Source organism: Magnolia sinica, chromosome 5 (genome assembly GCF_029962835.1).
Source record: "Magnolia sinica isolate HGM2019 chromosome 5, MsV1, whole genome shotgun sequence".
Classification (NCBI taxonomy): domain Eukaryota; kingdom Viridiplantae; phylum Streptophyta; class Magnoliopsida; order Magnoliales; family Magnoliaceae; genus Magnolia; species Magnolia sinica.
Genome location: NC_080577.1, coordinates 27,868,306 through 27,940,394, shown reverse-complemented (window position 1 = coordinate 27,940,394; position 72,089 = coordinate 27,868,306). Strand labels below are relative to the sequence as shown.

The 72,089-nt window shown below is 40.6% G+C and overlaps 3 protein-coding genes and 1 long non-coding RNA gene across 5 annotated transcripts; 3 read left to right on the top strand and 1 right to left on the bottom strand.

The window, feature by feature from the left end:
* Window positions 1-2,423: 2,423 nt before the first annotated feature.
* LOC131245851 (glycolipid transfer protein 1-like) lies at window positions 2,424-24,229 on the top strand. The gene is made up of 7 exons (XM_058245579.1): window positions 2,424-2,681; window positions 16,033-16,167; window positions 21,024-21,079; window positions 21,500-21,630; window positions 21,820-21,955; window positions 23,024-23,155; window positions 23,891-24,229. Exons 2-7 carry the CDS (start codon window positions 16,050-16,052, stop codon window positions 23,924-23,926), a joined length of 609 nt encoding a protein of 202 aa, XP_058101562.1. The 5' UTR covers window positions 2,424-2,681; window positions 16,033-16,049; the 3' UTR covers window positions 23,927-24,229.
* Window positions 24,230-24,261: 32 nt separating this feature from the next.
* LOC131245853 (uncharacterized) lies at window positions 24,262-26,253 on the top strand. The gene is made up of 2 exons (XR_009171008.1): window positions 24,262-25,595; window positions 25,679-26,253. It is a non-coding gene; the product is annotated as an uncharacterized LOC131245853 (long non-coding RNA).
* A 3,020-nt stretch (window positions 26,254-29,273) lies between these two features.
* On the top strand, window positions 29,274-34,333 carry LOC131245849 (CRIB domain-containing protein RIC7-like). 2 transcript variants are annotated; one of them, XM_058245577.1, is made up of 5 exons: window positions 29,274-30,654; window positions 32,044-32,151; window positions 32,464-32,567; window positions 32,903-32,996; window positions 33,852-34,333. In XM_058245577.1, exons 1-5 carry the CDS (start codon window positions 30,549-30,551, stop codon window positions 34,214-34,216), a joined length of 777 nt encoding a protein of 258 aa, XP_058101560.1. In that variant the 5' UTR covers window positions 29,274-30,548; the 3' UTR covers window positions 34,217-34,333. The 2 variants fall into 2 exon arrangements, with proteins under 2 accessions (XP_058101560.1, XP_058101561.1); XM_058245578.1 differs by having other exon boundaries at window positions 29,278-30,654; window positions 33,861-34,324.
* An 11,091-nt stretch (window positions 34,334-45,424) lies between these two features.
* LOC131245848 (piriformospora indica-insensitive protein 2-like) lies at window positions 45,425-47,013 on the bottom strand. The gene has a single exon (XM_058245576.1). The coding sequence runs from the start codon at window positions 46,951-46,953 to the stop codon at window positions 45,616-45,618; it is 1,338 nt and encodes a 445-aa protein (XP_058101559.1). The 5' UTR covers window positions 46,954-47,013; the 3' UTR covers window positions 45,425-45,615.
* Between the last annotated feature and the right edge of the window lie 25,076 nt (window positions 47,014-72,089).

The window sequence follows — 72,089 nt, the reverse complement described above, 5'->3', positions numbered from 1 at the left end:
CGGTGGGCCCGCCCACAGAACTGCCCGTTCGGAGCTAGGGACGGGCGGGGGCAGTACGCAATCTGCGTCCTGGACAGAAGACGGGAACGGATTGGCTACTCCCACTGCCACCGGCCAATGGCTGCTGGTCGGTGCTATGTGGGCCCCACCATGATGTATGAGTTTCATCCATGCCGTCCATATATTTTTATATATCATGTTATGGTATTAAAGAAAAGATGAACTATATATCAATCTCAAGTAGACCACATTACAAGAAACAGTGTTGAATGAACATTAACCATTAAAAACGTTTTAGGGACCATAAAAGTTTTGGATAAGATTGATATTTATTGTTTCCCTTCATCTGCGTCTTTATGAACTAATCAACAGATTGGATGTCAAATAAACAGTACAGTGGGCCTTAGAAGGATTTTAATGGTGGATATCCATTCATTTTTTTTCCTGTGGTGTAGCCCACCTAAGATCATTTTTTGTAACAAGCCCTAAAATTATCTATAAAAATGGATGAGCGGTATGGATGAAACACGTATATCATTGTGGGGCCCACAGAGCACCAACCACCGGCCGGCTGGTGTCAGGTGGAGTAGCCAATCCGTCTCCGAGTCAGGGACGGGATTGGAAGTGGATTGGCTGGTGTATTGACGTCAGCAAGTTATGTGGGTCGCATCATGATGTATTTGTTATATCCAAACCGTCCAGTCATTTTGCGAGCTTGTTGTAAGACTTGAGCCAAAAAATAAAATAGATCTAAAGATAAACTGGACCACACTGCAAAAAGCAGTAGGGGATTGAACGTCTACCATTGAAACCCTTTTGGGGTCACAAAAGTTTCGGATCAGTATGAAATTTATTTTCCTCTTTATTCAGATATTTTTGACCTTATAAATAGATTAGGTGCAAAATAAATGTTATAGTGGGCCTGCAAATTTTTTAACGGTGAAAATCATTATCCCGCTGCTATTTTTGGTACGGTCCATTTGAGTTTTGGATATATATGAATCATTTTTTTTGGAAAATGCTCTAAAATAATCTCAAAAAATTTATGAACCGTGTAGATATTATAAATACATTATTGTGGGGCCCATGTAACTTTGATCTCCTTTGATTCCTATAACTGGGACCTCGAGCAGCGTCTTGCGCACGACACGTATCTACAGTAGCGATATAGTAGGTGTGTGAAACAGAAACGGATTGGCTACTCCCCAGCCTGATGGACAATGCCATGTGGCCTCATGATGGATGTATTTCATACATTTTTACGTATCATTTTTTTTTTCTCTATCCCAAAAATAAGATGGGTATAAATCTCAGGTGGACCCCACCACAGGAAAACAATAGTGATTGGATATCCACCATTAAAATCCTCCTAGGGCCCACTGTACTGTTTATTTGACATCCAATATGTAGATTAGGTCATAAATGCCCAGATGAAGTAAAAAAACAAAAATCAGCTTGATTCAAAACTTTTATGGCTCTCAAAAAGTTTCCAATGGACAAAGCTCATTCAATATTGTTTCCTGCATGTATCCCAATAGATAAGCAAATACCTTATAGAGGAAGAGAAAGGAGTGAATGTGCTCAGAATGTTATAGCCATATGTGACTTTAATATGATTTTTACATATGTCATAGTTAGATAGGAAGGAGTGATACATGATTCAAGAGTCCTTATGGATGCTGAGCTTAATCCAACAAAGAAATTTCTGTTGCCTCCTCCTAGTAATATATATATATATATATATATATATATATATATATAATATTTTATATATATATAGTTTAGTAAAATTATAACTTGAAATTTTGCTAAAATTTTATTTGTTTTTATGTAGATAAATATTATTTGCTTGATGATGTTTACACTCACACAAGAGGATTTATGGCACTATACCGTAGTTTATTTGAATTAAATAGAATAATTTTATTTTCATTTAATAAAAAATAATTTCTTTATAATGTAAAATATTTTCAAATAGAAAATAGAAGCAAATGTCCCCAATTAACATATTTCAGACATTTTAGATATTTATTAACAAACAGGTTATTTTAAATTCAGTACTTAATTTTCATACTTGGGCCATAATTACCAAGCAAGTTTTTTTTTTATTTTTTGACTTCAGCGGTTTCAGATTCGACTCAGCTTCATATTTCGGATTCAGGCTTTAGACTTCAGATTTAACAATGGGGGCCTTATTATTCATACGCCTGATATAAAACTTGTGGCCATGACGTGGGCCTCTCGAGTTGAGGAAAGGTACCCTGTATCGAACACATGTGTGGCACGTGCGGGAGTGTGGTCCTCTCAAGCTGGGGATTAATCCCCGATATCGAACACACGCGTGGCACGTGCGGGAGTGGCATGGCCGGATTGCGTAGTGACCCCGCTGCAAGGAATCGAATTCTCCAGATGTCCACTTTCTTCGATTACCATTCCCCATTGCCTCTGTCTTTCTACATCAAAAACTACTGTTTTCTCTTTTCTCTCTGTGAAATTCATAACTACCATTTTCTACATTGAATGCCTCCTTTGGTTCTTATACCACTACATTTCCTTCCAGATCGGAGCTCCAGCTTCCGTTCTTTTCTGCAATCGAAGCACCTCCAGTTCTGCAGTTCCTGAATTCAGCTCTATCGGTGTTGAATTTCAGTTTCTGCGGAAGACTTTGAGGGATTTCCCAGGTTCATCCACAGATCTTTCAGAATTTTGGGTTTTAGCTTCACATTCTCGATTTTGAGGTTTTCTGCGTTGGTTTCGGTGGGAATTAACGATCTTTCGGAATTTGGTTTTTGACGATCTTTGAACGTTTCAGCCCATCTTCTTAAGTACTTGCATGATATTTTCTGAAAGTGGTGGTATGCGAATGCTGGAAAAAGGGTGGATCTGATTTCATGCTCTTGCAGACTTTCTAGACACTTCTTTTTGTCATTTTTGCATTTTATTCCGTATTTCATCTGCTTATAGCTGCGTTTGGATGTAAGATCGATGTCGATTGCTATAATCAAGTTGCAGCGGATTGAAAAAATACATAGAATTGGGTCAGTCTCACTGAATTTAGTACGAATTAGTGGGACTTGAAACAGAAGCAATGCAAAAATATCGGGCTAATGTTCTTTCTGGAAAAAAAAAATACAATTCTGTCACAACTTAATTATCAGAATCAAAGTCAATTGTACATCCAAACACACTGTCAAGCTTTCTAGTTGAATTTAAGGTTGTTCTAACGAGTACTGTTTACGTACTCATGAAGTATTATAATCGCGGAAAGTACTTCGAATTAAAAAACCCATGTGAAGTCATCTAGCAAGAAGTAGGTTATATTCATATGGTCAACAGCAAATGATGGGTTCCCTTGATGTGCCTAACATTCTTGGTTACCCAAACACTCCAAATTGGATGTAGCATCTGTGTTAGAGATGGATTTTTCATGTTAAATGTTGCACTTACGGTGTATCCTTGTCGTATGAATATCATACTTGGGTAAGATGTACCATCTTCGATTAGCAGCAACTGACATGAAAACTCTCACAGGATTCGATTTTATCAATGGAGCAAATGTTTCTTGAATCAAATCCATACTTCTGAGTGAACATTCTTGCCACAAGATGTGCTTTGTATGGTTCAGTAAACCTGTTTCGTTTATGTTTTAGAGTGAACACCCAATTGCAACCCACAATTCATTTTCCCTTTCACTTGTTAAACTAGATCCCAAGTTTTTTCAAGTGTAGTCATATCTTTCATCATGGCCATCCTCTAGCAAGGATTAGTGAGATCATTTGCAATTTTTGTTGGAATAGGAACAATCAAAATGCATGAAAGGACTGCATGAAGAGAAGAAGAGATAGATCAATATGATAAAAAGTTGTTAATGGGATGAGAAGTACATGACCTTTTTCCTTTCACAATGCAATGGGGAGATCCAAAGTGGAGTGATCTAGAGCGACTGGACTAGTAATGGAAGTCTGGCCTAAATAACCAGATTTGGAAGGAGAGTGGGGTTATCTAGAGATCCAGAGGGTGGAGGGAGATAAGAATTCCAAGGGATAAATGGAAGCTTATGAAGCTCCTTGAAAGCACAAAATGCATGTGACTCTTTTAGCAGAAATAGTTTAGCCAATGAATATGAATAGGTAAAGAAGTTCTCAGGAGGAGCTGAATGGAGCGTAGTTCCTTTAAAAGGATATAAAAGGAAAGAAGACAAGAAGGTGACAATGAGTACAAGTGAGTTCACGTAATGGATTAACTGACACATTTTGCTTGGTCTTCTTCTTAGGGGTGTGCCCTTTTCTTGGAGAAATAACCATCCAGTACTATATTATCAAAAATGGGCAGGTTTGCTAATACTAGGAGACTGTGAGACTCTTTGCCCATTGGTTTTGCAAACAATAATTGCTTGACCCACCTCTAGTCACCATCCGATTCTTCTTTCCTCTGACTTGGCTCCTTGGAGCCCAATTTCATTGTGATTTTAACTAATTTGGTTGGAAATAGACAGCTTCATGCAGTGTGTTAAAGATTGGTGGGGTTTTTCCAAGTGGAAGGGGAGTTGGTTGGAGAGGATTGTGTTGAAACTCAAAATACTCAAAGAGAATCAAATAATGGAAGAAACCTTTTTTGGGAAAGTAGAGGAAGTGATGTCTAAGATATTTAATGATATCCAAGAGATTGATAGAGAGGAAGGAGGCGAGCTACTAGAGGAAGACATTGCATGAAGGAGTTGCAAGATGAATCCAAAATGAGGTTGGTTCGGGTCCCATGCATGTTGATAGAGGATAGAGTGTGTGGCTAGGGAACCTAACTCAAGCTTAGTTCACCAAGTTAGAGACCAAGGACGACAACTTAGATTCTATTGGGCGAAGATACGTGTGGGAGGTAGGTGGCAAAGAATATTTATCCCTTTGGTCTTTGCAATTGTAGGTTTATGCTTGTTAGTGATGTGATATGTACTAACGCAAGCCCACTTAGATGAGTTTATTTTGTTTATAGTGGTCCAAGACATGGAGCCCCCAAAATTCTTCTGTCTTTCTACTCTTTTACATGGTATTAGAGTTGCGTTGTCTTTAATCCAACCTTTTGTTGAGACTCAAATATTGCATATTTACCCTCTTATTTGTACTAGTTTCCCATGCATTTATGTGTTAAATTGATATACTAAGCAATATTTTCTACGTACGAGGTAATTTTGGAACCAAAGAAGAATCTATGCCTAAATTGGTGGAATTAAAGCTTAAAGGAGTGTAAGGCAGAGAATTAAAGATTTGGAGGATGTGCATGATGATATCAAGTGCCAAAGACTAAAAGAAATCAAGTATTGAGAGTGTGAAAAGTGAAGAATTAAAGTGGAGTTGAAAATTGAAGAATTCAGCACCCATCAATACCATCGATAGGGCTCGATGAGATCGAGCCATATATGGAGAAAGTCCATATTTTTCAGATTGGTTGTTGGACAATTCCTTTGATCCCATCGAAGACTCTTCGATCCAATTGAGAAACTCTGGGATTTTGAAAATTCGTTGCTGGACAAATTCCTATTTTCTACTTGATCAATTGAGGGCATATTCGATGTCATTGATAGGTCCTTAATAGGTGTCGATCCTATCGAAGCTCCTATTGACGGAGGCGGTGACTGCGTAAGTTGCATAAATTCTCAAGTTGGTGCATAAATTGGCTCTCCCAAACTATAAATTGGAGTGCTTTGGTCATTCCTAATAATCAAGCTAGGGTTTGGAGGGGAAAGAATGTGAAGACGAAGATTCTCCGGCACTGTTCTTCCGTCTCAAGCTTCGGTTCTAGTTAGATTTTCTACTTTCGTTTTTTGTTTTGTTTAAGATGTTAGTCATGATAGGCTAATCTCTTAGCTAAGGCTAAGGGATGGATGAACCTTTTGATAGATTATTGATATTTAATTGGTTTTTTTTTTAATGAAAGTTATTGTTTTTGAAAAGTTGAATTGTGATTGTGTGTGATTGAATTCCTAAATTGGAGAAGGAATCAAACTGTAAAATCAATGGATCTATTGTTAACTCCGAGTCCCATAAATGCTTTTGATTCCCTATGATTGTTTACCTAGATCTTCATGAGAGATCGGCCTATCTCAATTCTAATATTGTTGGATGTTTGTTAGTTGAATTTACCGTGTTATCTTTCAATTATAACGGATTAGAATTCAATTCTAGTTGAGTTATTAACCAGAGAAGACGAATTAATGTCAAATTCTATTAATTGGGGATTCCTGGATCCTTAGTGTTTTTATTTATTATTTTAAACCCTTTTAATTCCCGCTGGATTAAAAACCTAGACCAACCCGTTTAGCTCTTGTTGTGTTATCACTAATTCACTGTGGTACAATCTCAGTCTCACCGAGTTAAGACTACATTGCAGCCCTGCACTTGGGGTTGTCAACCCTTGGGTTCGATCACCTTTCCTTCTCCAAATCTTCTCTTATTTCTGATTTTTTCTTTTCTTTTATCCATTTGTCTCTTATCCTATTTGTGTTGAAATCTTCTAAAGAAACTTAGGTTTCTTCTTTGTATTTTGTGTGTGTTGGGCCTTTGTAATGGTCAATGCGTGCGTGGGTGAATGAACACAATAGCTTCTTGAATGATTTTAGCCTGCTTGTGATTATTGCAAACGTGTGGGTTGTTTGCCTATGTTGGATGTTGTGTTCATGATCATACTTGTTCGTGGCTGGTTGGAAGTTTTGGATGTGTGGGCTACTAGTGTGACATGTGGATTGTGTGAAGTATATAAGTGTAGTGCTCATCAATTGCGCTAGGTTAGCCTGTGTTTGTGCTACTAAGGTACTCTCTCTTTATTTGCTATGGAGATAAAAAGTGATATGAAATATGGATTTGTAAACCCATTTGACTTTTTAGGGGTCCGGATAACCTTTATTGAGTTAAATGGGACAAATGATTTATAGTGGTCTAAGTCAATCCAAGTATTTGCCACAACAAGAGGAAATTAAAATATTTTGCTACAAAGAAACCTAATGAAGACTACAATACTAATGTCCAATGAATCCAGGAAAATGCGCAAATAATAACCTAGTTATGGAATGGTATGGAACCTAGTTATGGAGTAGTATTGGAGTTACATCGTCTTTAATCCAACCTTTCCTTCTCCAAATCTTCTCTTATTTCTTATTTCTTCTTTTCTTGTATCCTTGTCTCTTAGCTTATTTGTGTTGAAATCTTCCAAAGAAACTAAGGGTTTCTTCTTTGTATTTTTGTGTGTCGAGCCCTTTGTAATGGTCCATGCGTGCGTGGGTGAATGAAGACAATGACTTCTTGAATGATATCACCCCGCTTGTGATTTTTGCAAACCATGACGGATCCTGACCTGGCTCAGGGTGCCAAATGCTGCTTAGATTGGCGTTTTTTTTTTTTTAGACTGGTGCCCTTGGATGGCTCACCGGCTGACTCGACAGTTAGGGGAGTAGTTATCCAGTTGAGACCCCGCATTCCCTCCCCTGAAGAGGCGGGGGTCGATGTTTTGAATGGAGAACCATGGTCTGGCCCAATGACCATGATTTCCCCTCGGCCAGGTTCATGATCTGAGCTGTACTCAGTCCCTCACGAGTCACTTACGATACATTGGATCTCCTCTTACTCTGTTGTCTGGTATTGTTGTGGAATTTGAACATCAGACCAATTCAGGGCTAGCTAGTTCTCCTTCTTGGTCAAATGGATTGGACCGTCATGGCCGTAACTGGATGATGAACGTGGCGCGGGCATGACACGCCCCTGGTTGATTGTTGAAACTGAGACAAGCAGGGTGTCCCCATGTTTGATCGAAGCTGAGACTGGCAGGGTATGCCCTTGGTTGATTGAAGCTGAGACAGGCAAGGTTTGCCCCTGGTTTATTAAAGCTGAGAATGACAGGGTGTGCCCCTGGTTGGTTGAAGCCGCGGCTGTGATGACATGTATCAAGGCATCCTGGCATCCTTCGAAGTGTTGCTCTCCATCCCACTCTTTGTCTGAGGCTTCTTCTTCCTCTGGTGCAGGCGGTCTTTTTCCTAATGGCCCAAGGATTGTTTCCCACCGGATAGGAGGCCATAGAGCCTCACTGTTGCGTTACCTGAAGCCTTGTTGTTCAGCCAAGAAGAAGACATATTCCGCACTCATCGGCATTGGATTGATCATTGTATTCACAGTTTCAATTTCAAAACTGTGGTACGGGATGTCTTTCTCTGAATGTTGGATGTCGATGACTGGGACATCTGGCTCTTGTGTACCGTACTCATTTGGAATGACAAGCTCGGGTTTAGCTAGGATAGAGATTACCTTGCTGTCAAGGATATATTTCACCCATTGATGGAGAGTGGAAGGGACAACTCCGACTTTGTGAAGCCATGGCCTTCCTAGCAACATGTTGAAGGATGCAAGTATATCTATGACTTGAAAGGTGATGACCGAGATATCTAGATCAATTTGCACTTCAATGTCTACTTCTCCTTCTATAGTTCGACGAGAGTTGTCGTAGGCTTTGATGCTCATGTCGCTTGGCCGCAAGGATGATGGCTCTATCTCGAGGCGGATTGTTGTTTGGAGCGGGCACACGTTCAGACTTGAACTGTTGTCAACGATGACCAACGGAACTCGTAAGTTCTTGTATCGCAGAGCGATATTGAGTGCCTTTCCTTGATCTCGTCCGTCAGGAGGGAGCTCATGGTCCATGAAGGTGATGGCTCTAGGTACGAGGAGTTGCCCGATCATTAGCGCAATCATCTTCGGTGGAGTATCCAAGGTGATGTGAGCATCGTTCAACGTCTATGTGAACAGTTCTCAGTGCGTCCGTGATGTGCACAGCAGTTCCCATACAGATACTTGTGATGGGATCGTCTGGAGCTACGTTGCTGCATTAGGTGTTGTCTCCTGTCCCGACGGAGCGCCTTTGTTGTCACTGTGTCCATTAAGGCTTAGGTTTTTCACTTGGTCGCACTTCGGATAGTGCCAAGGAATTGCTTTGTAGCATGGAGGTTACTTCTCCTCGAATGTGACTGGTTGAGTTGGGAGTTGTGCTGGTGCTGCAAGGATGATCACAGTCTCTTCCTCGTATGGAGCTCTTGCCTGTAAGACCACTCTGTTGCTTGTGCTGGATGGGATGTAGTGAGGCTCATCCTAATAGATGATATGAGGGTTAGGTTGTGGCCTGATTACATTTGTGGTCGGAGGCTGCCATAGTGGGATAAAGAAAGGTCTTCTCTCCATTAGCGGTGCCTGACGGGGGATCCTCCTGTCATGTGTTAGCCGTTGTGTCATGCGAAAAGGTGCCCTTAGTGTCCTGTCGGTGATTGCTCGTGTTGCTCCTTGTAAGATGACTGGCTCAAAGTTGGAGGGTGCGCCTTCTAAGATGATTGGTTTGAAGTTGGAGGGTGCGCCTTCGAATACCACTGGCTTATGCGGTTGATAAGGAGTGCTCCTTCCTTGGAGGATTACCGGCTCTATTGCATGGAGAGGGGTCTGGGGTGGCCCTTGCAAGACCAGTGGTGCACTTGAGTGGTCACCTGATATGGCTTTGATAGACCGTAGAGGAATGAAGAAGCGATGGATGCCTTCCTTCTCGAGGATGTTGACTATTGGACCTCATGATAAGCTAGGGTCTGATGGATGCTATGGCAGAGGATTCTGAAGGATATTTGTGGGAGCCGCTGGTGCAGTCCCCGGGGTTGAGATGGAGATATTTCGACTGTCAATAAGTTCTTGGATTGCATACCTTAGAGAGAAGCATCTTTCTGTCCAATGTCCTCGGCCTTGATGGAACTCACAGTACTTGTTCTCGTTGTAGTTTATCAGCAAATGATTTGGTGGTGGTCTTGGCTATAGGGGAGTGAGGAGTTGTTTTTGCACTAACGTTGCCATGATTTGGATGTACGTTTGTGTGAGTGGAGTGAATTTCATGAACTCCTTGTTCACCTACTGATTTTGATTGGGGTAGTGGACATTTTCCCTGAATTGTTGTTGTTGGTGCTGTTGTTGCGGAGGTTGTGGTTGTGGATTTTGCCAGGGTGGCGATGGTTGATACCTTTGTTGTTGATGCTGAGGACGGTACTGCTGATGCTGTTGTCGCCCCCCATTGAGGTGCATGCTGGGTGCGCTGAGCTGTAAGGATGATGTTGGCTTGGGCTGCACTGTTGCCATTTCCGTTCCCGTTTCCTATGGGTCTTCCCTTAGCTTTGTTTCGTTTGGCTGGAGCAACCTAATGAGGCCACGGGGAGATTGTTCCTGCGCATATTCCTGCTTCCACTTGCTCTCCAGCACGGATGAGTTGAGCGAAGTTCGCATAGGGATGGGAGATCAGATATCCAGAGACGCTCGGACTTGTCGAACGGTCGATCATGGAGATTTGCTCCTCGTCGTCGATTGGAGTGCGCATCGCAACAGCCATTGCTTGCCATTGCCCTACATATGTTGATAATGTTTTGCTGCCCTTCTGTCTCAAGGCTACCAAGTCTGCTCTTTTGGGAGCCATGTTGATTTTGTAGGCAAACCTGTCGACAAATGCCTGCTATAGCTGTTCCTAGGTCTTGATTCAGTGACAATCCAGGGAGGTGTACCAGTCCAAGGCATCGCCTTTCAAAGATTTTTGAAATAGGTGGATAAGTGCTCCTTCATTTCCTGCCATTGCATTCAGTTCTGTGCAGAATGCCTTGAGATGTGTTGTAGGACATCTGCTGCCATCGCACCTTTTGAATTTGGGTACCTCGAAGTTTGAGGTACCTGAGCATTTGGAAAGGGACATAAGTCCCTAAATTTTATTGAGGGGAGATCGACCCTTTGTTAACTTTGAAGCCGATTTTGCATGGTTTGAAGCTGCTTCTGCAACTCCTATATTTCTGCGCGGCTCGTTTGAGGGTCTGGCATCTCTCGCGGCAAGGCCCGTTCCGCTTCTTCGGCATATTGATTGATTTCTTTGATCTTATGGCTCCCATTACGGGGAGTTTGTTAAAATGTAACCGTATTCCCATGTGCGGGAATTGAAATTAAAAAGCACTCCCGGTCGGGGGAGGTTGAGATGCTGGGAAGTGACCCCCTTATTGGGTATTCGCCACGTTCTGCTGATTAAATTGGGCTTGACACCGACCCCCATTGTGGGCATTTGCCAGTGCTTCTCCAGGGCTTCCGATCGCGGTAGCTGCTACTCGAAATTGATTTAAAATCCATGTTGCGGGATGTGCCGGAAATTGACTAGAGACCCTGTTTGCAGGATCGATTTGAAACTGAATTGGAAATTGATTGGAGGCCTCGGCTGTGAGGCTATCATGAAATTGACTGGAGACCCTGTTTGATGGGTCGGTTTGAAGCTGTGTTAGATATTGACTAGAGACCCTGTTTGCAGGGTCGGTTTGAAACTGTGCTGGAAATTGACTGGAAGTCCCGGTTGTAGGATTGGTTTGAAACTGAGCTGGAAATTGATGGGATGCCTCAACTGCCAAGCTATCCTGAAACTGACTGGGGATCATGTTTGTAGGATAGGTTTGAAATTGATTGGAAATCCCGATTGCGGGATGCGCTGGAAATTGATTGGAGGCCTCGATTGCAAGGTTGTTCTGGAATTTACTGGGAATCCCGGTTGTGGGATTGTTCTGAGATTAACTCTCAGCTGCGGTAGGGTACTGAAGAAAGCACCCCTAGTTGAGGGGTGCGCTGGTTGGTGTCGGTGGTCCTTTGCGGAGTCCGACGATTGTGCTTGATTCGAACTGGAGGTTGTGGGGAGTCCGTGAGTTGATTGTTGTTGTTGAACTAGACCAACTTGGTTGTTGCCTGTGTCCACTTGCGCTTGCATGAATTGCCGGAACATGTCTTGCATTGCTTTCATACCTTGTGTCAATTCCCGGATGTAAGCCATTGGCACGTCTTCTATCTGTTGTGGCTGTGCAGGCTGAGCTTTTGCAAGATCGAGAGCGTGGAAGGGTAGAACATCTTCCTCATGGTAATCCATTATTGCTTGAGATCTTGTGTGGATTATGCTAAGATAAGGGAGACTTTTTTGAAGACACCTACTTCGTTGAGGCACAATTTTTTGTTCCTTCTAATATGAATGCAGATGCAGGTGTAGATATGCAAGAACTGGTATTCTTCAGGAATCCGTAAGATCTTGTTTTTCAAGTCGGGTTGCGACTAGTGTGGCTAGTTTCTCCCCAGCGGAGTTGTCATTCTGTGGACGCTGAGGATGGATTTCCCGAGAGTACTGGAGATCTACTCTCTTCTTTCCAATTGGTTGCCTCGCTCGAGGGCATTTGTGATGGGGGTAAAATATATTATTATATTTGACCAGAGTCGCCACTAACCAATTATTACGATTCTACAGTTGGTTAGAGCCCGTAGAAATGCTTAAGATTGAGAATCTGAAGATCCTTAACCTTAAGGTGACTCGTGAGTTTACGTTATAGAGATTCCAAGTAAGGGACCACAGTTACAGAGAAGGAAGGTGTTAGGCACCCACTCTGCTTGTACGATGTACGGTCTTTACTTTACAAGATCTGACTAATTTCTGAAGAATAAGGGTAGTTCTTGCGTGCAGAAAATGTAATGCGATGCAATGGTACTATTGATTGATCTATCCGAATTTTTGATGGGCAGGATCCGACCATATCGGCACTCGGCAGGCTATAGTGCATACATTTGAAACGATCAAGTGTAGGGGTGTAAAGGGGGTGTGTGTGTGTGTGTGTAGGATGTTCAATTCTGTACTTATGATAAAACGACGACCAACCAGTTAAGGTTTCTGGCGGACCTGCTACAATTATATCGGTAGGTCTAAGAGCATATGCCCGCCAGCTAGATATGATGGAAAACTATGGAATGCAGTGTATATGCTAAAATGACAGCTAACTGGCTAAGGTTTCTGATGGGCAAGATCCGATTATATCAGCAAGCCACAGAGCATACGCCCGCAAGTCAGATATGAGAAAATAGTGAAAAATGCACTATGATGTCGTTGTGTATGAGGAGCAAGGGGGTTGAGAAAGGAATGAATGTTGCACGATGATAATGTGCTGATTTAATGAAACTGATAGGAGCTTGAACGGCTGGATGAACGGTAGTGTCACAAGGCTAGAGTGAGTGGCTTAGATTTTGAACTCAAGTGGCTCAGGAGGCTTGGACTCTAGCTAGGCTAGGCTAGGCTAGAGCTCCCTCTCTCACTCTCCATGGTGGAAGGATGGTTAAGTGGCTAAGGCTAAGGCTAAGAGATCTCTTGGGTTTTCTGGGATGCTTGGGTGTGTTTGAAATGACAAGGGGAGGGGGCTATTTATAGTCTCCCAACCCAGTTTTTTGGTAATTACTGGTGATCCTAGGGGCAAAAGGTGGTTGAAGGGCTGAGATTGGAGATTGTCACATGGCATCATCTCATGGCTTGGATGAGGTGATAAAAGTGTAATTTTGGTTAAGGAGATGGGCAACATTGGAGTAAACGCACCTCAACCGCACACTTAGGTTTGAAAAAGGAGAAACTCGCATGCTTGAGGGATGCTGCCCGAAAGAGGGGGAGTGCCACGTGGCTAGGGTTGTACATCGAGCCGAGTCGAGTCGAGGTGGGCCAAGCTTGGCTCGACTCGTCCATGCTATACTCGAGCTCAACATTGATGCTTGGCTTGTTTGCCAAAGCTGTCGAGTCGAGTTCAAGTCGAGCTAGTGGTTCGAGTTGAGTCGAGTTTACCTCGAGTCGAGTCGAGCTTGTTCATATGTCATGGATTGGGCGCGGGTTGCTCAGAGAAATCAGGAGAATGAGAGAAAGAGAGAGATAAAGAGGGGCAGTCAGTCAGGCAGAGAGTCTCGGGCAGTCGGGCTGCCGTGCTGGGTGTGGCTGTGCGGGCTGCAGCGTCTACTCGTGCTCGGTAGGGTAAGGGAAGAAAGAATGACAGGGAATGGAGATGGGTAGGGTCGGGTAGGGTTTTTTAGTAAAAAGTAAAAAACTTTTAAGTTTTAACTTTTTTAAGTTTTTTAACTTAATATATATAATATAATATAATATTAAAATATATTCTTCGAGTCGAGTTGAAATGCACCATGGTCGAACTCGGCTCAAACTCAACTCGAGCTTTAGAAAACAAGCTTGACTCACCCCGAGTTGGCCTTTCAAGCCGAGTCAATCCGAGCTGACTCGAGCGAGCTTTTCGAGCTAGCTCGACTCGTGAACAACCCTACACGTGGCCGGCGACAACCTAGATGCCACCGGTCCCCACTTGGACTCCCTACTTTGGCAAGCAGCATCCTCCAAGCGTGTGGAGGCTCTACTGTGAAGGTTGTTGCTTTGAGGTTTTTACCATTTCTCCGATTGGGCTTAGTTTTGGGCTTGGGTTCGGGCTTGACTAGGTGAGTTGACTAGGTTGTGGCTTGGGTAGGTTGACCGGGTGAGTTGACTCGCCATGTTAACTCAGGGTTTTGGGTTATGTTGACCGGGTTGATCGGCTGTGTTTAGGGTTTAGGACTGGGGTTCCTAGGGTTTAGGCTTCTAGGGTTGGGTTTTAGGATTGGGGTTCGGTTGTCCATCCATCCATTCAAACTCTATCAGCTTGTCAACCTGAGGTGGGGTGTCTACACATACCTGTGAGTTGTGACTTGTAGTTTCAATTAGACATTATTAATTAAAGTGGTTTGCTTAGAAAGTTGTTGATGTGATAATTATTTGATTTGGTTTATGACTTTATATATCTAGACTGGCTTTTGATAAGTGATAATTAAAAAAAAATTTGAACATGCTTGAAAAATGAATCATCTTTTAGTTTTTTTTTTTTTTTTTAAATTAATTTTTTTTTCTTATTATTTATCATGTTTTTTTTTCTTTCTATTTTTAAATTAAAAAATAGAAGTATCGTGTAGCTCACGCTACACGCTATGCTATTTATGCTACATGCTATAGAGGGCTGAAAACTACGCAACACGCTACAACTATTTAAAACATTGGTCGGGACAAATCTTCATGGCCAACACTTGATAATATGCACTTTGATTTGATAAGTGTGACAGAGGCAGACTAGTTGGAGTGTTCGCTAATGAAAGATGAGGTGAAGAGAGCGGTTTCGGATTTGGGTTAGGACAAAACTTCTGGACCCGATGGTTCTGCCATTGCTTTTTTCCTATCTTTTGGGAAGAGGTTAATGATGATCTTGTGAAGTTTTATCTCTGAATTCCATTTGAGAGAGAGGCTATCTAAGGATACAAGTGCTTCTTTCATTGCCATCATCACTAAAGAGGGGGTATTTGATCCTAAGGATTTTCAGCCTATCAGTCTCATAGGAAGCCCTTAAAAAATTATTGTGAAAATATTAATGGACAGATTCAGTGTTGTACTTGGAAGGATCATTTCACTATCTCAGGGGGCTTTGCTATTTTTATTTTATTTGGGTTTACTGTAGGCTTTAGCCAGAATTTCATCCCTAAATGACAAAATGGGTTACTGATTAGAGAAAAGAAGAAGAAGATAAGAGGGATCATTTTTTGTGCAGAAGCTGAAATGGCTAATTATTATAAAATTGACTTATTTAACTGCCATACTTTCTTCATTTTAACCTTCTTTTATGTTTTATGGTTGTGTTTTGGATTTTATGGTGTTGTTCATGATTTTGTGTGCCCTTCTTACTCAATTTTGAATCCATGCTGGCTCTGATTCTGCAAACTTTAGGTCTTTTTTTTAGTGCACTATGATGCCAGTAGCTTATTGTGTCTTTGTTCTATTCTGTCTTTTTTCTCCATATGTATTTTTTCGTCCACAAAGAAACTTTGTTTTTGGAAATGTAATATGGGCAATCCAGCCCTAGATCTTGATGCCACGAGTCTGAAGACTGTACCCTGAAACTGTTTTGAGTCCTGTGAATTGCAACTTCAGATGGAATCAGCACTCATTCTGATCTGTTGAGGCACTATTAACAGTGGTTGTATGTTCTCACCCTCATGTACATGCACACAATCAAATGCGTTCTCTTTTCTGTTTCTCTTGCATTTGGTTTCACATTTTCATGCAGTGGAGCCTTTTGATGAAGTAGCAAGGTTGGGTTCTGATGGTTGGTTTTCCTTTCTGTTTAAGCAGAGATCTGAGGGTAGAAAATGGAGGGGACTGTATTCACCCCCTCTTTGGAAGGAATGAAGTCCGTGAAGTCTGATGAAGGGGAAATGCTGACCAAGCCTTTCTTGGATGTATGCAAGCTTGTGCTGCCTGTCATAGGTATTGTTTTTGGTCGGAGTTTGGTTATTGTTTCTAGCTTTTTTGATTTGTGTTGTTGGGTACTCTTTAATTCCAAATGCCCATAAGTTATTAATGCGGGGGCATTTTCACACCGGGCTCGAGTGGGGTGACTTGTGAGATGCAGGGGCACACTCGGGGTGGGCGGCCTGTGTGAGGCAGGTGGCTCGTGAGATGCGGGCCCCACCCCCACCCGTGTGACTCGGGTGGCTCGTGAGATGCGGGCCCCACCCATGTGACTCGGGTGGCTCGTGTGAGGCGGTACCCATGTGATTTGGGGCCCATGAGGGGGGTTCGACCGAGGGCCTAACCCATGAGACGTGGGGCCTGGGCAATGAGATAAAGGGATTAATTCGCCATACTCTAACAGTTCGAGCTTTTAGAGCAAGTGGTTAATTGTCCTACATCAGTTATTTATACAATTTTTAGTCCGTTCGTGATGATTCAGTGATGGGACTATTCATATTGTTTATTGAACAAAATGTAATATGATGTTGCCCTTGATTTCCTCAATGATGAAGCTTTAAATCATTCATTTATCTCTATGAAATCAAAACCTCCTGCCGTTGTTCAAACTGGATGAATTTTCAGTTTTACACATTTTTTCCCTTGCCATGAAAGCTTACATTCTATGGAATAAACACTTAAATATCTTTTTTGTGCAAGATTGAAGTTATTTCGTTGTAATTTAGTCTCTTGCTAGATAATTATATGAGTGTAACTGATGCTACCATTAAAAAAACTAGAGGGTAATGTTTTTAGTATTACTATTGACGGATGTATCGCACCCTTAGGATACAGAAATATATCAGGCATCGCACGGGAAATATTGGATGTATCATGTAATGTATCGCTATTTTTGGGAAACATTGGGAAATTGGTTAATTTTTTTAATGAAACTTTAGGAGATGTTAAAAAAGATACCGTAACACACTTAGAAATCAAAAGATCACAAAAAACAAGTTCACATGTTAAGTTTCCTTTCTATATGGTTCTAAACTATGCACACAATAAATTTCTTTTAGGGGATGTTCATTTAACGTTGTTTTCCTTTGCCAAACAACATCAAGCAAGCAGGATGTTAGCACATTCTTACTAAATATATAAATATTAAGGCTAAATAACTGCTGATCAATCTTGATTTTTTAAAAAGTATTTTTCAAATATTTTAAAAAATTTTTAATTAATTTTTTTTTCAACAAATCTAAAAACCTCTGTCAATCTGTAAATCAGCCCCCAACATGTCTAATGTGATTTTTCCATACTCTAATCGCAATTTAAATTGGTGAAATTTTGGATTTTTTTTCATTTTTTTTTTTAATTTTCAAATTCACAACTTAGGTGTAACCATTGTTTTAAATATCGACGAGATCGGCCGATATATCCCACGATATTTCTTGTATCCTACCTGTGCGATACGAAACACACAAGTAGTGGGATATATCCCACATGTTCAATCTAGTGAGCATTTTTTATTTTCAATCATTTTTTTTTCTGTAAATCATGTTAAATTAGTATCAAATTGTAATGCAAGACATGAAAATTAAATATGATATGCAAGATCTCATGGATTGGGAGCTTCGATTTGAGATTTGGAGGAGAAGGACCAAGCTGCGGAAAATTGAAAAAAAATAAAATTTTCCCAATTTCTCGTAAATCGGTTGCAATCTGTGTCCAAACATAAAATCAAACATATATGTAACCTTATTTAATGATTCTTCTCTTTCTTTTGAATGTATTGCTTGTGTTTCCACACATCTTCTTATATTTATAAATTATATGAATAAACTTTGAATATACTTGCATCAATTCAGTTAGACAACGCATAAATTAGGACCCATACAAAGAAAACCTATTAATGTGCACGTGTTTTTTGTAATGTTTTGATTTGTAAGTGTGTATTGATGTCTTTTTTAACAATCACTGAAATTTCATTGAAAAATTCGACCAATTTCCAATGCTTCCCCATGTTTCCAACAACAATGATATATTACGCGATACATCTGACATATCCCATGCGATAACCGATACGTATCCATATCCCAAGGGTGTGATACATAAAGCAATACCGATATTTCGAACACTGGGTGTAACTGATATTAAGATTAGCCAACACTTATAAACACTTGCAAATTAAGGCTAAATAATTGCTAATCAATATGATTTAAAAATATTTTTTAATATTTAAAATTAAAATAACTATGATGCAGGACATGAAATTAACCATGGAGTGCAAGAAATCAAGTTTGTGATTATGCCAATATTAAACAGTCACAAAATTCCACATCCTACATACTATCAAACATTTAAGAAGGGGAATCTATAGGGGTCCAAGCCTACACAACCATTAGGGCTGGATCAAATGCAATTATAAACCAAACAAGCCCAAAGGAGTGTAAGAATCACCCATTCTTGCATAGGATTGTTCCCGACTCAAGAGATTCACTAAGTTTCAATTTAGGGGAAAATCTAGGGTTTGAAAATTGGGGAAAATTGAGATTTGGGACCCTTTTGGGTTATGGATTTCGGATTATGAGGTTTTCTAGATGACAGTTAGGGATCGGTCAAGGTATTCGAGGGTACAGGGACTAATTTAGCAATTTCCAGATTTAACAATTCTGTTGTACCACATGTTGATCATGTTTAGGAGTGAATATTTGGGATAGATCTATGGGGGTTTAGGTAGAGGATTAATGGGGGATCCTATGGGGAGGTTTTAAGCCAAAAAACGGAAAGAAACAGAGGGAAAAAGAGGACTTGGGATGGGCCACTCACGCTGGACAGCAAGTTGGCCTGGATGCACGTGTGTGACTGGACGTCTGTACATGTGTGGGGCCCACAAAATCGGGAAAGGACTCTTAGGCTAGGATCAGCTAGGGGTGGGTTATTTCCATACCAAAAATCACTTCAATCCAGCACATGGTTTGTGCGTAGTACTCCGCTGAAGTTTCAGCCTCATAGATGCGCCAGAATCTGAAAACCTTCTTGTGCACTGCTATAGGAGAGGATTTTGATGCGAAAATTGGTAAATTGATGGTGGATGGGGTGTTGAGGATGATGGATGAGATGTGGAAGACGATGGTGATGATTTGGAGCGGGTGTGGCTTCGCACCACGGTAGTTAACCCTTCGAGGAAGGGAGGGCTTCGCACCCAATTTGATCCTTCAACTCAATGTGAGAGAGAGGAAGAAATGTAGGATTTTTTTATTCATAATATCATCAGAGTCCATAGATGGGATTGCTTTATTTATAAGAAAACCCTAAATCTCCAAAAGACAAAACTACCCTTGCACCATGTGCACGCACTAATACCAAAACTAAAATAAATAAAATAACTAATCTAAGCAATCAAAGCCGTTCACGATGTTTCTAATAATAAAAATAATCAAACCTCAAAATCCTAAATCATCTAAAGTAGTGGGCCACGATCATGAGATCCGATGGTAGGATCTATGTGATGATCGGGTCCACTCCAATGCTCCATAACACAGCCCCCTAATTATGGGGTCATCTAAAGATGTCGTCGTCGATCCAAATCGAAAGTGGAGCCCGCCTCCTCCTCGAATATGTGCGTAGAGGGTGCGTGTGCATAATATCCCCATTAAACTGTTTTCTTTTTTAATCCAAAACCCCCTGTCATTTGTAAATCAACCTCCAACATGTCTAATGTGATTTTTGCATACTCTAATTGCAATTTAGATTGGTGAAATGGGGGAAATCCAAGTTTTCCCCCATTTTCCCCAAATTTGCAAATTGGAGGTTGAAATCCATGATCAGTTCATATGGATATCAAGAAGCAAATGTAGAATGGCTGCCCCTTGCACATGTTACTTTGGAAACTGTAACACTGACCTTTCCTAATTGTCATGTAAGTTTTTAAAGATGACATCTGGGACAACAATGGTGAATGCTGATGGAAGACTGCTTCAGAGTGTAATATCCCTGCACATCTGTCCAATTCTTTTGAAAGAATTCAATACAGGTTAATGAATTGATAAGAGGTATTGAAGAAGACAAAGATACCCCAGCGCTTCAAGTGGGGCTGCCACATGGGGTAGAGTGTTGAGCAGTTTAGGAAGCAACACGAGTTAAGTGCGTTGCAGAGATGAGGATGTTGTGATGGATGTGCGGGAAGATTGAAGGAGCGAGTCAAGAATGAGATCACCTGAACCAACCTTGAGTTGCTACAATAGGAGGTAGTGATAGAGAGTTGATTGAGATGGTTCCGCTATGTGCTATGAAACGGAGACGGCCCCATAAGGAGTGGAATGTTAACTAAGCTTGTAGGGGGTTAAAGGAAGATGTAAAAGTTATTGGAACGAGGTGACAAGAAAGGATATAAAGGCATTTACTGAGGATAGGACCTTAGGAATGATTGCCGAAGCAGGATTTTAAAGTTGTCTGCAACTAGCTGGGAAATTTCTTATGACGATGGTGGTGGTGATGGTGATGAGTGGTGATGATGATGGGTGGATGGTGTTGATGATGAGTGAAGGTTTCTTTTCAGATGGTCATTGTAGTGATGGGTCTGCTACTCTGTTTGTTTATTCGTATCCTGCTGCATTCTTGAAAGGTTGCAAGCATGCATGTCATTCAGAATCTCTTTCGCATAAAACATGCTACGTTGCTACTGCTGAAGTCCTTTCATTTTTCTAACTTCATAGTTCTGATTTATAACTAAAAAAACATTCGTATCATGCTTTGCTAAGTTTAGTTGTATTGTGTTTATATTGGTGAGATGCGGAAGAATAGTTTCCCTCCCTTTTTAGTTGAAAATAGTATTTTAATGTGCTGTGCATTGTATTGATTTTGATGTATTTTATGGTTTATGCTGCTAGATAAGTTTGGCGCTGCCATGGCACTCGTAAAATCTGATGTGGGGGGCAACATATCAGTAAGTACTGTTTATTTTCGTGGCTTTTCAGTGATCAGTTTTTTTTTTTCCTTAGTTGCTTCCAGAATATCTTGTTCTTCACTAGTCACAACCATGTAATTGTAAGTTTATTCTCACCATGTAAATTTTAGTTCATAAACTTGTTAGATTTTACAAGTATCTAGATACTAGAAATATGTGGAACTATATAATACTGTAGCAATAATACTAAAACACCAGAAAAACAATAAATGGGAGAATTCGCGAACAGTGTGTCAACATATCCTACGTGCATACCCAATTAAGGGCATCCTACATTTCTTTTTCTTTTCCTTTTTTTCTCCTTTTTTTTTAAAAAAAAATAAAAAATAAAAAAATGTGGAGTCCTTGTCATGTGGGTACCAATGTAATTTTCAAAATTTTCTGTATTCTTGTTTGCAGAGATTGGATTCCAAATATTCTTCCAATCCTTCAGAATTCAATCACTTGTACACTATGGTACGAGCAGAGATTGAAGCTAAAACAGCAAAAGCTTCTTCGAGCTGCACTAATGGTCTTTTGTGGCTAACAAGGTACTAGATGTGGTCTACATGCATGCACATGAGTGCAGGTGTGCTCACATGCATACTTTGACCAGATGATTTGCATGTTTTCATGTGTATATGCTTGTGTAAAGCTCTTTTCTTTTCTTCTTGCATTTTGATAATCATGCATTTACCATTTCCTTCTCGCTTCAAAAAAACATTTATCATTTCCTTCAGGGCCATGGACTTCTTGGTAGAACTCTTCCGCAACTTACTGGAGCATCCGGATTGGACAATGTCACAAGCCTGTACCGACTCCTACAATAAGACCTTGAAGAAATGGCATGGCTGGCTTGCCAGTTCTAGTTTCTCTGTAATGCCTCTCAAGCCCATGGAAATGGATTTTATATTCTTTGGATGAATCCAACTAGGCACAATATCAGCCAGCTGAGATATGATAGCTGGTTTCTGGGATTTTAGTTAGGATAAATACGGAAAATACCAGTGTCAGTACTTACCATAATCACTGGGAGTAATTGATAACAATTGGTGGTTGGCAGTAACTAGCGATAATTATTTAAAATTTTCATCTCTTTGCAACTCCGCTTTCCAAACCTTTGACCAGTTTCCAGTCTCAGAATCCTCATTTGGGGTTCCATCAATCTCCAAATTCTTATCCGCCTCAATGAGATCTTAAGCCTTCAATATTTGAACACAAGTTTAACAGAAAATAAATGAAAACCCCCATATATTTTGGCTTTCCGAGCTGTCCTTTTGATTGTGTTGACTTACCGGAGCTTCCAATTTTGTAGATAGTACTAGTTCTTTCTCAAAAGTTAGTAAAGGAAACCGAACTTTTCTTATTGGCAGATCAAGTTTCATTCAGGTGATGTTTTTTTACTCTGAAAGAAATGATGGAGAAACCTTTCAGAAAGTTCCCACAAAACACTTTAATGTCTTTTATAATGCTCTACTCAAACATTACCTGCATTCTCTTGAAATGGTATTTCTCCCAAGGTTTTTGAGGTATCGCCCATTTGTACCAGTATCATTCATGAAAAATAGGGCTGTATCGGCCGGCTATAGCAGCAATACATGGTGATATGACCCCATGTCAACTCTGAACAATTTGATATGCAAAAACCGATTTGCAAACCATGGTTTCTCCCAAGGTTTGACATGTCATTCGACATTGGTACATATTGCCCCCAGTATCATCCATGAAAGATACAGCTGTATCAGCCTGAAACACCTGATACAGGGGTGATGCAACCCTCTATTGGTGGTGAATGATTCGATTGCAAAAACCAATTTGCAAACCAATGGTTTCTCCCAAGTCTTTTTTTCTGTGTAACTTGCACTGAACTATAATACTGGCATTCCAGCTTCCTTAGTCTTTTTTCTGTGTAACTTTCACTGAACTATAATACTGGAATTCCAGCTTGCCATGAAATTTGCTCCAGATAGGAAGAAATTTATGGAGGTGATTGGGGGCTCTGGTGATGTCAATGATGACATGGAGAAATTCTGTGCAAGCTTCTCTCCTCTTCTGGAAGAGAACCACAAGTTCTTGGTAAGATCCTATTCTACTATTTTGAATTTGGGTTCAAAATAATTTGAGCCTTGTTCTAGCCCCATTGAGCTTGAATGTCATTAGCAAATGCATAATGCTGATATTTTCTTCTTATTTCAAACCTGAGGAAATCTAGAAAAACAGTAAAAAACCAAAACATGGGTAATTTCAGGAAGAGGCACACTCCAGTGGTACCGGTACCACCGTGAGTCCATCCAACCTATCGGATTAATCACCTCAGAAAACCCCTAGGACCTAAAAATCAGCCCGATCCAAAACAAAGGTGGGCCACAGCAAAGGGAATGAGCTGGGAGGGAATGCCCACCCTTGAATTTCACAGGGGTCCACCTTAGTCACAAAACAACCTGAATTTTCTCCTGGCCATCATATGGACTGGAAGAAGGGTCTGAATGGCCTTGAATTTTCTCTTGACATGACACGGTGGATCCCCACTCTAATCAACAGTTGGTGTTCTCTATCAATATGTTCTGTGGCCCATCTGACTTTTGAGGATTTGGGCTTCAAATTGCTCTAGCATCACTTTCTCTTCGGGACTCCAAAGGAAATGTAATTGCAGGCTGAGGCCTGCTTCCTTATTATGACTACTAGGATAAGTCATTAGAATTTGATTATTTTCTGTTTGTTGAGTCAACGGTTTGCAATTTGATTTACTTTTGCATCCAAACTCAGCATAAGTTATGACCAAGCAGGTGTTGATCTTGATCTTTTGTACAGGCTAGTGTTGGCCTGGATGACCTGACAGCTTCTTGAAGAAGCGGACTCTACTTCAAATGAGGTCTCTTTCCATTTGCCCTTCCCCTTCTCCCTTCCCCTTGATTCTCACAAGCAGTTAGTGTTGGAATCATAAACTCTGAGCAGATAATTAGTTTTAATACTTATCTGACAATTCAAACTGTAATATGTCACCAGCTTGTTAGAGGAGCTGGTATAGACTGTAGTGTAAGTGATCTAGGGTTCAATCCCTATTAGTGTTACCTTTACCAAAAAAAAAAAAAGAAGGTTACAACATCTTTACGGAAAGTGAATAATATCTATCCGTATCTTGTTTGGTGATGAGCCGTAGAATCTCTGATTGTCTCCAATTTTGGAGACGCAGAAATTATCCATGTTCTTTATTTTTTTATATTAGGCGTCTGGGATTTTGTATTTCGCTTATGGGGAAGAACAAGATTAATATGATGCAGTAAAGGTCTTGAGTGAAGGTTTAAACTTTTGAATTCCTGGGTGATATATTGTGTGAATATGCAGTTTGTCTCTAATCTTTTAGGGTGCGTTTGGTTGCAACAAATTTTCATAAAATATCGTGATATTTCATGACTAATCTGTCTAATTTAGTGCAAAATTTCATGATATTTGATACAACCAAACACACCCTTAAAGAAAAGAAAGAAAATCTTGATCTTTAGGGGGAAAAAGAAGAAGAGGAAGAAGAAGAAAGAGAATGGGAGAAATGATATAAAATTTCTAAATCCTAGGGAAGAAGCGAAGCTCTTTTTTTTCTCTTTAAATCTCTTTTGGAAAGGTGAAAATTGGGTCTAGAGAAACAGTCATATGAATAACACGTATTGAGCTGAATGCAGTATTAGTACGAAATAGATGTATATACCGTCATGTTTTCAGCAGATATCCCATCATGTTTTCAGCAGGTGCCATTCTTTTCACATGCTTGACAGTCAAATGGTCTCTTCTTCTTTTTCCTTGGTGAGAAATAACAAGCTTTATTGGAAAGAAGAAAGAAAATACATCAAGAGACAGGGAATGAGTTTCCAGCAGAAAGGTAGGATACCATTTTTGGCCCAAAACATGTCCCTTCCATGCAAATGTTGAAATGTAACATTTACCTTAGACGCAGCATTACCGAATTCTAGAAAACAAAGATACTCTTCTCACTGATTAGAAATCAATTGCATTTCTCATATAAGGATTTCTATATTTTCTGTGGGAATGCTAACCTAGAGTTGCATGATCCTACTGCTGCCCAACTAGAATGCCCCTGAAATTTCCAGATTGGAAGATTGTAGCCATCCAATTTTGGCCTATTTTTGCCACAGATAATGTAAGATTGCTGCTGTATTTTCTTCCAACTGTCTATTTGTAGTCCACCAATTGAAACATTCTGATCGCCCATTGGTGAAATTTTTGGGGCATCCTTGCACAGTGAGGCAAGCAGATCGACATCGAACCATGGGCTGGGCACCACATGTATGGCTCTCAGTAGTGCCCATGGGTGATTGTCATATCCTAGAGCTGAGATTTTATTTATTTATTTTTGCCTTTGGTGTCTATCTTTGAGGATGTTATCAATACATTTGAATTTCATGACTCATGTGTGCGCTACATGTTGGGGTGCATGTGAGCTGGACTGTGATCATGAACCATGTTGGAGGGTACTGGCTGCACAGATCTCAGCTTGACCAGGGTCAGAACCCCGGCCTGTTTAAACTCGGGCCTAAAAGTCAGGCCTGCAAGTGGCCCGCTAATTAATTGAGCTGTTGGTTTCAGGACCAAGGACTGGTTCTAGGGCTCAGGTTAGGCGGCCCAATGCGGGGACGCAGGCGAGGACCTGAAACCCGACAAGCCAGCCTGATCCAACTTGCTGCTCAGTAAAATATGCCAACACAGACATGCCTGGATCTATCGTTAAAACCCAGGTGGCTGTATGGAGCACCTGTTTTGTGTAGAATGTTATAACAGGGAAGTAATTTTACTATTTTGCTACTGCAGATCAACGCATCTAGGGCCTGTTTGGATACCACCAGATAAGTTACTTTATCTACTTACAGCAGTAGATAAGTAACTTATTTCAGATAAGTTTGGTTTATGATTAATTATAAGTAATTTTCTTACTTAAAAAGTTACTAAATCGTTTCAGCTATTTTTTTTTTTTTAGTTTTTCTAGTTTTCATAAATTGTTCCCGAGAGAATCAATAGAGACTGAAGAGAGAAGAAACTGGTACGTATATTGTTTGCCAAACTTACTTATCTGCTTAATTAGTAGAAACCAAGATAAGCTATTTGGGGGCATAAGTAGCTTATCTTAAGTAACTTACTATCTAAATGGTTACTTTTTAACTTAAGTCGTTAAGTTACTTTTTTTTTACTTAAGTATGGTGTACGCATCATCGCCGAAAACAACTTTTCTAAGTTTTATTACTTTTCTGCCGCGCCCCGCCCCCCCATATCAAAAGAAGCTCTCCCATAGTTCATATCAAAGGATGCCCCACACGATGGACTGTCCACATTGAAGGTGGGGCTCACATGATGGACGATCCACATCTAAGGTGGGCCCCACATGATAGATGATCCCATATTAATGTAGGCCCACATAATGGATGGTTCACATTAAAGATCAGCCCTTAATGATAAATGGTTCACATTAAAGATCAGCCCTTAATGATAAATGGCCCACATCTAAAGTGGGCCAGTATGATGGATGAGCCACCTCAAAGGTGAGGCCTACATGATGGACGGTTCACATCAAAGGTGGGCTCTACATGATGGGCAGTTGACATTAAAGTTGGGCCCACATGATGGATGATCCACATCTAAGGTCAGCCCATAATGATGAATGATCCACATCCAAGCTAAGCCCCGCACAATGGGCAGCCCACAGTGAAGGTGGGGTCCACATGGATGGTCCACATCAAAGATGACTTCATATATGGGCAATTGATAATGAAGGTGGGCCCCACATTATGGATGACCCACATCATGATGGACTTCCACATCAGAAGTCGGCCCTAGCCCACATCCAAGGTGGGCCCTCCATGATGGATGACCTACATTGGAGGTGCGGCCCACATGATGGACAGTCCACATCAAAGGAGGGCTCCATAGGATGGGTGGTGGATATTGAAGGTGAGCCTCACATGATTGACAATAACATTGATGGTGGGCCTCACATGATGGATGACTAACATCAAAGGTGGGCCCTATATAATAGATTGTGCACATTAAAGGTCAGCCCCTAATGATGGATGACACACATCCAAAGTGTGCCCCGCACGATAGGCAACCCATATCAGAGGTGGGGCCCACACGGTTAACAATCCACATCAAAAGTTGGCCCCACATGATGGACGGTGAATATGAGGGTGTACCAAATAAGTAATTGTGTAATGTTGGAAATATGTTATTTACCAAATATATTTATCTACTTAATAATTACAAATCAAGATAACCTACTTGAGCACAAGTAGCTTATCTAAAGTAACTCACAATCCAAACGCCCCCTAATGATGTATAATAGATTGAAACACTTAATTTTGAACTCACCGGACCTCTTGTAAATGACTATCTTGCCGTCAAAGGTTACTTAATGAAGAGGTCGGCTTACTAATAAGTTCAATGGCATTTTCGTCATTTAATTAATTTTGCTTAACCATAAGAGAATTCCTGCAGCCCTAAGCTCTCTGTGGGTCCACTGCGATGTATGTTCCATTGGCTGCCACATTTTAGGACATGAGCCCAAACATGAGTTAGCGGTCAACCGCCCGGGCATGGGGTTGGCCTAAGGCCGGATTTTGAACCATTGGGCTGGTTTTATTCAAAATTTTATTTTCTAGCCTGGCGGAGACCATTGAAGCTAAGGTAGATCCAATGCTCAAATATGGACCACACCACAGAAAACAGTGGGGATATAACGCTCACCATTAAAAAGTTCTTGAGGCTGCAAAAGTTTTGGATCAAGCTGATGTTTGTGTTTTCCCTTTATCCAAGTGGAACTCACCTCATGAACGGGTTGGATATCATATGAACATTGGTGGACCCTAGGAAGGTTTCAGCAGTAGTTGTCCTAATCCTCATTTCCTGTAGTGGGGTCCACTTTAGCTTTAGATCTGCCTTGTGTTTGGCTCATGTCCTAAAATGAGTTGGCCAAATGAATGGATAAAATGGATATAATACAAACATCACGGTATGCCCCACAGAGCTTAATGGTCTGCATCCAGTTGCCTCCCACCATGGACGGACCATGTGCCATAAACCACCCAAATTGGAAGATCCCACCCACAAATCTTACGACATTTTTCAGTTGTATGTGGACCGTTGATGTATATCTCTCTTTTCAGCTGTATATCGGGAAGATTCTTGAGGCATGATCTGTCTACAATCTGCCCATTAGACCAATAGCATGTACAAGGGAGATTTTCAAAACCTAACAATATTTTTGCTAACCTATTGGATGTGGCAGGAGCATAAAAGGTTGGAAGTTTTCTGCTAGTGGACCATAACTTATAAGACCAACCCGTTGGACTTAAGAACTCTCTTTTTAATATTTTATTAGAAATTTTTCAAAGAAATACCTAATTAATATAGAATTTATATTTCGGTATCTTTTTCAAAAATATTTTTAAACAATTGCCTCCTTAATCCATAGAACTTTTTTTAAAGGTCAAATGGATTTGCGTGTGAGCAAATGAGGTGACTAATTGGGGGACATACTGTGATGTTTATGTAAAATCAATCCCGACCATTAGGTGCGTCACCTCATGTAAAGCCAAGGTATAAAAAAAATCATCCCCATATGTGATTTAGGTGGACCACATGATTAAAAATAGTGTACAAGCAACAATCACCCTCCCAACTGTTTCCGTTGTCATGGTCATCATGGATGAGCCTGAATTTTAGGCCCTAGGCTTAAATTCTCACACTAGGCTTGGTGAAAATCAATGATTGTTACATCTAATGGTCATCATGGATTAGAAATCAATGATTTTGGCATCTAATGGTTTGAATGGATTTCATATAATTCTCACACTAGGCTTGGTGAAAATCAAGGATAGATGTCTCTCTATAAACTATTTTATTCAATGTGTCCCACTTGAATCACAAGTCAGCCCGGTTTTTTGTTCAACGTCTAAAATGAGATTACACATCTAATGGTCTAAGTAGATCTCACATGAGCATCATGGTAGGCCCCACCAAAAATAAGTCCCAATGTCCCTCTCTCTAGTTGTACAAAGACTATTCAAATAAATTAGAACTCTACATAAAGATACCCGTGATGTTTATTTAAGATCCACCAAACAGTAAGATGTTTAATATAATATTAGGCTCAGAGGAAAAAATAAATAAATTATGTTGACCTGTGATTCTGATAAGCCCGACCAAAAAGAAAGTTGAGAGATGTACCCTTATATTTACCGGGCTCACTATGATAATTATATGAAATCTACTCTATATATTTAGGCTTGTATCCCCAAAATCATATCCATCCGTGATTCACGTGGGCCTCACCGGTGAAAATAGTCTAAAGGGCGAGCATTGCCTTGTAAAGTATTTCCAATCATGCGGTCCACTTAAATCATGGATGAAGCTGATTTTTAGGCTCTTGACCTAATATGGGGTGACACAATTGGTGGTCAGTAGATTTTACTTAAACATTACAGTGGTCCAGTCAAGCCACCCACCCCATTTGAAATAATGAGGTAGCTTTTTGAAAATTTCCTTGAAAAAAGTGTTTTTCAAAAGGTAGGGGAATGTAAAATCCTTATTAGTGGTGTAGTTTCATGTACTTATTTTATTTTCTGCGAGATTTTGCCAATAAATGTCACGATAAAGATTTGTTTCTATTGCCTGCATCACTGAAACATGGGTCCCACGTGTCTCAAATTGCTTAGGGCGAGGAATGGATGAGGGTATCCACACCGTTGGTCTAATGGGCCATTCGGTGACGTGTCAGTGTAACTCTCCAACCTCTCCTACATTGGAAAGCTAGTCACCATCTGACAGTTGTTCTTTTCTTGTCAAACATGGACTATTGCTATATTTCTTCTTAACCGTTTATATGGATGCCACCCATAGAAGGGTTAGGACCGTTCAACCAAGACAAATCTTAGAAAAGTCCACTAATGAAAGTGGGGCCCATCACACCAACAGTCCAGATTGCTGATCCATGAGCTCCAACTGTCCAAACTCAAGGCTCGAGTATATTTCCTGTCCTCGGTCGAGGTCCATGTAATTCCTCAACTCGATTCCACAACGTACATTCCAACCGTCGCTCCTCCAACCTCTTTTTGAAATTTGACCGTTTCTTCCCGCGCTTTTAGCAAAGGACTCGTCAAAACTGCTCCACCCAAGCTTTTGTTGGAAATTCGAATTTTTAGCCGTTTCTTCGCTCCACCCTTCATTTTCTCACCTAAAATTAAAAAAATCCCACCTCATTGTTATGCATCGGCATCAATTGGGCCGTTGCGTTCGGAGGAGCATCGATCAAAAGCTCGGTTTGAATGGATTTGCAATCTAATTCATCCTCCTTCTATCCACCTCTGTCCGTTGATATAACATTATTTAAGAAATTAGGGTTTTTCTAGGGTATTTTTTTTAAAAATATATTTTTATATTCTTAAGGAAAGATTTCAGAGATGATATTATGTCTGCCCAGTGGAATCACATGGAGCCGATCGGAAAGCATAACGTAGATTCGGACGATAAAGGGTCCGGATCTGTACACGGCGGTGGAAAATCTGATTCGCAAGGTGCAATATCTCTTATAAAAATTAGGGAGATGCTATAGAGTCACCCACCTTCATAAGAATGTTAGCAATGTTCTCGAAGCTTTCAAATGACGGATGGCCGATCATCAATCCAATCTATCTATTTGTTCCATACCACATTAGCAGGCCAATGTTCAAAATTTGTGCGGATTAGATGATTCAAAACTGTCCTTTTTTTCTTTTTTTTCCTCTTAAGCCAAAGCGCTTCGTCGGAATTATAAGTATAATCCATTGATGGGGCCCACCAGATAGATTTTTCGAAATCATAACCAAACCTATTTTTTTTCTACTAAAAGTTAATTGTCCATTTTTTTTTCATGCTGTTAATTAGATGGTTAGGATGTGGTCCGGATTGATGATTGGTTGTCCCATGATTCAGTTATAAACCTGGAAATAAGAATTCCACACTACCCATTTCCAGGTTAATTTGAAAATCCAATGTAAAGGGTTTTTTAATTATTATTATTATTATTATTATTTGGCCTTCGATGGCCCGTTGCTACATTTGAATCTTGGAATGGAATTATTGCAATTGTAGTCTATGTTTATCAGACTTGCTTTTGGATTTCAGGGAGATTGTTTGCAATTTGTAGTTTTCTTATTCTTTCCAGATTTCAATTTTTTTTAAAAATCAAAATCTCAATGTGCTATTTTCAATTAGAATTACAAACAAGGGTATTATAGAAGTATGGGCTTTTCTGAAATTTATTATCTATGTATTTTGAAATTATTTCTTCCATCTTCCTTCCCTACTTTTATGTAATGAGAATGCACATCAATTGGGGAATGATCACACATGGTAACTACCATAATTCTGAATCGTGCAGGGCCCACATTCATGCACCCCTCCCCCAATCCCAAAATCGAGTAGCTCAGGTGGGCCACACCTAAGGGAATAAGCTAAAGAAACTGGCAAACTTCCAGATGGAATGTGGGGTACCCTGTGTAGTGTATATGCCATCCAACTCAGTCATCAGGTGTGTCCCACCAGGATGAAGGGATATAAAAAATCATGCCATTCTTAAACTCAAGTGGGCCTCACCATGTGAATATAGTGATTTTAAGGGTGATTGTACATTGCTCCCTGTGGTGTTTCCCACCTGAGTTTTGGATCAAGATGATTCTTGGGATGTGCAGTGGAAAATTAAAGGCAGACCAGATGCACGGTTTGGATTCCACATAAACATTACGGGTTGCATCTCAAACAGTAATTATCATACATCAGAATTTAGTGGTTATTCCCAAAACCGTCTCATCATCATCATCATCGTTGTTGTCATTGTCGTGCTATTTCTTATGCGGATAAAATCACTTGGAATTAGCTAATTCCCCTTCTCTTTTTTTGCTTTTTTCTTTTTCTTTCATACATAGATTTTCGACTCCATCGACGAAAGAATTCAGTGGAGCTCTTTCCACCTCAGATGACAACAAAGATGAAGGGCCTTTTCAAAGGATTGAGATATATTTCGCAAATCTTCGGTATGTGATTGATCATGCGTTCTCCTTTTAATCAAGGCCCAGTTTATGATGGGACCAGACAATTGATCCAACCTAGTCCTCACTCATCATCATCATCATCACCATTCAAAGCTTGTCCCACCTAATTGAGGGTGGGCCCCACATTTTAAATTCATGATTAGCAAATTGGTTTCCATGATTTTCCTTAATAACTATGAATATGCTATGGGCTTGAATATTCAATATAAATTTCATTTATATTTGTGGCTAAATTAGATAAATCTTTCATGGTTAGAAGGGACTGATTTAGATTTTTTTTTTTTTTTATCGCAGACCCGAATTGTAAAGAGCATGAGATGCAGATCGGTCATCCAACGGACGTAAAGCATGTGGCCCACATAGGATGGGATGGGCCTTCTGTAAATCCACCAACCTGGGTAAGCATATCTTTGGTGTTTGGCCATTGGATCAGGTCCTTTTCAATGGCCAAGATCATTAACATGGCGCACTGTCAATGGAAGATAGACCAAAAAAGAAAAATAAAAAAAATTCCAAATTGAAATATTTCAATCATTTGATTAGTCAAATGTATAGGAGATGGTCCATGTTCTAAGTGAAGATAATCAAAACTATCAAAATTGCAACATTTCAACATAAAGAGTCGTTTTCTGTGTCTATCCTGCATCCATGGTTAGGCCCATCATATGAACGTTTTAGATCATTGAAAATTTTAAAGTTGAGATTGACATGTTCTCTTTTCTCACAAACGCAGATGAATGAGTATAGGTCAGGGCCGGAAACTTCATCAGCGCCTCCAAGTAGTGCTGTAGAAGGCAAAGACTCTCCAGCCAATTGGGCTCCGGAAGGTTTATTTCTTTTCTTGATTTCTATGCTAAAATAGACTTTAATATTTAACGTTGGAAATGTCGAAAACCTTCAAAATGAAAAGTTTGAAAAATGGTTTTCTTTTTTAAGTATTGCTAAAAAAAAAAAAAAGATTAAGACATACTGAATCTATTTATCAATGACTCCCCGTCAATGAAAAGCGCTATGTGAGTGTGTCAGACATAGAGTACACGATTAAAAAAATAAAATTGTCATTTTGTATAGAAAAATCTTTAGTAGTTGTTTGGACGCCTATAAATGGTTTAAGCTAAATGGTTTTGTGTTTGAATAGTCTCTAAATTGTCAAATTTTAAAAATGGAGAGCCAATCTTTCCATTTACCATTATGCAGAAAATGAAGAGCTTGTAAATGAAATCACATCTTCTTGTCTATAAATCACATGGAGCTGAATGCTGTAACTGATTTACAGCCTGAAAATCATCCATATGTGTTTTTCGGCATTCAAACATACTGTAAATCATCTACAGTTAGCTCCATTTACAAGCATTCAAACAGTTTCATACTTTTTGTTATACGACTCTCATCTAACATGTGCACATAAATAATATTTATTGGTCATGTTGGATGTATTTTGCATTCGAATTATAAAAATTTAAATTTAGGAACAAAATGCTAATCAAACAAGAGATGTCTAAGAACCACTTTTCTTTTATAAATAACTTGCATACAATCTGATGTCACACAAACACCATGTGTGTTCCACAACTGCCCAATACAACCGTAGCTTATGATGGGCCACCAATAGGATTAGAGTGCACTTAGACTTTCTTGCAAACTGGAAATCAGTAATTACATAATTAACTTAAATTTATTAGAAATTACAGACATTGGAATGGAAGCCTCTCCAACCCCAGAGTTGCCAGATTTACCCAAGCCGTCAAGACGCAACCAATCATCCGGCAGTTCTTCTCGTTCTCAAAGCCGAGATTCATCCGATGCGCCTAGACAACCAAGGCGACACCAAAATTCAAGCAATTCTATCGATTCGATGGCGACTGACCTGCCCGCGGTCCCGAAAAGCTCTCGTCGGAAGAAATCTAAGGGGTCATCAAGCGGCGGGTCGACAAGATCAGGCAGATCAAAGGCTCAAGGCACTTCTTACTCAGATCAAGATGCAAAGAATACCGAGCAATTGCCCGCTATAAAATCCACAGAAGAAGAAAAAGAAAATGATACATAATGATATTGCTTGGGAATGTCATGGCTTGTATAAAAGAAAGAAAAAAAAGAGAAAAATGAAAATCCAATGTAATTTTGAGCATTATATTGCTAACATGCCTCATTAGTTGATGAAAAAAAAAAAAAAACATTTTCTTTTTCCAATTTTGCTTGGCTTATTGTTGAATAAAACTTTTATCCTTTATAGATCTGATTTTACCAAACAATGCTTTGATGAACTAAAAATACTATTGGAAAGTAGGGGCAGAAACGGGTTGGGCTAGAGTCAGGCCGAGTTTGGCTAGCCCAGTTGGCTCTAGCCTAGCCCTAGCCTAGCCTTGGACGTATAGGGCCGCCTGGCAAGGAAAAGAGTCAAGTAATCAAACGTTTGAAATAAATCCGATTTAATATTGATTCCTCCTATATATATATATATATATATATATAAACATAAACATAAACATATTAGATTATTGAAATATGTTAATGCATGGGCATTTTCACACTGGGCTCGAGGGGGTAGCCTGTGGGATGCAGGGACACACTCAAGGTGGGCGGCCCGTGTGAGGCAGGTGGCTCGCGTGATGTGATACCCATGTGACGTGGGGCTCATGAAAGGGGTTTGGCCGAGGTCCTAACCCATGCAATGTGAGGCCCATGAGGGGGGTTCGACCGAGGTCCTAACTTATGCGATGTGGAGCCTGAGCTATGAGATAAATGGATTAATTCGCAATGCTCTATCAGTTCAAGCTTTTAAAACAAATGGTTAACCGTCGTGCATCAAAGTGGCATCAAAGCAGGATGTCTTGTGTTTGAACCATTATTTCATGTGGTGTGGTCCACCTGTGATTTAGATCTGCTTCATTTTTTGAGATAATACCCTAAAATGAGCTATCAAAATGGATGGACGGCATGGAAGTAAGGCAAGCTTCCCAACTCAATCCAAATTGACCCAAGTCCTCATTAGAACTGTTTGAACACCAAAATAAGGCCAAAGTCACCCCTTTAGGCATGTAGAAATACAAAATCCATTGACATTTCTCGACTATTCAAGAACCACTATATGGTGCTTAGGGTAATAACATAGTAGTGGTGTATGAAAATTCGAGATCAACTAAGTATAGAAAATTCAATTTTTGCTGCTAATTTCAAAAGCCAATTGCTACTTCTCACGAATTCCTAGGCTATAATGGGTTGTAGTGCTTTGGGATTCAACCAAACATGGCCACTAGCAGAAATTAAATTTCCTCTAATGGTCTAGTCAACCATTTGCATTTGGCTTTTTATAAATTACAACATCTATCATCTGTGCGAGAATTCAGCAAGACTGTTTGCATTGCAAAAAGTAATTTAGGGAGAGAGAGAAACCATTTCTCTATACTCCTAGCCCATCTCATCCATCACATCCATCCTACCTAAATCATCCGCCTCATCTTAGCCATCGAAGCCATCGAAGACATCAACTCAAACCATAATAGCAGTTCAATTCATCCAAAGAAGTGTCAGGATCTAAAATCGTCGATTAACTTCTCTAACGAGAAGGTTAGGGCTCCTCCTCCTTCTCCTCTTAATCTCCATTGTGCATAGTTGCTAGGAGTGGAGCTCCTATCTTTTATTATCTTATTTATTTACACAGGGCAACAACTTCCTTCTCCTATACGCCATCGTTTGCATCTATTTGTGATCCCAATTCTCTGTCTCAAATCCCAACACATTGGACACTTTGGATGATCCATTATTTTATTTTCACCTTTATATAATAATCATTGAACAACTTTTCTACACCCCCATAAGTATAGTCAAGCTAATATTTTTTCTTATCTTTTAATCAAATGTCTTCTTCTTCTTCTTTTTTTTTTTCTTTTTTTTTTACACACACCCACGCTAGTGGAATTTCACCACCTATGGGTACTCGAACCCTTGACCGGGTGTTGAAACTCCTGAGAGTCTAGCACCTGAGCAAGACTAAGGACCTATCAAATATGTCTTCTTAAACATAATTATAATCAATCTAGTGCCATCTCCTCATTCGTAATCGAAATTGAGTAATAAATTTTTCTTGTCTTTGAATCTTGTCTACTAACTGGTTGGGCAATAAATACTAAAAATTTCGAATTCTTAAAAATCTCCAAATCTTATAAAGTAAATACCATATTTAATTAAATGTCTTCTTCTTCTTATTCTTTTTTTACACACGCACACACACTCACGCTAGTGGAATTTCACCACCTATGGGTACTCAAACCCTTGACCAGGTGTTGAAACTCCTGAGAGTCTAGCACCCGAGCAAGAGTAAGGACCCATCAAATATGTCTTCTTAAACATAGTTACAATCAATTTAGTGCCACCTCCTCATTTGTAATCGAAATTGAGTAATAAAATTTTCTTGTCTTTGAATCTTATCTACTAACCGGTTGGGCAATAAATACTAAAAACTTCGAATTCTTAAAAATCTCCAAATCTTATAAAGTAAAGACCATATTTAATTAAATGTCTTCTTCTTCTTCTTCTTCTTCTTTTTTTCTTTTTTTTTTTTTACACACGCACACACACCCCCACACACTCACGCTAGTGGAATTTCACCACCTATGGGTACTCGAACCCTTGATCGGGTATTGAAACTCCTAAGAGTCTAGCACCTGAGCAAGAGCAAGGACCCATCAAATATGTCTTCTTAAACATAATTACAATCAATCTAGTGCCATCTCCTCATTCATAATTGAAATTGAGTAATAAATTTTTCTTGTCTTTGAATCTTATCTATTAACCGAACTGTGACAACTGCAGTGGGCCATACACTTATCCACGAGTAAAGGTGTACACGAACCGACCTAGCTCGGCTAGCTCACTTGACTTGACTCGAAAAAGCTCGATTCGACTTGGTTGGAAGCTGAGTTCAAGCTGGGTCGAGCTGGTTTTTTGAGCTCGAAAATGAGTTCAAGCCAAGTTTGAGCTGGCCCCAGCTCGACTCGACTTGGATCGAACCCAGCTCGAATCAAACTTGGATCGAACCAGTTCAGTGACTCAATTACTTTGATATTGATGTTGCTCACCAAGTGTTTGATGAAATAACTTAAAGAAGTGTGGCTGGTGGCAAGAAAGGTATGCATATGAAACCAACGTCCTTTTTTTCTTGATTTTTATGTTGCTTATAAGGTGTTTAATAAAATACTTATAAAATCATTGTTGCTATCTCAAATACAGTGAGATTTTGAAGGTGTAGTCTAGGTGCTTGTGAAAATGCTACAATGGTGAACTCTGTTCGAACTGGCTGGAGTTGCTGACTGAACCGCGTGGAGCTGGCCATTTAGGCTCGAGGACCGAGCCAATTAAGCAGAGTTCGAGCTGAGGTCAGCTAGTGGCCGAGCTGAGGCTAGCTGAGGCTAGCTCGACTCGGTTCGACTCGATGTACACCCCTATCCACGAGGCAGAGCTGGCAGACCACGATTCACTCTAACAGGTGGGACATGCACAATTTCAACGGTGGATATTATAGTATTTCCCTCAGGATTCATGAGCAATGAATTTTGACTTAGTGAAAAAATAAAAAGAAGAAATGATTTATAAAAGAAAAATGATTGTGGTCGCTCCTTTATTGTAAGATCCACATCTTGAAAATATAATATTATCTGATCAAAAGAATGAGTGGCCCCAAATCATCCCGTCCAATCGGACGGTTAAGATAGTCCGGTCAGCTGGGCCACGACATGTTCATGGTGAGGACACGGATCAGTATAGGTAATATGATGCCTGATGAGGAGGTGGGCCACGCCAAAGGGAACAATGGAGGACACTGGAGAGGTGACATCCACCGTAGAAATTCCGGACACGAATTGCCTGTGCAGTTGGCCACAGGAACCTATGTGGGGCCCACAGAGATGATTGTATAAATCCACTCCGTCCATAAGTTTTTAAGGCCGCAATAGGACAGAAATTAAAGAAAAATCAGGTAGATCCAAAAATCAGGAGGGCCACACCACAAAGAAAGCGGGGACTAAACATCCACCATTGGAAACTTTGTGGAGGCCACAGAGTTATGTATAAGGATGATAATCGTGAATATAGTTTATCTGATTGGTAATAAATCTATGAACGGTTTGGATCGCATATAAATATCTGGATCGGCTCCAAGCAGGTTTCACTGGTGGATATTTCCGTTCTCCCTGTTTCATTTGGTGTGATCCACCTAAGTTTTGGATGCCTGATTTTTGGACTCCTGTCTTATTGTTTTCTTGAAAAGCTGATGGACGCAGTTGATTTGCCACCGGAATCTCTGTGAGCCCCACATAGCTTCCGACAAACTCCATATGACTGGGGACACTGGGTATTGAAAAAATTAGCACCGTACACGCTTTCCATCTTCTTCTTTTTTTCTATGGTTGAAAATTTATGTTACAAAAGTAGGTTTTTAGCGTACGGTAAAAAGATTTTGAATGAAAATACTCCTGATTTTAAGGTAAAGTAGTTGAAAAAAGTAGTAATATTTTTGTCTTTATTAGCTCATCAGTATAGGTAGAGGTTTAGTTTGATAAAGTAAGTTTTACTCAGATCGAATAAAAAAAGATAGGTGGTAGGTCGAATCTATACTAAACAATTACCCGATATTTACATAGAAAAATTTCTAAATGAAATATGGGGTCCACCTTGTTATTTACAGGTCATCCAATCTAGTCATTAGCGCCGGTCCACTAGGATGAGGGGAATAAAGAAACTCCAAAAACATTCCAATATTTGGGTATGTGACAAAATGCGATATATAGTTTTCAGGCTTGATTAATTCCTCCATGTGGTGTGTCCCACCTGAGGTTTTGATCTGAATGATTACGGGGGAGTGCAGTGAAGATGAGAATGTTCACCAGTTTCACGGATTGGATTTCACATACACATCAAGGGTGGGCGTTGCATATCTTGAAAGCATGGTAATTACTGTACGTTCGAGCGCATGTTATCACTGTTTATTGTGGTGTGGCCCACTTGAAGTTTTAATCTGTTCGATTCTATGATTTAGGTCCTAACATAAGCTGGCAAAATGGTGGGATGGTGTTGATGTCACATGGACATCTGTGTAGGTCCCACGGATCTTTTTTGGGAAGCTGATTGGCTGGTGTACCGCACACCACCAATCTAGCTGGTTGGATACGTGTCGTGAGTTTACGAACGGTTCAAAGGGGATCAAAGTTACATGGCCCCACAATGATGTATATATCATATCCACACCGTTCATAGATCATTTTATATCTTTATTTCAAAAATGAGTCATATCAAAATCTCAAGTGGACCACACCACAAATAGTAGTGGCGACGACGATTCTCACCGCTTAAAAAATTCGTAGGTCCCACCCTAGCGTTTATTTTCCATCCAATCTGTTCATAAGGTCACACAGACTTGGATGAACAGGAAAAAATATATAATATTGATCCAAAATTTCTTTTTGACCCCAAAAGATTTCAATGGTATACGATTTAATCTCCCACTGCTTTTTTACATTGTGGTTCACTTGATTTTTTGGTCTGTCTTATTTTTCGGTTCAAGCATTAAGAGTATCTCGTCAAGTAAATGGACAGTGTTGATATAACTCATACCTCGTGATGGGACCCACATAACATGGTGATGTCAACACATCAGCTAGGTCGGTGGTGTGCGGCAGACTAGCCAATCCGCTTCCGCTTTTCTAGGGAACGGATTGGCTACTCCCCTGACACCGGCCTGTGGCTGGTGGTCGGTGCTTTGTGGGGCCCACCATGATGTACGTGTTTCATCCATTCCGTTAATATAGTTTTACAGATCATTTTATGGCTTGATACAAAAAATGATAGGGATATAAATCTTATGTGGGCCACACCACAGGACAAAAATAATGAATGGATATTCACAATTAAAATTCTCCTAAGGCCCACTTTACTGTTTATTTGACATCCACTCTGTTGATTTGGTCATAAAGACTTGAATGAAGGGAAAAAATAAATATCAGCTTGATCCAAAACTTTTATGGCCCCCAAAACGTTTTTAATGGTCAAAATTCATTCAACACTATTTCCGGTCCACTTGAGATTGAAATATTCTTCATTTTTATATCATATCATAAAATGATATATAAAAATAGATGGACGGCATGGATGGCACACATACATCATGGTGGGCCCCATAAAGCACCAACCACTAGCCAATGGCTGGTATCAGGGGGAGTGGCCAATCCGTTCCCGCCTTTTTTTTTTTTTTTTTCACGGGCTTCCTGTCCGGACGCGGATTAGCTACTGGCAGGTTGAGTGGCCAGATTTGCCACGGAAGTGGCGACACCAAGTTATGTGGTATGGCCATGACTTATGTTTTGTATCCCCAAATGGAATATTTTAGGACATGATCCATCTAATGAGTCAGATTCAAAGCTCCACTGGACCCTACCAGAAAACAGTGGAGATAGTAACACCCACCGTTAAAAAATTCTAATGGGTACAAAAGTTTTTCAATCAAGCTGATATTTGTATTTTTCCTTTTTTAATGTCTCTGTTAACTTATAAACGGGTTGGACCTTAAATAATCATCACAGTGGACCTTAGGAACGTTTCAACGGTGGATGTCACTCGATGTCTCCACTGTTTTCTGTAGTGGGTTCCACTACAACTTTGTATCTGCCTCATTCTTGTACCCATACTCTAAAATAATCTCTCCAAATGGATGAACTGTGGGGATACAACACACATCATGGTGGGACCTACGGAACTGGGTGACGTATAACTTCAGTATAAGTCTCGCTACTTAACCTGTCAATAGCCCATCCGCGTCCTTCCTGTCCACAGTCCACAGTCACCTCAGCAAGTCCAGTAGGTTCAAGAGATATGTGTTATGAAAAAAACTACCTATTTATCTGGTGAGCTCTTCTCAAAGCTTGAGACTAAAAATAAGATAGGTTTAATTATCAAGTGACTCACACTAAAAAAAGCAATAGGAAGGGAACGTCTACCATTGAAACTCTTATTAGAGTCATGGAAGTCTTAGAACAATATAAAATTTGTTTTTCCTTTTCATAGGATTAGAGGGTGTTTCAAATCCCCTTGGTTGTTTGGCAGCATAAAGCAACTGGGGATTGCCAATCCAGGGGGTTTCCAATCCCCTCCTTGAGAGGGTTTGTAATCCAAGGTGAGAGCTTGGATTACACCTAAAATCATTTGAATAGTTGCAGGTATAAATGTATGTCATTGTACACTATCATTCTATTAGGCACATGGCCCATTGATGATATTCGGCACCGCCCAAACATTGTTCATGTAGATCAGCATTGTCCAAAGTCCAAACATTGTCAATATCAATCAACGATTAAAAATCGTTGGTTAGTCACTCGAACATGATCTTGTGCTTCGATCCATCTAAGACTTGGAATTTCATCACTTTTAGACAAAACATATATTTTAGCGGGCTTATCACAACCATAGTGTCAAAAATTATATATCTCACTAATTGGGGATATTAAAGTTAATCTGGTGAGCTCTTCTCAGAGCTTGAGACTAAAAATAAGATAGGTTTAATTATCAAGTGACTCACACTAAAAAAAGCAGTAGGAAGGGAACGTCTACCATTGAAACTCTTATTACGGTCATGGAAGTCTTAGAACAATATAAAATTTGTTTTTCCTTTTCATCCAAGTCCTTGTGACATTAGGAATAGATTGGATGGAAAGTTAATCTTATGGTGGGCCATACAAATATTTTAAGGTGAAAATCATGACCTCTACTGCTATTTATAGTGTGGTCATGATCTTTAGATATGATTCGTTTTTCCGAATAATTATCTAAAGTGATCTCTAAAAATAGATGAACCGTGTAATATAATAAATACATCACCGTGGGGCCATAAAACTTTGATTTTCTTTGAACCGTTCGTACAACTCGGATCTCTCGGGGAGCGTCCGTGCTCGTCTTCGCACGACATGTACCTACCGCAGCCATAGAATATCCACAGGTCGAGGATCACGTGAACCCTCCTTGCATTATGTCGTGCATGTAGTCTACGGCTGAGATGTGACGCAGCAGGTGACATGGCGTGCATGTCATGGAAATGGCGTGCATGGGCATGCATCCTGCGCAGGATTGGTTGCGCCATGCAGAGGGTGACATGACACTCATGTCTAATGTGCCATACAATGATAGCGACTTCTTCTCCGCATTCATGGATCGCGTCGCGACTATAAAGCAACACGTGGCATTCTTTTGCGCGAGTTGCCTGGCCCGGTGAAGCGGGAAGCGGATTGGCTGGTGTACCACACAGCAGCTATAGCTGTAGGCACGTGTGGCTCGAAAACGAGCACTAACGCTCCTCGAGCTCCCAGTTGTACAAACGGTTCAAAAGAGGTCAACGTTGCATGACTACAAAGTGATGTATTTATTATATCTACACTGTTCCTCCATTTTTAGAGGTCATTTTAGAGCATCACCTAAAAAATAAATCATATTTAAAGATCATCTTAACCACCCCACAAATAACAACCGAGGTAATATTTTTCACTATTAAAAAAATTTATAAGCCCATCATAACATTTATTTTCTATCCAATCTGTCCATAAGATCACAAAGACGTAAATGAAGAGGAAAAACAAATTTCATATTGATCCAAAACTCCCATGACACTGAAAAGAAATTCAATGGTAGACTTTCAATCCTTCACTGCTTTTTTTAGTGTGGTCCACTTGATAATTATATTTGTTTTATTTTTCATATCAAGCCTTAAGACAGGCTCACCAAATATGGATTAGACTACGGAACTTAATGACATCAATACAGTAGCTATATAGATGGTGTGAGTTACACTAGCCAATCACGTGAGGTGTATGTGGTACGGTAGAAAGCTATCTTTGCCATATAGATTTCCCTAATAAATCCACTTCGTCCATCAATTTCATGAGATTATGATAGGACTTAAAAAATCAAGCGGGTCCAAATTTGAATTTGACATCACACAAAGAAGTAGAGATTGAATACCCACCATTGCCAACTAATGTAGATTGGGTCACCAATACTTTCATGTTCAGGATGAATCAGAGAAGGCTTAATAGGGGGCGGAAGTGATCGCCACCACCTCGCAAGCTAAGATAGATTATTCAACTTGTTTTTTTATATAATTTTGAGGAAAGAGATGCTACTTTAGCCACCAACCCTGCCAGGCAGGCTCCCCATGCCAAATGTGTAAAATTCTATCATATGAGCAGTTTAAAACAAATTATTTATGTTTTTATTAGCTATAATAAATTTTAGTTCGACTATAACTTTCTATCCACCGAGCTATAGAGTTGAATCTAGTATAAAAATTACTTAGAAAATTTAAGAGAATAACATAGTTAAATATCTAATAAAAATCATGACCGTATGTAGACAGTCAATTTATTATTTATAATAAGCTACCATTTTAGAGAGTTTGAGTTGAAGTTTTATTATGAAACCTATTTTAGGTCCATATCATTATTTAAGGGATGATAAACTTAATTATTATTATTATTAATTTATTTATTTTCCATTTTATTAGAAATTATTCCTATTTTCTATTCCTCCCCATATATTTGACAAATTTATGTGAAGAGTTCAGATAAGCTACCTAGATTTGGAGTAATTATCCCTGTGAAAGATGGTGATCAACCTCATCATAACCATCCATGGGTCGCTAACTTTATGGGCCACATAAGATTTTGATCTTAATAGTATTTGTAATGACGTTATTAAGGATTTAGATGGCATATAAACATCATGGCCAGCTCAAGAAAGCTTCGACCATGGAAGTTCTTATTTTTTGGTTGTTACCTGTCATGTGGTCCACTCGAGTTTTGGAACTTTGCGTATTTTTATTATAGTGTACCATCGTGAACTTGAGAAACTTTGGACGGAGTGTATTTATCACGAGAATCTCTGTGAGCCCTAGATAGCTTCCGACCACGGGAACTTAACGTGGGAGGGGGTACAGGCCGCCATCAGTTGCTCTTTTTAGTTCTGGCTTTTGATGTTTATTTGATACTCTGGCAGAGCGTGCTACTCGACAATCATGCAATTCAGGATTGTACACGTGGCATACATTCGCTCAAGATAAAACAGTTAAATTCGTGGGACCCACTACATGAAGGTCACCAATTTAGAATCCTATCGGTTGAACAATCCCATCTCATAAACACGTGTTTGATGAATTTGAGCCGTTGAATGGTTTCATCACAACAGTTATTAAATGTCCAGCATTTCGATTTGGACAGTTTGGTTTGAACACTCAAATGCCAGGTTTACAATCTATTTGTTTGCAAGAAACCCAGGATCAATTTTGGAAAAGAGAAAAAAATAAAAATCTGGTGGACCCAAAATTCAAGCGGCCGTACAAAAGCAAAAAAACAGGTAGAGAGTTTCCTACCGTTGAAAGGCTCAACGTTGATGTTTATATGCCATTTAAACCATTTATAAGAGATTAAATAATAATAAAAATCAGCCTGATAAGAAACATTTTGTGGCCACACAAAATTTTCATCTGTGGTGACTAAATCCCCACTGTTTCATCTCATACGGATGCCTTGAGTTTTGGATCCATCTGATTGTTGGTCTCTTACCTTAAAATGATCCATGAAAACAGATGGTTTGGATCCATCTGATTTTTGATCTACTGCCTTAAAATAATCCATAAAAACAGATGAACGGAGTGGATTTCTCGCAAACATAGCGATGGATTTCTCACAAACACCGGAGAGATGGGTGATGTAAAAGTTATTTACTCCACCAGGTGTATGTGTTTTATTCATGCCAACCGTTGGAAACTTATTGGATATTCGTGCACTTAAACTTCATGGTGGACCGTGGGAAGGTTTCAACGGTGGTTGTCATCATCTCCACTGTTTCCCGTGTGGTGGTCCACTTGAGATTTGGATCCGTCTAAATTTACACTTCTTCCCTAAAAAGAGCTGGAAAAATGGATGGACGGTGTGGATAAAACACAAACATCATGATGGGGCCCACACAGACACCAGACTGTAGACAAATGCTCTTTTTGCACTAGTTCATTAGTAATATTTTCAAACCATATCTTTCCTGGGCATATGCTGGCCCAACAGATCAACAGTCGGGATTGATCTGAATTATGACACTTATATTGACAAAAAAAACCTGCGGGACAATCGAATCGCTCACGTAATTCCTCGCGAAAAGAAGGCTATTTTGGTCATTTAATCTATTATAACATGCCATATCCCACGAACACCTTCACCTTGCATACTGCCTCAGAAAAACTGACTATATTTCCAAGTAATAAACTGCAATTTACAGATTTACCAAAAAAAACCCCTCTAAAACTCAAAAGAAAAAGGAAGAAGAAGAAGAATAACAAAATGAAAATGTATAAACTTCGTTTTTCCATGACTCGCTACTCTTTTCTTTTAGTATCTTTTTCTTTTCAAACCCCACTATTTAAAAAAGAAATAAAATAAAAACAAAAATCAACAGAAAAGAGGGTTTTCGAACAAACCCCTCAGAGATGAACACCAGTGCAGCATTCGGAATCGCCTTTTTCTTCTCGCAAGCACTAAAATCCCCAAAATGCCCTCTGCTCATACCCGAATCCACACAAAGACGCAGATTCCCCTCTAATTTCAGCTTCCCTCCAACTTTAGCGGAGAAATTAGCGGAAAATGGGATTTCTCCGCTTAATCGATTGTTCTCTAAATTCATCTCCTTCACATTCTTTAACAATCCAAACTCCTTAGGCACCTTCCCTTCCAGCATGTTATTATCTAACCCCAGATAAGACACATTTCTTAAATATACCCCCATTGAAGCTGGGATATTACCAACCAGCCCCAGACTCGATAATCCAATTCCCAAAATGCCCCCTAGCTTCTCCCATATTTCTGGAATCTGCCCTCCCAGAGCGTTCCCACTCAAATACACCTCCTTCAACTGCGGCATCTCTGATAGAAAGAGCGGAATGCCGAAGTTCCCGAAGCGGTTGTAGCTCAGGTCCAAGAACTCCAATCTCTGCAGCTCCACCAGCCGATTTGGGATTTCCCCAGCGATTTGATTGAAACCCAGATCGAGTTTTAAGAGTTCCGGGATCCCTCCGATTTCTGGCGGGAGATTCCCCTCTAATCGGTTGTAGCTGAGATCGAGGATTTTCAGCTTCTGCAGCTTCCCTAACGTTGATGGAATCCATCCGCTGAAATGGCTCCTCGAAATGACGAGCTGTTCGAGTTCCTGTAATTCCCCGATCGAGTCAGGGATATTTCCGGAAATCCCTGTTCCCGACAGAACAAGCCTCTGAAGCCGGTCGAAATTACTGATATTGCCATCGAGGCTTCCAACTAGAGATGGGTTTTCCATGAAAACGAGCTCTTGTAGGGAAGAAGAATTCCAGAAATACCCCGGGAGGGAGATGTTCTGATCGGTGAAACATTTGTAGAAGAAAAGCTTCCGGAGGAAAGGAAGAGAGGAAATGCGAGGGGTAAAATGGGGATTTGGCCCGCAGGGTGGGTTGGAGGAGTAGTCAGATATGTAGCCGAAGCTGAGCTCGGTAATGTGGGCCCGACCTTCGTTTTCATCGGGGAAAAAATCGCAGACGACGCCATGGGGAGCGGAGAGGCAGAGGTCATCGGGGAAGAGGGATCGCCAATCAATCGCCGAGTTGAACGACTCGAGGACGAGGTATGCCGATTCCTGCTCGTCGGGGCTGAGAAGGAACGGTTGGATGTCGGAAGAGGAGGAGACTGTGTGGAAGAAGAAGAGAAGAACGAGAGTGAGAGAAGGGCCCATATTACGAGAATGCCACTCTTTCTTTTAATGACGGAAATAGCCCTGAGAGATTTTGAGAGAGAGGAAGAAGGTGACAGGAAAATGAGTTGAGACGAGACGTGAGATCGGCGTTTTAAGAGCGGGAGATATTTGATTAATTACGGGAAGGCCATTCTCTTTTTCGAATGCCTAAAGTACCCTTGTAGTTGCATATGAGACAAAAAGTGGTGTGGCAGGATTGCAAGGACGGATAGAATTTCGACTTGTTTTTTGCGTATATTTACGATAACGCCACTTTGATTTTCGGAAGATAAAGGCTCTGGGGATTTATTTGATACTCTTGCTGTGTGTGGCGGTTGATACGCAGGTACGTAGAAATGTTAGATATGGCATACATAAGTAAATTAAACAGACTGATTTGTGGAATTTACTGTTTTTAATCTACAATGTGAAAATTAGATTGGTTGAACAATCCCACCCTCTGATTTGTGGACACTTGATTTTCAAAGTAACACCGTTGGATACCTTTCAGTTTTAACCGTCCAACAAATATCCAGCAATCTAACAGCTTTAACCGTCAGATAATTTGGTGTGGTCCATTTGAGCTTTTGATCTACTACTTCATTGTTGTACCAACACCCTAATGAGCTGAAAAAACGGATGGACGGCCTGGATAAACACATGCATCACGATAGCCTATTATATCAGAGTGGTGTTGGGATCACCACACAATCCGCTTCAAATTTCCGAGAGAAATTTACGACTGTGGACCCTACCTTTTATCCAGCGGTTTTTTAAAGCAAAACAAGCTTAGAATACGCAGTTGGACCTCCTCGTACCGAGTCGGAATTTCAGGACGAAATACCCCTCCTCCTGACGGAAACGGATTCGGTACTCCCCCTGCCACCAGCTAATGGCGGACTGTCAGCGTTTTGTGAGCCCCACCATGATGTTTGCTTTTCATCCATGCCGTCCATACATTCTTCCACATCATTTTATGGTATGAGACCAAAAATGAGGTACATCCAAATCTCAAGTGTACCACGTTACAGGAAACAGTGTTGAATGAGCATCAACCACTAGAAACCATTAGAGGGCCATAAAAATATAGTATGAACTTGATTTTTGGTTTTTCCCTTCATCTATGCCTGTATGAACTAATCAACAGATTAGATGTCAAATAAACAGTTCATTGTGCCTTAGGAGAAATGTAATTGTCAATATCCAATCAATATTATCTTCTTGTTGTGTGGTCCACCTGAGATTTATATCCCTCTCATTTTTTGGACGAAGGATTAAAATGAACTGAAAAAATGGATGAACGGAATGGATGAAACACATACATCATGGTGGGGCTCACAGACCACCGACCACAGCCATTGGGTGGTGGCAGGGTGAGTAGCCAATCCGTTTCCTTTCCTTTAAACCCCTGTTGCTTTCACTCCCTTCTCAAAATAACAGTCTTTCACTCCTTTTCAACGATAAACCGACGCACGGAGGTTATTCTTCTCATTTTCCTCGTCGAATCTTAGTGAATCATGTAGATATCATCATTCTACATTTGCCATTTTCTTTCTTGGCTTCTCTTCAACCTACATTTGACCTGTACTACGGTAGTCGGTGGTACAAATATTTTTAAAAAATGATCGGCTCGTACAATTGCATTGCATGCGAAGTTCGGTCAATTCCATGTATTAGGCTTACTCAATTTCATGTGTTAGGCTTAGTTAATTTTATGTGTTGATCGGTCCAATCCATGTGGAACTCGCTCAATTCCATTTGAAGCTCACTCAATTCCATGTTAGAGGTCACTTGATCTCATGCTATGCTCGCTGAATTTCATGTTTACCCTGCTCAATTTCATGCTAGCATCGCTCAATTTAATGTTAGCCCAACTTAATTTCATGGTAGGTAAGATAAGGTCAATTTAATGTTTGCTTCGATAAATTTCATGGATCAGTCAATTTAGGGCCCGTTTGGCCGGGCGGATTGGAAGGGATTGAATGGTACTAAGGTGGATGACATGGATTTCTAGGTAATGATGGTGTTGTCAGTGGATTGTCTTGAGATCCATGGGATTCCTCTATCCCTGGATTGCTATATCCAGTCTGTTTGGCACGCCCGACCAATCCTGGGATTAAACCTTCCCATCCCTTCCAATCCCTCCAACCAAACACGTCCCAGGCAAATTTGAACGGACTAGGGTGGATTGGATGGGATTTAAAGGTAATGATGGTGTGGTCAGTGGATTGTCTTAAGATCCATGGGATTGGGATCAGATTACCGACCCTGTTTGGCACGCCCGGCCAATCCCGGGATTTAACTTCCAATCCCTTCCAGTGCCATCCAATCCCTTCCAATCCGACCGGTCAAACGGGCCCTTAATGTTTGCCCAGCTTAATTTCATGCCTAGATAAGATAAGTTCAATTTAATGTTTGCCTCGATAAATTTCATGCTAGTATCGCTCAATTTAATATTTGCCCAGCTCAATTTCATGATAGATAAGGTCAATTTAATGTTTGCCTCGATAAATTTCATGCTAGGATTGCTCAATTTAATGTTTGCCTAGCTCAATATCATGCTATGCTCGCTCGATTAAATTTTTGCCCCGCTCAATATCATGCTATGCCAGCTCGATTTAATGTTTGCTTCGATAAATTTCATGCCAGGATCAGTCAATTTAGGGCCCGTTTAGCCGGGCGGATTGGAAGGGATTGAATGGTACTAAGGTGGATGACATGGATTTCTAGGTAATGATGGTGTTGTCAGTGGATTGTCTTGAGATCCATGGGATTCCTCTATCCCTGGATTGCTATATCCAGTCTGTTTGGCACGCCCGACCAATCCCGGGATTAAACCTTCCCGTCCCTTCCAATCCCTCCAACCAAACACGTCCCAGGCAAATTTGAACGGACTAGGGTGGATTGGATGGGATTTAAAGGTAATGATGGTGTGGTCAGTGGATTGTCTTAAGATCCATGGGATTGGGATCAGATTACCGACCCTGTTTGGCACGCCCGGCCAATCCCGAGATTTAACTTCCAATCCCTTCCAGTGCCATCCAATCCCTTCCAATCCGACCGGTCAAACGGGCCCTTAATGTTTGCCCAGCTTAATTTCATGCCTAGATAAGATAAGTTCAATTTATGTTTGCCTCGATAAATTTCATGCTAGTATCGCTCAATTTAATATTTGCCCAGCTCAATTTCATGATAGATAAGGTCAATTTAATGTTTGCCTCGATAAATTTCATGCTAGGATTGCTCAATTTAATGTTTGCCTAGCTCAATATCATGCTATGCTTGCTCGATTAAATTTTTACCCCGCTCAATATCATGCTATGCCAGCTCGATTTAATGTTTGCTTCGATAAATTTCATGCCAGGATCAGTCAATTTAGGGCCCGTTTAGCCGGGCAGATTGGAAGGGATTGAATGGTACTAAGGTGGATGACATGGATTTCTAGGTAATGATGGTGTTGTCAGTGGATTGTCTTGAGATCCATGGGATTCCTCTATCCCTGGATTGCTATATCCAGTCTGTTTGGCACGCCCGACCAATCCCGGGATTAAACCTTCCCGTCCCTTCCAATCCCTCCAACCAAACACGTCCCAGGCAAATTTGAACGGACTAGGGTGGATTGGATGGGATTTAAAGGTAATGATGGTGTGGTCAGTGGATTGTCTTAAGATCCATGGGATTGGGATCAGATTACCGACCCTGTTTGGCACGCCCGGCCAATCCCGGGATTTAACTTCCAATCCCTTCCAGTGCCATCCAATCCCTTCCAATCCGACCGGTCAAACGGGCCCTTAATGTTTGCCCAGCTTAATTTCATGCCTAGATAAGATAAGTTCAATTTAATGTTTGCCTCGATAAATTTCATGCTAGTATCGCTCAATTTAATATTTGCCCAGCTCAATTTCATGATAGATAAGGTCAATTTAATGTTTGCCTCGATAAATTTCATGCTAGGATTGCTCAATTTAATGTTTGCCTAGCTCAATATCATGCTATGCTCGCTCGATTAAATTTTTGCCCCGCTCAATATCATGCTATGCCAGCTCGATTTAATGTTTGCTTCGATAAATTTCATGTTAAGCTCGCTCGATTCAATCTTTGCCCCACTGAATATCATACTATGCTCACTCGATTTAATGTTTGCCCAGCTCAATATCATGTTATGCTCGCTCGAAATATCATTTGCCCAGCTCAATATCATGCGACGCTCGCTCGATTTAATGTTTGCTTGCATAGCTGAATTTATAGTTTGTCCCGCTCAATTTTCTGTTTGCCCTGATCAATATCTAGTTTGCCCGGCTGATTTTTTGGATTTTCCTGTTGAATTTTGTAGTTTGCCCCCCTCCATTTCTAGTTTGTCCCGCTCAATTTTCATGTTTGCTTTGCTCAATTTTAGTTTGCCCCGCTGATTTTCGAGTTTACCCTGCTGAGTTTCATGTTGGCCCCGCTCAATTCCATGTTTCCCCAGCTCAATTTCTAGTTTGCCCCGCTCATATATCCAATGTATGAGCTTTGGTTGTATATTTGATGCTAGCTCAATGAATTTATTGATGTACTTATTTGATGCTAGCTATGGTCAATTTAATGCAAGTTGATGCGCATGTGTTAGACTTAATCAAATTTATGCGTTAGGCTTATTAAATTTGATGCGTTGATGGGGATTACATACACTCGATTTAATGTTTGCTTGCATAGCTTAATTAATAGTTTGCCCCACATAATTCTATGCTATGCTCATTGAATTCCATTTCGCTCAATTTCATATTTGCCCTGTTGAATCTCATGCTTACCCCCCCGCTGAATTTCATATTTGCCCTGCTCAATTTGTACGTTGTCTTGCCCATTTTTCCAGTTTGCCCCGCTCAATGTCATGTTAGATTGCCTTACTCAATTTAATAAAATACGATACGAAATCATTCGTAGAAAGCCTAATCCATATAAGCTCTGGTTGTTTACATGAAAATTTAACGCGTTACTTATTCTTTATTTCCTTAAGCTTTGTATCATTCTCATCTATAAGGGAAAGCGAGTTTTCGGTCTTTTATTATTTTATTAAGTTTTGTCTTATGGGAAGCTTCCGTTGTTTAACGATTTATTGATAATTTGTCATTGTATTGAATCTTGCAGATAATGGCTACGAGAATCATCTGTTGCTATGGCGGGGAGTTAGAATGTGAAAACAAGCAATGGACGTACACGAGTGGAAGTACGAAAACTATTTCGCTAGATGTTGATACTACGTACGAGGAACTTCTATCCAGAACGTACAGGATTATTAAGAGAACACCAACAGATTGTGATATTCAGATGAAAGTTTTGTATCCCTGCTCCAATAAATCAATCCTTCCAACCATACTCGAGGACGACGATGATGTCAAAGTGTTCCTGGCAACACAGTTGGAGCATTCGAAAAAGTTCATCCCTTTAGTCATCGAGACAATCGAACACATTAATATGACATCACACGTTGACAGTGTGGCAGAAGAGCATGGCGTGGAATTTGAATATAAGCCAAATCCATTACAAGTAGTAGGAACAAATGATCAACTATCCGAGCCGCCCCAAACATCAAAATTTGTGAGTACCCAAGCCTGCGGTGCACATGACATTGACCTCATTGGTGATTGCATGACACCGCCTCTAGCAACAACAGCAGATCTGCCGTCATCATCCACAGCCCGAAGATACATCAGTCCTGAAAGCAACATCCCACCTCCAAACCTTCCCGAAACAACAAACTTCAACACCCGTCAAGTTCCTGTGCCGTTTGATGATGCTGCATTCACTAATGCAGCAATGCTGGAATATACGGATTCGTTGAGTGAATCGATCGAGATAGCCGTTGGGCAAACATTTAAGGACAAGAGTCGGTGTCAGCATGTTTTGAGCCAATTTGCCCTTCAAAATAAATTTCAGTACAGGGTACTGTACTCAAATTCTAGGAGATTTACGGTTGTATGCTTCGAAGAAAGATGCGAATGGAGGGTTCATGCATCACGCGTGGGTGATTCAGGAATTTTCAAGATACGGACTTATACGCCAAATCACACGTGTGGCATGTCATGGATGAGGAGTGATCACCGGCAAGCAAGCAGTAAGTTAGAATGTGATTTGGTTGTTAGCCGCATAGAGCAACGCCTAGGGTTGAGGCCACGTGATATTATCTTCGCCATGCAAGAGAAGTATAATATTGTTATCAGTTATAGGAAGGCATGGGCAGCCAAGGAGCTTACAATCAATCAGGTGATGGGGTCTTATGAAGACTCCTACAATCAACTCCCCTTGTATTTACATGAATTGAGGACGGTCAACCAAGGAACAGTGACTGCCCTACATGTTAACAAAGAGACTTTCAGGTTCGAAAGATATTTTGTTGCGCTCGGACAATGCGTTAGAAGTTTTCAGAAATCATTGCGGAGGGTATTAGCCATTGACGGGACACACTTAAAGGGAAAATACAAGGGTGTTTTATTCATCGCCACGGCCTTAGATGGGGACAATCATATATTTCCAGTTGCGTTTGGCATCGGGGAATCGGAGAACGGTAGCCGTTGGAATTGGTTCCTTACTTACCTTGGCGATACGATAGGGTCTCCGGAGGATCTTGTGATTATATCCGATAGACATAAAGGTTTACTGAAAGAGGTACCCCATGTCTTTCCACGTGCAATTCATGGCTACTGCGCATATCATATCTACAGAAACTTGGTGGACACCTTTAAAGACAAGTCATTGGAGATGTACTACTGGCGGGCAGTGAAGACATGTAGGGTGGCTGAATTCGAAAAATTAATGCATGATATCGAAATGGCCAACCCCGCAGTACATGCATGGCTGACAGAAATCGGATACGAGAGATGGGCATCTTCACACTTTCCAGGAAAAAGATTCAACTTGGTTACTACAAACATTTCCGAGTGTGTCAATGCCCTCTTCAAAGAAGCACGCGAATACCCCGTTACGAAATTGATAGAAGGGGTTAGATTGAAGATACAGGAATTGTGTTATAAGAGAAGAGAATCTGCGGCATCGTTTATAGGGCCATTGACACCATGGGCGGAGCAGTAGTTAAAAGATCTTGTGCAGAAAGCGCGAGATGTTCGCTGTCATCCTATTTCTCGAGATGAGTACTATGTTGTGGGAGATTATAATGATACAGTCAAGCTCAGTAAGTTTTCGTGTACATGTCGCGAGTTTAGCGTGAAGGGGTATCCCTGTATGCATGTCTTGTCAGCATGTATAAACTACAATCTCCCTCATTACTCATACTGTTCCCCATTCTACACGGTGCAAAATTACAAAGCCACGTATAGCGAATCGGTGTACCCAGTACGTGACAAGAGTGAGTGGGAAGAAATTTCGGTGGGCTTCAAGAAGTATTGTGCACAAATTAAACCCCCAGGGCAAAGGAGGTCAGCTGGCAGACCCAAAAAGCTTAGAATTCCATCGCGTGGAGAAGAATCGAAAACAACAAAGTGTGGGCGATGCAAACAAACTGGGCATAATCGCCGGAGGTGCAAGTTTCCCATATCTGAAAAATAGCATACTTTGTAAATTCTTTAGTGTTTTGATGTATAGCATACTTTGTAAACTTGGTGGATGATGAATGAACTTTCTACTTTGTCCCACTGTATTTTCAATTTGTCCCGCTAAGCTCGTCGAAAAGGAAAATGCACATGGAACTCCATGTAAGGCAATTGCCAAGATACTAAGTGTGTTGTCAGTGGATTGTCTTGAGATCCATGGGATTGCTCTATCCCTGTATTGCTATATTCAGTATGTTTGGCACACCCGGCCAATCCTGGGATTAAACCTTCCCATCCCTTCCAATCACTCAAACCAAACACGTCCCAGGCAAATTTGAACGGATACGGGTGGATTGGATGGGATTTAAAGGTAATGATGTCGTTGTCAGTGGATTGCCTTAAGATCCATGGGATTGGGATCAGATCACCTTTTGTTGGGGGGATTTTCAGATATTGCTAGCATACATATTAGCGGAGAACATTAAAAACAAACCATAGATTCAAGAATTCCCAGCAAATATCACCCGAAACATAACTACATCCATAGATTCTTCCCCTATATACCTAACCAGTAGAAAAAACATAAGGTACCCAACTACAAACTATTAAACTATTAGGTGGAAATTCCCCATTTCTTACAACCCACAAAACACAAAACACATAACCACAACCATGGCTTCACCCGAGACCTAATGGTCCTGTGAAGATGTCGGATGTGGCTCTGCTCCATCCTTTTGGACGCAGCATAACACTTCCTTCAAGGTGCGTAAGATCTTCTTGTTCCATTGCTCTTGTTCGGTCACTTTGGCCTTCATTTCAGTCCTAAAATCAGTTAATTCAGACTGAACCGATGTCAACTCCTCTTCCACCCGATTGAAGTGCTCATGTATAAGCGGGGGGGCCACAAAATCTTCGTCGATGTCTTCATCATCGTCTTCCTCTTCTGCCTCTTCTTCTTCCTCCTCCTCTCCTTCTCCTTCCTCATATCGTTCTCCTCTTTCAACCTCTTGTTCCCTGTTCAATTTCATCCTTTTAATAGAATTAGCGTCAATAAAATTCTGCGGCTCAAGCCTTGCATTGCAGTTGAAACTAAACCCACAGTCCTTCGCCATCTTACAGACCAACCGTCCAAAGGGTAAGGACAGATTGGAATTGGTGGCCGCCATCAATATATGCCGCATTACAATAGATGGGTAGCAAACCTTCTTGTGGGTACCTACTGAATACAGAACCTCCAACATATACTGTGTTAGTTGTGTATGATTACCTGATCTAGGATACACATTGTACGTGAAAACAAGGTGGAGGAACCTGTAAACTGGAAGCATCTTTGTTACCTTCAAACAATTATCATCCTGTACCCAAGGCTTATTTTCACCACAAACATGAACAGTCCTCTCCTCCTTGTACCTGGACCTCTTCGAATCCTTATATGGAACAACCACTGTCCCACGTGGCACCCCAGAAATCCTCTCAATGTCAATAATACTAAAAGTTCTCAAGGAATTACTGATTAACACGTCGAAGGTCATTGACTGTAGACTTGGATTTTTAATTGAAGCGTAGAAATGTCGCACAGTCGGCATTGTTGTAGGGTGTGAAGATGGGATTCCACCCAAGTGAGGCAAGCCACTTGCGCTCTTGGGTATCGGCGAACAAGTCCTTATGCACGTACCGCTCAAAGCATATCTTGCGTTTGGCGAATCTTCCAATATCCACTGCTTGTTCTGCCCCGTGAGACGTTGACGGACCCGCCCGAGACATGGATGGACCCTTTTGAGGTCCCGAGGTAACTCTCTTCTCCCGGGTAGCTGCGACCGTTGAGGTTGGCGCTCCAATGTCCTCCCTTCGCTTGGAGCGACGATTGTATTGTTCATCTTCTGTTTCCTGTGTACCACGCTTCTTAGCCATAAGGCTCACCATTAATGGGAACAGTAGCCATGAAGAAACGAGAAGAAGGAAAGCCCCCATTGGAAATTATCAATGGGTTTTGTTTGGAATGTTGTAGATTTCGGTGGAATAAGATAGAAAAATGAAGAAAATGAAGGAAATGAGAGTGGGTTATGGGATTTGTATGGGAGTAAAGAAGGGATGGGAAGAAGGATTTGAGAAAATAAGAAGGATTGTGGAAGAAGATTTCAGAGAATGGAATGAAGGTGATGATGGGTTTAGGCTTGTGGAAGAACGAAACGTGACTAGAAGATGAGAAGGTGTGTGGAAGAAGAGGAAGTGGGTTTTAAGCAATGGGTTTAGTAGATATAACTTACATTTCGACCGGGCTTCGGGCTTGTTGTTAGGCATTTCAATGGTCGAAACCGTCGACTGGGTAAAAGTACAAAACAGCGAGATGGGGTCGACCGGGTCAGCCCGGTCGACTGGGTAACAATACATACAGCAAGATGGGGTCGACCGGGTAACCTTATATACAGCAAGATGGGGTCGACCGGGTAACCTTACATACAGGAAGATAGGGTCGACCGGGTCAGCCCGGTCGATCGGGTAAAGGGCATTTTCCAAAAATAAAAAATAAAAAATGAAATAGATCCAAAACCAAGTTTCTTCTTATTTTTTCCTTTATTTTAGGGCCTGGCTGATAATCCTTTATTTTTTTTTCTTTTTTGTCAACCTCACTCAGCAAAACCAAGATTCAACTCAAATATAACATATGTATAGTATTATTTCGGATATTTGGAAAGAGATTAAATGCTTCAACCTGGGGTTTGGGTCAAGGGTCGTCAGAACCTATCCATCATTACGAGGTTTATAAGGATAGTTGGAAAGAGAAAATCCAATTAACCTATGATTTAGGTCAAGGGTCGGATCTCACCTCTTAGTTGATTGTAGCGAACAACAAAGGAGTTCTTGGGCTACGATTCTAACGAGGCACATACATGAATCATTGCATGAGACTTTACTGCTGAAATTCTGACGATTGTATTGTCTTCCGGTTCTCTTTGTGTTAGTTGTGTCAGGACACATGCATGCGGCCAAAAATACGAAAATTGGAAGAGAGCTCGAATTTGTTACCTTTTATCAGCCACACTTCGCATCCACTACGGTAGGACCGAGGTCTCCGGCGAATACACCCACACATACTTCGTCCATGTTCCTGGAATTGCTGTAGGAGTGAGTGAAAGAGAGGGTTAAAGGGTTTTATACCCTGGTTTTAGGTCAGTTAGCCCTGGCTTTCGCTAATTCACCCAAATGGCCTTGTTGGACTTTATTCCGATCACCATTTCTCAATCAAGGGTCAGATTTGACTGCGCCGCTGCAAGGACATATCTTCAATATTCAAAGCGAAAATTTACGTGAAATCTGAAGGCCGAAATGCCCCAGTTGACTGTCCCAATTTGCAGGGCCATTTGTTTAAAAAACATAAGATTTTATTTCAGGACTATAGCGATATGCACTTTACAAGTGCCCACTGGTCGATGCGATTCGTTCATTTACGAGTGCGGTCTGGATCTATCGTCCGTGATGTACCACAAGCCCAGTGAGCCCAAAGACCTCTCATTCAGTCAGACTTTTTTGCCCTTCACTGGGCGATACATAGCCCAATAAGACAGTCGCCAAGTACAATTTGCATTCAATATCTGAACTATTAAATCTTCTTTCTCCTTTTAATTTAGTTTTTTGGTATAAAGGTCCTACCATCTTTGCATAGTCTTTTATGTAATTTCTAGCTTGGTTTAGTTTTCCTAAAAATCCCCTAAGTATTTTAAGATCTTCTAATTTATCTGGCATTTCTAAAATTCCTTTAGCTATATGGTCCTGTAATTTAATTTTTCCTTCTCCTATAACTATTCCTAAGAAGTTCATTGTTCTTTGTCCTAATACCATTTTCTTTTTACTAAGAACTAATCCATTTTCTTTACATAATTTAAACATTTCACGAATATGGTCTAAATGTTCTTTTAATTGTTAATTCTACATTCTCTTCTTCATAATTTTGTTCTTCTTTATCACTTATATTTTCATATTCATCTTCTATTTCTTTTAGCTTAAGTTTCCCTTCTAATTCATTATTTCTTAATTCTAATTGGTTAATTTTTCTTTTAGCATTTTCTAGTTCATTTTCTAACTGTTTATCCATTCTTAATTCATTTTCTTTATATATTTTAAATTCAAGTTCTAATCTTTTTGGTTTTTCTTCTAAGTATTGATTTTTATGTTTTAATTCATCTAACTCTTTATTTTCATATTCTTGTTTACCTTTTGGTCTACCTTGTTTATAGTAATTATTTCTTTTTAACTTTCTACGCTTCTTATGTTCTCTATCTAAAGCTGGTACATGTATCTTGTTACAATATTGGAAATTAGCTACTTGTCTTCTAGCTTCTTGGTTTAAACATTCTTCTTTTAAATAATCAAATACAAATCTTACAACTGGTAATAAACTAGCTACGTGCGTGTTTGGTTCGAGGGATTGGAAGGGATGTTTCGGTTTAATCCCGGGATTGGCTGGGCGTGCCAAACAGACTTGATGTAGCAATCCAGTCTAATAGCAATCCCATGGGTCTCAAGACAATCCACTGCCAACACCATCATTACCTAGAAATCCATGCCATCCACCGTAATACCATTCAATCCCTTCCAAACCACCCGGCCAAACGGGCCCTAAAATCAGCAGGGCAAACTATAAGGGCCCTTTTGGCCAGTCGGATTGGAAGGGACTGGATGGTATTGGAAGTTAAATCCCGGGATTGGCCGGGCGTGCCAAACAGAGACGGTGATCTGATCCCAAACCCACCGATCTTAAGACAATCCACTGACAACATCATCATTACCTTTAAATCCCATCGAATCCATCCTAATCCGTTAAAATTTGCCAGGCACGTGTTTGGTTCGAGGGAAATGTGAAGATGGGAAGGTTTAATCCCGGGATTGGCCGGGCGCGCCAAACAGACTTGATGTAACAATCCAGGGATATAGCAATCCCATGGGTCTCAAGACAATCCACTGCCAACACCATCATTACCTAGAAATCCATGCCATCCACCGTAATACCATTCAATCCCTTCCAAACCACCCGGCCAAACGGGCCCTAAAATCAGCGGGGCAAACTAGAATATCAGCGGGGGAAACTACAAAAACAGCGGGGCAAACTAGAATATCAGCGGGGGAAACTACAAAAACAGCGGGGCAAACTAGAATATCAGCGGGGGAAACTACAAAAACAGCGGGGCAAACTACAAAATCAGCGGGGAAACTGTAAAATCAGCGGGGCAAACTAGAAGATCAGCGGGGGAGACTAGAAGATCAGCGGGGCAAACTACAAAATCAGCAAACAGAAAATTCATCAGGGCAAACATGAAAATGAGCGGGGGAAACATGAAAATCAGCGGAGCAAACTACTAAATCAGCGAGGCAAGCATGAAAATGTGCGGGGCAAGCATGAAAATGAGCGGGTCAAGCATGAGAATGAGCCGGCCAATCTCAAGCACTGAGTCACATCAACAGCATACTTGATCGATAAGTATAGCGAGGCAAACGAAAAATATAGTGGGTCAAAGTATAAAGTTCATTTCATCACCCACCAAAATTACAAAGTATGCTATACATCATAACTTACAATTCCGACGAATATGCCAAATTTTTTTAAAGTATGCTATCCACCAAAGTTACAAAGTATACTATACATCAAAACTTACAAAGTATGCTATACATCATAACTTACAATGTACATTCAACGATGTATATAGTACAATGTATACAACATATTTCAAAAATTCATCCCATGCCCTAAACAAATATCATCTACAAACTAGAGACAAGCAATCATATGCTATTGACTTCCTCCAAACGGCGGTGAATTTTTGCATGTCTATTCCCGCCAAGGTGAGACCGCTACACAAAATGTCGATGTATTTCATTACGAATATACCACAGTCATAACCATTGTCCTGCTTCGGCGCATATTCATCGACTCTGACGGTCCACTTCTTCCCTTCAAGCGCAGTGCTGTCTCCAGTAGCATGGAAGAGGATGGGGAGTGCATCAGTCATCATCTTCATCTTTTGCTTGTACTTCGGCAATAAACGGGTGCACAAGCTATCCACAATAACAATTTCTCTTGCTCTAGGATAAATGACTAGCAGAAACCAATGTGAATTATCGTGATTTATGGGCGCATAGACCTGTTCGTGATTCACAGGATAATATATTAGTCAAACATGATAGAAGACATAGCAGTAAGAGATGATGTTCTGCGACAAGTGCATTACCCGTTCATAACACCAAATTGCTTTGGCGTATGGTCTATCTCACTGTTTGGCAACTGCGTAGGCCGTACCCATCTGATCTATTAGCTCGGCCCGCTCTGACGTTGATATGGAGGCCTGGTATGCAGTCAAAATAGGCAAACACCCCTCAAGGCTTTGCTGTTACAAACATGATGAACGTTCACGTCATGTAAGAAAATCAAATTTTCAAACAGATTATGGATTAGCGCAATAAACAGTTACCGTAAAATATGTAGGACAGAATTTGCAATCTTGAGGATATGCTATTGTAAGGTCGTTATGCCTTCTCTCAAGGAACTCAATGTATGTGTCGATAGCCTAATCAATAGGATAGTACGATTTAGTCATAGATAAATATAACACATAATTATATGTCAAGATTGCATAATATAGAATAAATTAGTAATACTTACCTCGCTATCAACCCACGCATCCTTCAGCCATATCGTACCGAACCATTTTTCCGCTGCCCTGGCTTTGTTTGCTTCATACCAGTCCTCTACCTCTTTAACCTCATGTGCGGATAGTATCCTGAAAGGATCCATCTGTAGAGGAAATGGTATCGGAGATGTTGCAAAAGTTGTTACTTGCTCGGGTTTGGGATCCGCCGCAGGGGTTGTTTCGAATGCAGATAGGGACAAGTATGGAGAAATCTTGTAATATGACGGCTTCGGTATCCTTTTGGTTCTCCTTTCATAAACAGGATGAGAAGTGGATGCATTTAATACATTACCTTTGACATTACTATATGACTGCACATCTAGGTCCCCATGTCCATGCTCTTTATCTTCAATATCATTTACTTCCCCTCTCTTCCTCAACTCCTCACCCTCCTTCGTCACAAAACATTCCCTCCGTGTACGACTACATTCTTTTTCCTTAATAAACTCCTCCCTCTCATTCACTAACTTTTCCTTGTCCTCAAAAAACAAATCCTTCTCCCTCTTCAATTGTTCTTTCTCATTCAGCAACCTCTCCCTCTCGGCAAACATTGCTTCTTTCCTTCTCATCTCTTCCCTCTCTTTTCTCAATTCTTCCCTCTCCTTCTTCAATTCCTCTCTCTCCTTCTTCAACTCTTCCCTCTCAATTCGAAATTCATCCATAAAAACAACATTTTTCATAATACCCCCCCTCGGTCCCTCTCCCTCCACGCCTTTCTCATCGTTATCATCTGACTCATCCTCCTCATGATCAGTCTCATTACCCTCATCATCATTATCTTCCTGGGTCTCGGTAAGCTACAAGATGTATAGATGGATATGTAAGAGTAAGGATAAATTTACAATGACAGAAATTTATAGTTCATTTTTCATGACATCTCACCTGAAAACTGTCACGCACCGAGCGTACGACATCCGTTTCCCATTCTCATAGAGTTGGTTCTAATTTCGTAGCTACTAATGTCTGGAAAAGAACAAAGAGTAATGGTAAATAATTAAGCGTATACGTCAACTCAAGCAAAGTAAATACTGTTGATATATAAACTTACCGCTTTACTCTCGAAAATAGCATTTATTCTGTTGTACCTCCAACATTTCCAGCCTCGGTATTGAATGAACCGTGGAATTTGATGGGGAACATATGAAATAATACACTCTTGTAGGGCCGGATATGTCTCTACTGCCCATACCTGTTAGAATGAAATCAATATATGGTTAAAAATCTATAATTGAATATAGAGAGAAAATATAGGAAAGAAATGGTGGTCTTACTTGTAAGGGAAGGACGCAACCACATACAGTGTACCGACGGGACATTGATGCGGCAACAGCAGATTCGATTCCTTGCAACATTGTATAGTATCCCAGGCTGCCCCAGGGATACATATAGAAATCATCTAGCGAGTCCACCAGGTGAATATAATCCAAGTTGCACATGGTTTTCGGTTCGGTTCCCCTAAGAAAGCACTCTACAGCTAGAAGTAGGGCAACCTTCACGACGTCCTCATGTTTATTGGTGTCAACTAATCTCTCAAACACATCCATCAGGTGCTTCTTTAAGATTGGATATTCTTTGAAGTATTTATCTCTTAGTGTTCTCATAGTGCAACGATTCTTTGGTACAGTAAGATCTCCAATCTTAAGACCAGTAATGAGGGCGAAGTCCATCTCCGAAAACTGCAATCGCCTCCCCCTGATCTCAAATACTGAATCACCTTTGTATTTTAATAAAAGAACGTGAGATATAGCCCCTATAAATCTAAAGGATGTAACATGCAATAGAAACGAGAAGGGGGATTGCTTAAACAGATTTAGGCGACTATTGTGTTTTTCCACTCCACCCTTCACCTTCTCAAACTACCATATCAGTGTACACCTAGATGTTGGGTTGGAGATTACGGCAGAATATTCGTCACCTACAGAAATGAATTGAAAAACATATCAAACATACAATTCACAAGATAAACATAGTGTACAAACTTGGAATCATTTCTGAAAACAATGTAGCATTTCATTAATTTGAACAAGTTTCATATGAAATATAAATATAAAATGAGCAAGGAAATACCAAAAATTGGACAGAGACAAACAATCAACATAAGCTATACATTGATCGGAGCTAACAAGAAATTGGAAATTGAACAGGGCAAGCTGGACATTTTACCAAGTTCAACATTTTGGCCAGTTTAGTCTCTTTTTTATAGTGGTAGTGTCAACAACAAGATGTTATTTGCAACTACCTTTATAGTTGGTTCATTGGTCATATTTTCTTCTTGAAGAGAGTTGTTCATATTCAAAAAAGCAGGCCGAAATCATTATGCCCACTGTTTTCATCACAAAATGTATACACCAAAGCCCCATATGTGGAAGGAAACCTAGACATTGAAGGTGGACACTTAGACATTCAGCGGGACAAACCTGAAATTGAATGGGGCAAACTAGAAGATGAGCGGGGGAAACTAGAAGATCAGCGGGGGAAACTAGAAGATCAGCGGGGGAGACTAGAAGATCAGCGGGGGAAACTAGAAGATCAGCGGGGGAGACTAGAAGATCGGCGGGGCAAACTAAAAGATCAGCGGGGCAAACTAGAAGATCAGCGGGGCAAACTGAAAAATTAGCGGGGCAAAGACAAACCTGAAATTGAATGGGGCAAACTCAACAAATAATTTCGTAGCTTGAGCCGAAAAATCTAAACATATCCAATGTTCAAATGGACCACACCACATGAAATTTTGAGTTGAACTTCTAATGTTGATCATTTCTTAGGGGCCACAGAAGTTTTGGTTCAAGCTTACAGTTGTGTTTTCTGTTAATCCATATATGTATGATCTTGTGGTAGAAATCATTATGCCCACTATTTCCCACGGTATGATCCACTTGATCTTTTGATATGCTTCAATTTGGGGGCTAGACATTACAAAATAAATGAAGAATCGGATGGACTGTGTGGATATATTACATGCATTCATTGTGGGCCCAACTGAGTTTACATAGTACAATGGGAACGTACTACTAACTCAGTACGCAATCCGATTACGCTTGCTACGCCCCATGATGGTGTTTCATTTGTAATACATCATGTTCATCGGATTATGTAATTCCCATCCGTTTTCATCGTAAAATGTATACACCAAAGCCCCATATGTGGAAGGGCATTCAGCGGGACAAACCTGAAATTGAACGAGGCAAACTAGAAGATCGGCGGGGGAGACTAGAAGATCAGCGGGGGAGACTAGAAGATCAGTGGGGCAAACTAGAAGATCAGCGGGGCAAACTTAACAAATAATTTCGTAGCTTGCGCCGAAAAATCTAAACATATACAATGTTCAAATGGACCACACCACATGAAGTTGATCATTTCTTAGGAGCCACAGCCAGGCCGTTCAAGCTTACAGTTGTGTTTTCTGTTAATCCATATATGTATGATCTTGTGAATAAGTTTGATAACAAACAAACATCACTGTTGGGCCGGCTATGGTTTCGGTGGTAGAAATCATTATGCCCACTGTTTCCCATGGTATGATCCACTTGATCTTTTGATATGCTTCGATTTGGGGGCTAGACCCCTCAAAATAAATGAAAAAACGGATGGACGGTGTGGATATATTACATACATTCATTGTGGGCCCAACTGAGTTTACATAGTACAATGGGAACGTACTACTAACTTAGTACGCAATCCGATTACACTTGTTACGCCCCATGATGGTGTTTCATTTGTAATACATCATGTTCATCGGATTATGTAATTCCCATCCGTTTTCATCGCAATATGTATACACCAAAGCCCCATATGTGGAAGGGCATTCAGCGGGACAAACCTGAAATTGAACGAGGCAAACTAGAAGATCGGCGGGGGAGACTAGAAGATCAGCGGGGCAAACTAGAAGATCAGCGGGGGAGACTAGAAGATCAGCGGGGCAAACTAGAAGATCAGCGGGGGAGACTAGAAGATCAGCGGGGCAAACTAGAAGATCAGCGGGGCAAACTTAACAAATAATTTCGTAGCTTGCGCCGAAAAATCTAAACATATCCAATGTTCAAATGGACCACACCACATGAAGTTGATCATTTCTTAGGGGCCACAGCCAGGCCGTTCAAGCTTACAGTTGTGTTTTCTGTTAATCCATATATGTATGATCTTGTGAATAGGTTTGATAACAAACAAACATCACTGTTGGGCCGGCTATGGTTTCGGTGGTAGAAATCATTATGCCCACTGTTTCCCATGGTATGATCCACTTGATCTTTTGATATGCTTCGATTTGGGGGCTAGACCCCTCAAAATAAATGAAAAAATGGATGGACGGTGTGGATATATTACATACATTCATTGTGGGCCCAACTGAGTTTACATAGTACAATGGGAACGTACTACTAACTCAGTACGCAATCCGATTACGCTTGCTACGCCCCATGATGGTGTTTCATTTGTAATACATCATGTTCATCGGATTATGTAATTTCCATCCGTTTTCATCGCAAAATGTATACACCAAAGCCCCATATGTGGAAGGGCATTCAGCGGGACAAACCTGAAATTGAACGAGGCAAACTAGAAGATCGGCGGGGGAGACTAGAAGATCAGCGGGGCAAACTAGAAGATCAGCGAGGGAGACTAGAAGATCAGCGGGGTAAACTAGAAGATCAGCGGGGCAAACTTAACAAATAATTTCGTAGCTTGCGCCGAAAAATCTAAACATATACAATGTTCAAATGGACCACACCACATGAAGTTGATCATTTCTTAGGGGCCACAGCCAGGCCGTTCAAGCTTACAGTTGTGTTTTCTGTTAATCCATATATGTATGATCTTGTGAATAGGTTTGATAACAAACAAACATCACTGTTGGGCCGGCTATGGTTTCGGTGGTAGAAATCATTATGCCCACTGTTTCCCATGGTATGATCCACTTGATCTTTTGATATGCTTCGATTTGGGGGCTAGACCCCTCAAAATAAATGAAAAAATGGATGGACGGTGTGGATATATTACATACATTCATTGTGGGCCCAACTGAGTTTACATAGTACAATGGGAACGTACTACTAACTCAGTACGCAATCCGATTACGCTTGCTACGCCCCATGATGGTGTTTTATTTGTAATACATCATGTTCATCGGATTATGTAATTCCCATCCGTTTTCATCGCAATATGTATACACCAAAGCCCCATATGTGGAAGGGAACCTAGACATTGAGGGAGGACACCTAGACATTCAGTGGGACAAACTTGAAATTGAACGGGGCAAACTAGAAGATCAGCGGGAGAGACTAGAAAATCAGCGGGGCAAACTAGAAGATCAGCGAGGGAAACTAGAAGATCAGCGGGGCAAACTAGAAGATCAGCGGGGCAAACTTAACAAATAATTTCGTAGCTTGCGCCGAAAAATCTAAACATATCCAATGTTCAAATGGACCACACCACATGAAGTTGATCATTTCTTAGGGGCCACAGCCAGGCCGTTCAAGCTTACAGTTGTGTTTTCTGTTAATCCATATATGTATGATCTTGTGAATAGGTTTGATAACAAACAAACATCACTGTTGGGCCGGCTATGGTTTCGGTGGTAGAAATCATTATGCCCACTGTTTCCCATGGTATGATCCACTTGATCTTTTGATATGCTTCGATTTGGGGGCTAGACCCCTCAAAATAAATGAAAAAACGGATGGACGGTGTGGATATATTACATACATTCATTGTGGGCCCAACTGAGTTTACATAGTACAATGGGAACGTACTACTAACTCAATACGCAATCCGATTACGCTTGCTACGCCCCATGATGGTATTTTATTTGTAATACATCATGTTCATCGGATTATGTAATTCTCATCCGTTTTCATCGCAATATGTATACACCAAAGCCCCATATGTGGAAGGGAACCTAGACATTGAGGGAGGACACCTAGACATTCAGTGGGACAAACATGAAATTGAACGGGGCAAACTAGAAGATCAGCGGGGGAGACTAGAAGATCAGCGGGGCAAACTAGAAGATCAGCGAGGGAAACTAGAAGATCAGCAGGGGAGACTAGAAGATCAGCGGGGCAAACTAAAAGATCAGCGGGGCAAACTTAACAAATAATTTCGTAGCTTGCGCCGAAAAATCTAAACATATCCAATGTTCAAATGGACCACACCACATGAAGTTGATCATTTCTTAGGGGCCACAGCCAGGCCGTTCAAGCTTACAGTTGTGTTTTCTGTTAATCCATATATGTATGATCTTGTGAATAGGTTTGATAACAAACAAACATCACTGTTGGGCCGGCTATGGTTTCGGTGGTAGAAATCATTATGCCCACTGTTTCCCATGGTATGATCCACTTGATCTTTTGATATGCTTCGATTTGGGGGCTAGACCCCTCAAAATAAATGAAAAAACGGATGGACGGTGTGGATATATTACATACATTCATTGTGGGCCCAACTGAGTTTACATAGTACAATGGGAACGTACTACTAACTCAGTACGCAATCCGATTACGCTTGCTACGCCCCATGATGGTGTTTTATTTGTAATACATCATGTTCATCGGATTATGTAATTCCCATCCGTTTTCATCGCAATATGTATACACCAAAGCCCCATATGTGGAAGGGAACCTAGACATTGAGGGAGGACACCTAGACATTCAGTGGGACAAACATGAAATTGAACGGGGCAAACTAGAAGATCAGCGGGGGAGACTAGAAGATCAGCGGGGCAAACTAGAAGATCAGCGGGGGAGACTAGAAGATCAGCGGGGCAAACTAGAAGATCAGCGGGGCAAACTAGAAGATCAGCAGGGCAAATTGAAAAATTAGCGGGGCAAACTAGAAAATCAGCGGGAGATTTTTGAAAATCAACGGGGCAAACATGAAAATCAGTGGGGCAAACTTAACAAATAATTCCGTGGCTGGAGCTGAAAATTTTAAACATATCCAATGTTGAAATGGAATGTTGAAATTGACCACACCACATGAAATTTTGAATTGAACTTCTAATGGTGATCGTTTCTTAGGGGCCACAGAAGTTTTGGATCAAGCTTATAATTGTGTTTTCTGTTAATCCATATATGTATGATCTTATGAATAGGTTTGATAACAAACAAACATCACTATGGTTTCGGCGGTGGAAATCATTATGCCCACTGTTTCCCGTGGTATGATGCATTTGATCTTTTGATCTGCTTCAATATGGGGCTCAACCCCTTAAAATTTTCCGTTAACGGATGGATAGCATGAATAGTAAATTCAATGTGGGCCCAACTGAGTTTAAAATATAAAAGGGAAACGGATTGGCTACTCCCCCTGACACTAGCCCCGGAGCTGGTGGTCGGTGCTCTATGGGCCCCACCATGATGTATGTATTTCATCCATTCCGTTCATCCATTTTTAAATATCATTTTAGGTTTTAATCCCAAAAATGAGAGGGATATAAATCTCAGGTGGACCACACCACAAGAAAACAATAGTGATTGGAAATCCATCGTTTAAGTCCTCCTAAGGCCCACTGTACTGTTTGTTTGACATCCAATATGTTGATTAGGTCATAAATATCCAGATGAAGGGAAAAAAACAAAGGTCAACTTGATCCAATACTTTTATGGCACCAGAAAGTTTTTAATGGTCGAAGTTCATTTAACATTGTTTCCTGTAATGTGGTCCCCTTGAGACTGATATATATCTCATTTTTTGTTTATTACTATAAATTGATCTAGAAAAATAGATGGACGGAATGGATGAAAAACATACATTATTATGGGGCCCACAGAGCACCGACCACCAGCCATTGGCTGGGGGCAGGGGGAGTAGCCAATCCGTTTCCATATAAAAGGTGGGGTCCTTACTCTTGTTTGGTAGTAACCTCTCAGTAGTTTCAACTCCCGGTCAGGAGTTCGAGTGCCATAGGTGGTGAAATGCCACCAGCGTGAGTGTGCGCGGTGTCTGTGCAGCGTAAGTGTGTGCGGTGTGTGTCTGTCCGTGTGTAATAATAATAAAATAATATATATATATATATATACCTGTCTTGTGTGCTTTCTTCGCTAGACCCACCATTTCAAGAAGAAAAGATGAAATGCTGATAAGGGGCCGACAAAAAGGGTATTTTTTTGGGTCTTTCTACGGGAAATGCAGTGGGGAAACGGGGGGGACAGCAACGGCAGGGAAAGTGGCAGCAGAAAGAGAGAGGAAAAGTAAAGAGAGGAAACGGAGAGGAAGAGCCGTTTCCGCAGGAGGAGGGGTATTTTCGTCCTGAAATTCCTACTCCGTACGAGGAGGTCCAACTGAGTATTCTAAGTTTGTTTTGCTTCAAAAAAACCGCTGGATAAAAGGTGGGGTCCACAGTCGTAAATTTCTCAATTTCCGACGGCCTGCATATCAAAGTATTTCTCAAAAGCACATGTGAGCCCAACCCTCAATGTTCCTAAGCCAAACACGACACACGGACGATCGAATAATCTGATCTGGACTGTTTATTAACTTAGGAGAACTATCCATGGGCCATCTTGAAAGAATCATCATGATCTGAAGATGCTAACCTTGAAAACTTTGGCCTCTACTTTTATAACCGTCCATTTATGAAGATAGATGCATGTTATCCAAAATAGACTTATATAAAAAGGACGGTTCATCTTCTTTGATCCAATCTGTTCATTTTCGATGTGACATTGATGAGATACCACGTGCATTGAATTGTTACAAGTTCCGGGACGTGGATTTCCTGGGAAAGCCGAAGCTCCTGAGCTGTAAACCTAGGTGGAGCCCACCGTGATGTTTGTGAGAAATCCACCCCGTCCATCCGTTTTGTGAGATCATTTTATTCTACAGGACTAAAAGTGAGCAGGATCAAAGACTCAAGTGGGCCGTACTTAAGGAAAATGTATTTACGGAAATTCCTACCGTTGAAACCTCCCTGGGTCGACAGTGATGTTTACATGACATCCATACCGTTCACAACGTCATTCATATTGATATGAACTGAAAATAAAATATTAGCGATACAAAACTTCCGTGGCCCCAAGAAGCTTTCAACATTGAACGTTCAATCCCCCATTGTTCAATTCTTATGTTTTCAGCCCACTTGAGTATTAGATCCGGATTATTTTTGGCCTCATGTCCTAAACGTAGCTCATAAAACTAATGGACGGGATGGATTTCTCACAAACATCAAGGTGCCCCACGTAGGTTTCAACCTTGTGTGTGCCACCTTATGATTGAATTGTACATATTTTTGGTTCAGATCGGCTACTCCCCTCGCACCAGCCCGGTGGCTGATAGTCGGTGGTCTGTGGGCCCCATCCCATGATGTGTGTATTTCATCCATTTCCGTTCATCCATTTTTACAGATAATTTTAGTTCTTGATCCCAAAAATAAGACGGTTACAAATCTCAGGCGGACCACACCACAGGAAAACAATAGTGATTAGATATCCACCATTAAAATCCTCCTAAGGCCCACTGTACTGTTTATTTGACATCCAATCTGTTGTTTAGATCATAAACACCCAGATGAAGGGAATAAAAAAAATATCAGCTTGATCCAAAACTTTTATGGCCCCCAAAAATTTTTTAATAGCCGACGTTCATTCAACACTGTTTCCTGTAATGTGGTCCACTTGAGATTTGGATATAACTCATTTTTGGCCTCATACCATAAAATGATACGGAAAAAATAGATGGACTGCATGGATGAAACACATACATCATGGTGGGGGCCACAGAGCACCGACCATCAGCCATTGGCTGGTGGCGATCCGTTTTCGTTCATAGATTTTGAGAGGCGGATTGCCTACTGACAACCTCTGCGGCGAGGTGGCTAGTGAGAGTGCTCTATTGGCCTCGCATGATATGTGTGTTTTGACGAAGTCGTCTATCTATGTTTTTAGATTATTATAAATTATTTGCTAGAAAATGAAGGAGATCCAAATCTTGCGTGGACCACACCACAAGCAAATGGTGGCGATTGATTGTCCACCATTAAAAACTTCCTAAGGCTCATAAAAGTTTTGGTTCAAGTTGATTTTTGTTTTTCCATTCATCTCAGCTATATGACCTAATCAACATATTGGATGTCAAATAAACAGCAGTGGGCCCCAGGAGGATTTTAATGTTGGATATCCAATCGCTATTGTTTTCATGTGGTGTGGTCCACGAGATTTATATACCTCTCCTTTTGGGATCAAGACCTAAAATAATCTTTAAAAATAGATGGACTGCATGGATGAAACACATACATCATGGTGGGGGCCACAGAGCACCGACCATCAGCCATTGGCTGGTGGCAGGGGGAGTAGCCCATCCGTTTCCAGGTATTTTGGTCCCATTTTGGATGAACCGGGTTCAAACTCCCATGGGGACTGAAATGAGCGGCCATCTGATAGACCAGCTCTGCGTCCATCACATTTTGGTGCCTTGAGATTGTGTACCACACACGTGGCACATATGAACGATTATCGAAACCAGACATTCTGGGGTCTCATCCATCGATTGATAATTAACCAAAATTTCCTTTGATTATACTATCTCAGCCATCTAATAAGTAGGCCTTTTATTATCAGTCACCCAAACCGTTGATACCATGGACCTCAATCTGGCTGGTTGGCCTAGCAAAATTTCATCAAATGAAGTTTGAAGAAAGAGAATGCACCAACGATCCATATTCAAATGAAAAATGTAACAGACGGCTAGGATCTTCCAATCTGGTAGATTTCTACTGCATTGGGCATCCAAGGTGAGGCCGACCATTTCAACAGTACGGATCATGAGCCCTGGTTTTCCAAAACGAGCATCGGAGTGCAAGACAGCTTGCCCTTTGCACTGCAATGAAACCTGGCAGACCTTAATGACGAAACTACCCCGAATGCGAGTGAAGGTCGCGGATTACGAAAGACATACATCATGGGTAATTTTCTATTTCTCTAGGGATATTGTTGTC

What these genes read in the sequence shown, in the direction of transcription:
- LOC131245851 (XM_058245579.1), top strand. Translation starts at nt 16,050, where the DNA reads ATGGAGGGGACTGTATTCACCCCCTCTTTGGAAGGAATGAAGTCCGTG. An exon ending in GCTTGTGCTGCCTGTCATAG is followed by an intron (nt 16,168 to 21,023) that starts GTATTGTTTTTG and finishes TTATGCTGCTAG; the next exon opens with ATAAGTTTGGCGCTGCCATG. An exon ending in AAGAGAACCACAAGTTCTTG is followed by an intron (nt 23,156 to 23,890) that starts GTAAGATCCTAT and finishes TCTTTTGTACAG; the next exon opens with GCTAGTGTTGGCCTGGATGA.
- LOC131245849 (XM_058245577.1), top strand. Translation starts at nt 30,549, where the DNA reads ATGTCTGCCCAGTGGAATCACATGGAGCCGATCGGAAAGCATAACGTA. An exon ending in TGGAAAATCTGATTCGCAAG is followed by an intron (nt 30,655 to 32,043) that starts GTGCAATATCTC and finishes TTTCATACATAG; the next exon opens with ATTTTCGACTCCATCGACGA. An exon ending in CTGTAAATCCACCAACCTGG is followed by an intron (nt 32,568 to 32,902) that starts GTAAGCATATCT and finishes TCACAAACGCAG; the next exon opens with ATGAATGAGTATAGGTCAGG.
- LOC131245848 (XM_058245576.1), bottom strand. Translation starts at nt 46,953, where the DNA reads ATGGGCCCTTCTCTCACTCTCGTTCTTCTCTTCTTCTTCCACACAGTC.